Source organism: Meleagris gallopavo, chromosome 9, assembly GCF_905368555.1.
Source record: "Meleagris gallopavo chromosome 9, MGAL_WU_HG_1.1, whole genome shotgun sequence".
Lineage (NCBI taxonomy): Eukaryota > Metazoa > Chordata > Aves > Galliformes > Phasianidae > Meleagris > Meleagris gallopavo.
This window is the reverse complement of record NC_139412.1, coordinates 10,874,356-10,944,116: the sequence shown is the minus strand read 5'-3', so window position 1 is coordinate 10,944,116 and position 69,761 is coordinate 10,874,356. Positions and strand designations below refer to the sequence as shown.

The 69,761-nt window shown below is 49.0% G+C and overlaps 3 protein-coding genes across 5 annotated transcripts; 2 read left to right on the top strand and 1 right to left on the bottom strand.

The window, feature by feature from the left end:
* Positions 1-24,222: 24,222 nt before the first annotated feature.
* SPRY3 (sprouty RTK signaling antagonist 3) lies at positions 24,223-35,001 on the bottom strand. 3 transcript variants are annotated; one of them, XM_085230758.1, is made up of 2 exons: positions 34,888-35,001; positions 24,223-30,349 (listed from the first exon to the last, which is right to left on the bottom strand). In XM_085230758.1, the coding sequence occupies exon 2, from the start codon at positions 30,300-30,302 to the stop codon at positions 29,382-29,384; it is 921 nt and encodes a 306-aa protein (XP_085086884.1). In that variant the 5' UTR covers positions 30,303-30,349; positions 34,888-35,001; the 3' UTR covers positions 24,223-29,381. The 3 variants fall into 3 exon arrangements, with proteins under 3 accessions (XP_085086884.1, XP_010713606.1, XP_085086883.1); XM_010715304.4 differs by lacking the exon at positions 34,888-35,001 and adding an exon at positions 33,431-33,585; XM_085230757.1 differs by lacking the exon at positions 34,888-35,001 and adding an exon at positions 33,151-33,396.
* An 8,904-nt stretch (positions 35,002-43,905) lies between these two features.
* On the top strand, positions 43,906-59,082 carry TMLHE (trimethyllysine hydroxylase, epsilon). Its single transcript, XM_010715303.4, has 8 exons — positions 43,906-44,138; positions 47,419-47,591; positions 48,980-49,156; positions 49,896-50,175; positions 51,204-51,323; positions 54,130-54,366; positions 55,031-55,169; positions 56,239-59,082. The coding sequence occupies exons 2-8, from the start codon at positions 47,420-47,422 to the stop codon at positions 56,368-56,370; spliced, it is 1,257 nt and encodes a 418-aa protein (XP_010713605.1). The 5' UTR covers positions 43,906-44,138; position 47,419; the 3' UTR covers positions 56,371-59,082.
* Positions 59,083-63,815: 4,733 nt separating this feature from the next.
* Positions 63,816-68,922, top strand: LOC104912190 (uncharacterized). Its single transcript, XM_085230759.1, has 6 exons — positions 63,816-64,169; positions 64,348-64,755; positions 66,066-66,473; positions 66,990-67,094; positions 67,751-67,788; positions 68,362-68,922. The coding sequence occupies exons 1-6, from the start codon at positions 64,109-64,111 to the stop codon at positions 68,563-68,565; spliced, it is 1,224 nt and encodes a 407-aa protein (XP_085086885.1). The 5' UTR covers positions 63,816-64,108; the 3' UTR covers positions 68,566-68,922.
* The last annotated feature ends 839 nt before the right edge of the window (positions 68,923-69,761 follow it).

Genomic DNA, 69,761 nt, shown 5'->3' with positions numbered 1-69,761 from the left:
AGACATTGTCTTTGGAGGTGTTCAAGAAAAGGGTCAATGTGGCACTGAGAGACACTGTCCAGAGTGGTCACAGGTGTGCACTGAAGATTAGACTAGATGTTCTTTGTGGTCTTTCCAACCTTAATGATTTTGTGATTCAGTGTCCTTGTGTTAGTTTGGGAGCGGTGAAAAAGAAAGGGGAAATGCTCTGCTTGGGTGCCACCAGGATCACACCCTAGTGAGATAAAACTTCTCACCCTGCGATGTGTTGAGGTATGGGTCATACACCATGCACACAGAAATCACAGTGGATGAGGCAGGCCGCACAGAGAACCATAGAATGGAAGCATAGAATGGCCTTGGTTGAAAATGACCACAATGATCATCTAGTTTCAACACCCCTGCTATGTGCAAGGTCACACACTGCCAACTACCAGACCAGGAATGCCTATGCATGGTAGCCCCAGTTCAGGTTATGTCATCAGCCACAATATCCGTGGTCTTGACCCCGTGTTTGGGAATTGCTAAGTCATGGCCTGAACCAATGATTGAGCACCTGGTGGAGCGACACAGCCAGCCCTGGGAGCATAGGTGAAAGCAATTCATCTGTGCAATTAGAAGGGGGGAACCTGGTTTTACTCCTCCATAAGCCTCATTTACGGGCTGGCTGGCCCCAGGGAAGGATCTCTACCTGGAGATCCCTCTTTTGGAGTGTTTGGCAGGCCCCGATCCTTGGGATGGGTAAGCAAATCTTTCTTTCTTTAACTGAATTGTGACCACCACTTTTTTTTCTTTTTTTTCTTTTTTTATAAACTAGTACTAGTTATCTGTTACTGCCTTTCCCTACACCCCAATACAGCAAGAAGCTCTTGCACCACTTCTGAGCCTCATCTCCTCAAGGAAAGGGCTGGGAGGTCAGGGAAGGGAACTGTAAGCTCAACCAAGGGCTGAGGGTTATGAATGAGCTTCTTAGCTCTTGGAGGTCTTTGTGGTTGGATGCATGGCAGGTCCATGTATCAATATCTCTTGACTTCTGTATGCAGCTTCCATTAGCCATTCAAGCTTGGGCCCTGAAACCAGGAAGGTTGCTGTAACTTCAGGAACATAAAGAGACCTTGTTCAGATTATGGTAACTTAGGCTAGTCGCAGCCTCCTGTCAATCTGCAGCATACCAAGAAGGAGCAGGATTTCTGCACTTAGCAGTTGATTGCCTCATGATACCTCTTGCACTAAGAGCAGAGGGATTCATACAGCAGTCTTCCAAATGGGGTGGCCACATCCCCCTCATTGTGCTAAGGAAAGTGTCCCAAGAGCCTGTGGAGAACTTGTGCAAGGCAGATAAAACCCACCAGTTTAGCTACAAACTGCAGCTGAAAAACACGATTCTGGTTAGATGGCTGGAGATGGGGAGCTAGAGAAACAGTTTTCAACCACATCTATATGGAAGCATTTACAGAAGGGAGCCAGCTCAAATCCCTATCTTGGTTTCCTGCTGCTCTACCTATCGGTGGCTGGGAGGGCTATGGAGGAGAGGATTTGGCCCCTGAGAGCACTTTGTCAGCTCAGCTAGCTCCCTCCAGTCAATTAAGAAGCACTATAGGTTGGCTTGGAGGACAAGCCAGCAACTGAACCAAGAGCAAATTAATGCAAGGAGGAAGGGGAGTTCTCTGCCACTCAGCAGCCTGTGCTGCCCTGACATGAAGCATACTCAGAGGGGAATGGGGCTGAGACCTGCTCTGCTTTTCTCTAATTGAATTATATTACATAAGATGGAGACTAGGGGAGTCTGCTACAAGCTGGCTAGTTTAGCATGAGACTACAGGCAGGTCAGATGGCAGCCTTCCTCAGCAATTTGGTGTCTGTATTCGCAGAAAGGAAAAATTTGAGTGATGTGGGGGTACTGAATCAGAGGTAGAAGCATGGGAACCTGCACTAGCAAGTTTCAGCTCTCAGCTGCTTTTTTTCCTCAAAGGAATGAAAGATGTAATATTTCTCTCTGGAAGGAGAGAGAGTTTTGTGTTTTTGCTATAAAGAAAGACATTCTAAATTTTTTTGGGAAAAAAAAAGAACAAAAACCAAGTTTACTTCTGAAATCAATTTTCACACCCAACTAGTGATGTCCCAGATCGCGTGGGGCAGAAGATGCCTTCAGACCCTCCAGAAGAGCCTACCAGCTATCATTACAAGCAGGTATCCATCTAGGGTCACCCAGGACATTGGTGCTGTCATCTGCGTTTCTGCATTAAAAACTGAGGTACAATGAGTCTCCTCCACCCTGTGCAGGATCTGACCCTTCACCTGATTCCCACGTCCTTTGTCCTCAGATCTGGTAGAAAGGAATACAAATCCCAGGGCTGATAGACCAAGAGCAAGATAAATACTCAGATGTTTCAAAATAACTAAATCCCAAAGGCTGGAGAGCCTGCCTTCTCCCTCCTGCTGCATGCAGGTGAGTCTAGACATCATGAGGTACCCACCTAAATTAATCAGGAATGATCAGTGCTTCCCAGCTACTTTGGTCTGAAGGGAATCTTCACCTGAAATCTTTAAATTCTTGCTTTTCCTCAAAGTTTCAGAATCAAGATTAAGGAAGACTCCCTGGGACATCTTGCTGAGGTTAGAATCTTGTCTGTTTTTCAGGGAAAGCAGATTCCAGTGAGGTTTGAGGATGATGCCCTCCCTGCAGTGACATGCTCATTCCCTTGGTTTTATGTCACAGTGGAACTCAGAGCATCAAGACGTAACTCAAATCCTCCTTGGGGTATTGCACCACAGTGATGGACAGGTCATGGTTCTCCCTCTCAGAGGGAGCTCAGCAAAAAAAAAAAAAGAAGGATGTGGTCAAGGACGTGAGCCGACACGCTCACACACACGCAGTGCTAAGTGCATGAGTGCGGCTCTAGCAAAGTAGGTCATGTCAACAAGAGGCTGGCTGAGTAAAACGGGATGCTCTGGTGTTCCATTAACATTAGCATTAACATTAACATGATGAGTCGCTCGCTCCTCCCATGGGGTACCCATGGATGTGGCTGCTCCCTCCCCTTGCTGGTGAAGCTCTGAAGAAGGAGGATGGCCTTGGGAAGAGATGCTGAGAGCCCAGCCCTTGTGGTGTGCGTGGAGGGAGGGGGTTCTGGAGATCGCCTTTTGCCCACAGAAGGTGGTTGCTGGAGAGAGGGAGGAAGGAAGAGAGGAGGATTTCTAGCCCAGGGAGGGGGAGAGGAGGCTGGTAGGCCAACACCAGTACTCAGCATTGCTAGTCCTTCCTTGCAGGCATCATACATAAATTTAAAACATCTCCTCATGGCTTGGGTTCACTTGTCAGCTTTCTACCATGCTCATCCCAATCTATTCCCTTCTTCTACTTGCTTCAGCCTGGGCAGCAGTGTAAGAAGACCCCAAGGCTGTGGCCACCTATGCTGGTGTTTGTTTTTTTTTTTCCTCCAGGCTGGAGCAAATAAATAAGTCATCCCCAAAGCTCCTCAAAGGTGCCATTAAGGAGCAGAGAGTTAGTGATTAGTGGCAACAGGAAAGGGGAAAAAATGATAAACAAAGAAGTCATTGTCTTGTCCGTGGGGAGAGCACTTCTAAAAATCCTTTAACAGGGCTCGTTAAATATTCATAGGCTCTGTGGCTGGCTATACATCCTGATTAGCCCATGGCTTCAGCTCATTGTGTCCGAGATGTTTCTGCTCCTCACGGAGGAAATAAAAGCTGATGGCCCATCCTGCACGGCCACTGGATTTGTACATTGGCATAGATTGCTCACCAGCTCAGGAGCCCTCTTGGCCTTCCTGCTGATAAGTATGGTACAATGGGTGTGAAACAGGGCCACCTGAGTGAGGAAAAGGGAGGTGAGGTGCTGAGGGATGCTGTGTGTATCTTCAATTGCAAGGATTGGGTGACCAAAATTTGGGTGTGCTCTCTGTCCTCAGTCCTCCCTTGCTCTTCTGCTGAAGAACATGTGGCTCAGTCGCTCAGTCAATCAGAGGAGCAGTCCAAGGCCTCTTTCTATCCCCCATTCCTTTAACTATATTAATATTTTATTACTTTTCATTGGAAGAAACATGCAAATGAATGTGTGTGGGAAGGCCCTGGAGTCTTCCAGTGTTAACAACACAAGTAAACAAGGATTGTCCTCCTTATAAATGATGTTAACACAATATACAAGTGTTGTTCTACAATCAATAACCTCATAGGAAACTCTAGTGACTGGAGGCTCTGTTACTACATTAACTCAGATTGTCATGAGAAGGTTTCTGCTTTACTGATTAGTTTTTTTTCCCCAAAAACAAAATAAGAATTTATTTTAAACATTATAGGAGGATCAGAGAAACACTAGACTTCACAGGACAGCACAGACCTCTTCCTAGAGTCTCAAGAGCTGTCATAAAACTCTCAAATACTAAGGAGTGAGGTCATCCTCCACCCTAAGACTATAACTTAGCACCAAGGCTATGGAATCAATAGGCAAGGCAGATTACATGACTTTGTGGGGCAGTGAAGCTGTTGTAGCAACTAAAAAAGCAGCAGAAAGCTGCTTGAAACTCTCATAAACAATGTTTTGATATCTGCAGTGGAATTGCCAGGTCACCACCAGGTGAGATGATGTGGCTAACGCAGGGAGCTTAGGTGCAATCCCTCATTTAAGGGTTAGCAGCCAAGGGAGCAGCATTTGTCTGAATAGAGACCACAGCCTTCTTGATCTGTCACTGGTTCTTAGAAGGGGTGAGTTAATTTTCCTTCTTTGTACCTGTTATTGCCCTGTAGTGCCTAAATCCTATTTGAAGGGATTACCATTACCTTCTTTTGCCATACAACTTATCTGCTTGGAAAGAGAGTTGAGACCAGGGTTCTCATTTGGTCTTCCAATGCTTGAGCTAAAGGAGTGCACTGCTCTATAAAGGTCTTACTCAGATTGGCTGCTTGTGGGAGACATGCTGAAATAAGAGATTTGGGAAGATGCAAGACCTTAGATCAGGACTTCATAAGAAACAACCACCTCAGGGTACTTGGGTAAGAAGGAGTGTGTCAATTTCTAGCCACAGATCTCAAGATGTATCCTATCGAAAAGCCAAAGTATTGCACAATGGGAACTTTCCTGACTCGAATCAATGTCCTACAAACACCTAATTTCCCCACAGTCATGGTAACTGCTATGTAGTATCATGTATAGGATCCATGAGATTTTTTTTCCAGAAAAGTATAAACAGATAGGTGTATGGCATCAGAAAATAGAAGAAAACAAAGGCAGGATTAATGTGCAGCAAAATCAAAATTACTGAAAGCGGGAGAGAGGTGCCAACAGGCCTGTGAGATTTGGCCCTGAAGAAAGATTTTTTTGGGGGGGTTAGATTTTACAAGAATTTGTAAGATTCATAAGAAAAGGGGTGGGGTCTTGTTGCTCTAACCCAAGTATCACAATGCTATCAACTTTCAGTTTCATCATTTTGAATTTCTTCTGGTTTCCGTCATCTCTTCACGAATCTTGTACATGAAAGGGGGAAATACTTCATGTGAAATCTGGCTCATGTGGCTCCAAGGAAACAACTGCACTGAGCAGATGGGATGCTCAGGATAAGCACGGCAGTTCTGGCTCTGCATGGCCAAGGCGGTCTCTTCCCAGACCCAAATCCCATGACTCCTTCAAACACTTCCATAAACATCTCCCTGTGAAACAGCAGCCTGTTTTTTCACTGTTCAGCCTGGCTTGGGCTGGTGGGTAGAGTAATTATGTTAATTTTACCATCAAAATGATTAACCATTCCATTTCAGCCAAGAAAATGCTGGAAATTGGCTCATGATTTATTCTGTGCTCTTATTTCATCTCATCCTTTTAACACAGCACTTTGGTCTCCCTGCAGCTTGCTGGCCAATTAGTCGAATCAAAGGAGACACGTAGAAATGCAGGCCTTAAATGCAGCTCTGGTCTAGGCTTTGGTGGGATCTGGACAGATCCATGCCCCAGAGGGTTGGGGAATAACATCTCCTCCACCAGGCTAGACTTCATCTCCTTCACATTCAAGAAATCACCTCCCTGGGGGACAGGCAGCTCCCAAGTTCAGGACCTTCTCTGTGAAGCGGAGAGTCTCTGAACCTGGTGTAAAGATGGTCTTTTGCCACCTAAAATAGTGATAAAACTATGTGAATGGAAGGGAAGCCCACCCCAGCTGGAAGCAGCAGTGACTGAGCTGGAGGGAGCCACGTTCCTTCACCCCTGCACTGAGTTGGATGGCTTGCCACAACCAGAGCGCCTTCTCTAATCTGTTTTGAGTGCCCTCCCCCCCCATGGGATCTCCTGCACTTCCCTGGGAAACCTTGCATGGCCTGACACATCCTTTTGTCAAGACATTTCCCTGAGCACTTCGTTTTCAATTAAAAGTCCCATCCCTCTTCATTGTGTTTTCTTTATAGCTTGACACTGCTTTTCCCTCTCTGCACGTGCGTTTCGCTTGATAGCAAGTCACAGAACCAATCCCACGTATCATCCATCCATGCACTTTGTTCTTTCACCCATCCTCTTTCCCTGCTCTGCCTCGATTTTCACCTTGACGTGAATATTTTAGACACTGCCCATACATTGAAGGTCCATGAAGTATTCGGAGGGTACACCAAGTGAATGTCCCTATCTGCCATACCCTTAGCAAACCACTTATACCCTGCTGTTCTGCATGTCACGTGTGTGGTGTGCTATCCAGGATATATTTTCACCCGGTGACACATGGCACTGTCCACCAGCCAGATTTGTCTCCTGCTCACCTGTGTCAGGCCAGTTCCTGCAGGCTGCTAAGTGGAAGTGACTCCAAGGTTCTCCTGGGGCTGCCTCCCCATTTATCTCAATGAGAGCTGTGACATCCCAGACTGTGATGCATGAGGCATGCCACATTCCCCCACACTGTGACACCTCTGGTTTTTCTGCTTTGCTGCCTCTCTGCGGCACTCCCTCATGGACACCCATCGCTGCTGAGGGTGACAGCTCCTGTACTCAGTTCAGCAGGAAGCAACACATCCTGGGAGACAACATATTGTTTTTCTTTTTTCCTTTGCTTTACTTTCCAAGGAGAACACATTGTTTTCTGGAAGGAAAGGAAAAGGAAAGAAAGGATAGGAAAGGGAAGAAAAAGAAAATCTGATGTTCAAATACCTGCTTTTGAACTTTCTGGTTTCCTCCTGCTAAAAGACATAGTAATCTCCAAACAGGCCAACGTTTCTGGATATTAACTCCACATACATATATATATATATACCACTGCTCCCAAACCCCAAAATGGGCTATGGGAGAAGAAAGAGGAATTGAGACCCTAGGTGCCCAGAAGAATACAGCAGCCCCATCAAAAGGAATGTGACTGTTCATATGTCACAGCTATGGCACTCAGGGCTTGGGGAAAGGTGACTTCACACGGGGACTTTGACACAGGCACATGGCTGAAGCCAAATGTCCCAGGCCTCAGACTGGTAAGACTAAGGGATACGTTATGCTTCAACAAGCTGCAAACCACACAGACTCAAATGACTTTTAAATTAACTTTGCAAACTATTCTGGGAGGCGTGTTCCCTCTGAATAGCATAAATAGTAGAAATTTGGGCACTGTTCTAAATAGTAACGCCTTTCCCAAATTAAAATACTGCAGGAAGGTAGAGAGAGCAACATCCCCCCCCGTGCCACAGCCCTGAACTCCTCTACTCCAGAGCCAAGGGCTATAAATTACCAACAAGTGACTTTTCTCGTAAATGATTTTAATTTGTGTGCTTATGTTTGAAGAGGGAACTGCAGATCTATAACACAACAGATTGCCGCTGGTTCTTCCCACAGTGCTCCTGGGCACCTTAGCCTTTTATATTCTGCTTTCCCATTAATGGATAGCCCTAAAGCAAAGCCAAGGAGGCTCACTGTCGGTCAAGTCCATTCCCAAGACCAACCTGGAGACGGACGGATGCAGCCAGTGTCAAATAACGGCCTCTTTCATGCCATAGCAGGAGGTAGTGAAGTCCTAAAGAGAGGTGCAGTTGCATCTGCCGGGGCACCCTGAACATCTGATACTTCCTCCAGGCTCAGTTTGTCTTGCTGAGCTGTTTTCTGCTGATGCACAGAAGGAGGGCATCCTGCAGAGGTAGGCAGGTGGATCTGGAGCAGAGGTGGCTGTGTTGCATATTTTTGAGACAAAGAGAGGCCAGACATCCTCTGGGGAGAGGATGAGCAGAAAGCCCGCCTAGAGATGGGAAGGGTTTTTCAGGGTCTGGCTGGAAGATTGGCACTGACTGTATTTCCAGCTGCAGTGCTGTAGTTTCTATATCCTTATGGGACATAGAAAAACATCTCAAATCACCATTTCAGAAAAGATTTATCCAAAGAAGACAACAGTCCTCACATTTGCATCCAAGAGCTGTAGCTTGTTCAAATGGAAATCAGCACTCCAGGAATACTTTTGCAAAGCTTTTGCTCTTGACCCTTTTAACACTCCTCCATGAATGAGCAGAGCAGCTCCTTCTCTAGCAATGCCACAGAGCTGGCATGCATAGAAAAGCAGACAGGCCACAGGCAGCTTCACAGTGCCTGAGCTGCTTCTTCCTGGGCAAGACGGGCCCTTTGGGAGGGATCCCCATGGACAGAGATTTTGGGGATGGGGAAGAAGTCTTTAATTGCATCTGTAATAGTGATGTGTTGTGTGTCAGGCCTTTGGAGCTGGAACAAGGAGGTTGGTACCTCCTGCTCCTCTGTGCCAGCTTATTACCACTATTTTCATTACCAGTGGCAGAGCGTTTCCTTCTAACTGTTCTTCTGCAATGATCCAGATGCTATTGCTCTAATTTTTCACCTTTCACATGTCCCTGATTGCTGGCTTGCATCAGGACACCCCAGACTCCCACTTGCACACAGGGATACTCTTGGCTATTCATTGAATCGCAGAGTCATAGAATGGTTGGGTTGGAAGAGGCCTCAAAGTCCATCCAGTCCCAATTCCTGCCATGGGCTTGCTACCCCCCACCAGCTCAGCTGCCCAGGGCCCCATCCCATCTGGCCTTGGTACCTCCAGGAATGGGGCAGCCGTGCCAGAGCCTCACCACCCTCTATATAAATAATTTTTTCCTAACATCTAACCTACTGCCCTCATGGACTCTGGCCACATGTCATTTTGTCTCCACACAAGCCCAGATAATTCCTCAGTTGCTAGTTATTCCAGTTGTTCACCTATCCCCCTCTCCTCCAGAAGCTACCAGGACTTAGAGAGACAACAAGATGATCAGGTGGATGAAGCAGATGGCAATGCTGGGCAATCATCATTTCTCGCTCTGGAGAAAAGAAATCTAAAGGAGGAAATCCAATCGCTGCCTTCAGCTATGTAACGAGGCATCATGGACAAGGAGGACCCAGACTCCTCAACCATCAGTGCAAAAGGGCAATGGGAAAAGCTGAAATTGAGGGAAACTCCTGTTGAAAGTGCAGAGCAGGAGGATGGCCCGCAAGCTCGGAGAGCTCTTGTCCTACACAACTTTAGCAATTTTTTTACTGGACCCAGCTATAACTGACCCAACAAAAATAAAGTTTGCTGCCAGAGCTCTGGAGGACTTGGTGGAAACTGCGTGACACCAATTCTATCCTTCCCAACAACTCTGCTGCATTTGTACGCTGGGTCACAAGAGGGAGCAATTGCCTTATTTGTCGTTTCCTGGCTGGAAAGCATCTTGCTGGCCTCGGCCTCTGGCTCCGGGGATTTGGGGCAGGCTGGATCTCTGAACAACACCCAACAATATCCCTGACCCCAGATTTCAGGTCTCAGCGAGGCTGCCAGGGATGAGCGTGACTGCACAGAATAGGCACAGGTCATCTACCCACTCAAGCTTTAGAAGGTAATTGAGATCCCTTGTGGGATGCAGAGCCCACAGCCTGCAGTTTTACGATGTCACTGCATCTCCTAAATCTCCAGGAGCAGTGGGGACAGGGAAAGAGCTGCCCCAGCGCTCAGGGATTTCAGAACTGTTAGAGTCTCTCACTTCCCATAAGTGCTCATTCAGCTGGGAAAACTGCAAGAAAAACCCTTTCTCAGCAACTTAGTCCACCAGAGGCCAGGCCAGCAACTTCCCTTGCTCCCCACCCAGGCCATCAGGCAAGGCATGGCTGCACATAGCCTTTGACCCCATGCCAAATACTTTGTGGAAGTTCAGGGCCACCCAGCACAAAGCCACAGCTGTATAAACATCTGGACTGTGGGCCAGAAGCCTTCCTCTGGAATCACTGGGACTTCTCAGCGTGTGTGAGGAAGAAATGCTTGAGCCTCTGTGCTATTCCCAGTGGGAACCAGAAAGGGAAAGGTTCCATCTTCTCTCCCATGGAGTTGCAGCTGGGTCTGTAGTGAAGGTTTTGATTTTTCAAACAACCCCTCTGCTCAACCCTCCAGTACCTCTGAGCCATTGACCTCCTGCACTCAGCTGCAGCGCTGCACAAGGTCCATCCACCATAAGGTAGATGGACGGGGATGTCACCACTCACTTGGACCATATTTGGCTGAAATCTGTACTGATGGCTGGTGAGGCTGCAATCAGTCCTAAGGGGACAAACGTTCTCAGGATCCCATAACACTTGCATGGGATAGCTTGGGTCCAGAACTCCAGTGGGTTTCCCCAGCAGAGCCCAAAGATTTGCTAACATCATCCATGGAGCAACAAACATTCCATGGGGCAGCACGCTGCCTCTCACCCCTTTCTCCATGAGACCCCCAGCTTGAGATGGGGTGAGATGTGGACTTTCCCAAGCTGCCCTCACCTGCTGGGTAGCCAGTGAGGCTGAATGTCCCCTATGTGAACGGCAGTGCCACCAGACCCCATTAATCGTGCACACAGAAAGCCCCAGAGTCTCATTTCCCTGACTGGTCCTTCCCATCCCCACCAGCTGCCCCAGCTGCTCATTCCAGGCATGTTTCTCATGGCCGTGGAGGAATGCAAAGCCCTGGGGTGTTTGGGAGACTAGCGCAGAGCTCTTCTGAAAAGGGACAGTGAGTGATGTCAGCGGAAGCATATTTTTAACTCCCGTTTGAATGAAAAGGAAACGACCCAGAGGAAACGCATCAAAAAGAAAAAAAAATTCCTCCTGACAATGAAAAGCTCAGCTTTACTTTCAAGTTTTGCTTTTCCCAGGACACTGACCTGCCTCCTGCCCTCAGCCAGGAGGGGAAAGGCAGAGCAAGGGAGCACAAGCCTGCCTGCACACCATCCTGCAAACAGGATGCCTTGGCTACAGGGAGAGCAGGAGGCAGAGCAGCAGGATATGGGACGTGCAAGAGTTTGTGACAGCCTCTCTGGCCACTGCCCTTCGTGAAAGTGGGCACACTGGCTGTCTCAGGCTGTGCGGAAAGGGGCAGAACTGATGCTGTGCAAGCCATCAAGACCTCCATTTTTGAGACTGGCGGACAGGTGACTACACAGTGAGATAAAGCCAAGGGAAAATGAAGGCGATGGTTCTGCAAGGAAGAACCCTCAAATGTTTTCTATGCTAAGCCATAGCTCAACTGGCAAAAATCCCTGCAGCAAAACCTGAGAAGCAGGGGCTTGATTGCCTTTGGAATCTCAGATCAAAGAATCATAGAATCACAGAATCATAGAGTGGTTCGGTTTGGAAAGGACTTCAAAGACAGACTAGTTCCAACCCCCCTACCCCAGGCAGGGTTGCTAACCTCCAGATCAGGTTGCTCAAGGTCCCATCCAGCTGGCCTCTCATCATCCCATCAGGCCATCATTCAACAGGACCCAAATTTCAGTCCTAGGGAAAACTGTTAGCATCAGGTCCACCACTACCGCAGCCAAGGATGTTCTTTTGAGGGGAGGAAGCAATGGAAGAAATTCTACTTGCTCCATAGCATGGAGCATGAAGCATCTGTTGAAATCTCTGCCAGAAAGGCTCATTAACACCACCAGATGCCCCATTTTTTGAGCAATATGTAGTTCCTGAAGAAGGAGGGAGAGGTACAGGAAAGTAGAGCTGGTACGCTAATGTGGGGCTTGCCCATGGTCCCATGCAATACCATGACCTGCATGTCAATGGGGCCAGCATCTTTGGGCACTAAGGCTCTGCCTGCCTCCCCTCATTTTCACAGGGCTGAACTCTATCCAGACCTGCAGGGGAGTTATTTTTAGGCACTGCAAAGCAGGGGACAAGAAGGGCTTGGACTCTGCCACAGGAAAGTGGAGCTCAGTGAGGCAGGAAGAAGCTACAGGGTGGATGCGAGCAGCACTCCCTGCCTGCAGCCACGGTGGCTCCTTCCTCTATCACCAGCTTCCCAGAAACCACTCCCAGGAGAAGGCAGAGGAGAGGACAGAGGAGGGAGAGGTGGAAGGAGAGGAGCCCTCAGAGCACCCCATGAGACCCCAGCCTGGATAATGCTGCCAACCCTGAGCAACAGCAAACACTCCCATAGCAAATGCTCAACCTCTTTCCTTGCAAAAATGTAGGCAGCACAGGGGTGTCCATGTCCCTCTTCTGCATGCACATAAAGTAAATGTAATTAGGAGACAGACTGGTTGATATTTTTTTCCTGCACCATATAAATCTCTGATCCATTTGGTGTGCATTTCTTCTTGCGTGCCCCATATTTTGGGAAATGCTGCTGCCTCAGTGGTCTGTCTGCCTACAAAATGAGGTGCTTGTCCTTGCTGCATGTCTGAAGTTTCTGCAGGGAGATTTAATGTAGCATGGGACTTCGTGGCAGATTTGCTTTTGTTTAGGCAAGGAGATGCTCTGCAAGAAGATGCTGGGGTTTCTTCCAAGTCCTTCTGAGCTACCTCCATGACTTAGCAGAGTGATGGTCTCCAGCACTCAGAAGCACATCCCCGACCATGCTTGCTGACATACCACTCATCTGCTAGATCAAACTTCGGCTGCAGATCAAGTTTTTCCCTAAAAAAGCTTTCTAGCCTCCAACATTTATCCTGCTGCAACTTGGATACTGGTAAAACCAGCTTCTCAGGAAGAATGGTCAAACAGTGGCACAGGCTGCCCAGGGAGGTGGTGGGGTCCCGGTCCCTGGAGGTGTTCACAAAACATGGAGACATGGTGCTGAGGGACATGGTTAGTGGGCATGGTGGGGATGGATTGGGGGTTGGACTTGGTGATCATAGAGGTCTTTTCCAGCCTCAGTGATTTTATAATTCTCTGATTCTATGAAATGGTCTCCAGGCTTGCATCAGCACGTTCCCTGTGGCTGGTGGTCCCGGCTGGGAGAAAAGCAGTGGGGTCAGAAGTTTGCTTTGCTGATGCAGTCCCTACCTCCTGCCCTGCAGGTATTCCCACAGCCTCCCCAGCTTTGATGGACAACTTCCTTCAGGCTGAGTGACACTTGGAGACCCACCAGGGTGTGCGAGGGGTTTTGAGGACGGCTGACCTGCCTCCACCCTGCAACAGAGACAAGAATGAGCCCCTGCCCTCTTCTTCACCCACCTCCGCCCCATGGCCTGGAGGAGCCGCTGAACCCTGTCCCTTGACCTGTGAAAGAGGAGGAGGATGGCAGAACCCGCGGAGGCTGGCTGCCACCAAGTGTCCCCCAGCGTAGTTGGGCCACCCCCAGCATTGTGTGGGGAGGAAGGGGCTACGGGGACGGCCCCATCCCGCCCGCACCGTGAAAGCTGCCTTTGTCACGGGGCTGTCACCCGGGGCGAGGCGTCATGGCCTCTGGTTTCCAGGGCGACGGGAGGAGGAGGAGGATGGGGAGGAAGGTGGGAGATGGCAACGGGGAAAAATATATTTTTAGCCCAATGTTTATGGTCTTTGTGGCTCTCTAGTTCCATCTGTTTTTCAGAGAGTTCAAAGGCGTTTTCCTGCTTCCTACGAGCACAGGGCTATCGATGGCTGTGTCAGACACTGGCAGCCCAGCTTCCGTGGACAACAGCCATGGAAATGGCTCATTGCTTGGAAGTAACTTCAGAGCAGTTAAAGTGACGAGATGCTGCCTATAGCCCTGTATGTGAGGCAGCATCTCAAAGGGAGGGCGGTGAAGAACAGAACAACATGCTGGATATTAGAAAAAAAATCCACAAAAACAACAGAGTTTACCAGGGAGATCTTTCTACATTTGGGATTCTCCTCAGGAGGAGGATGCTAACCCTGCCCCATGGGCTATTTCTAGCAAAGGTGGCCTAGTTGCTGTAGCTCTTCTTGCTGGTTCTAGCTCTGGGGATGCTCTTGTACTTCCTTTGGTATTCAGGAGAGGATGAATATTGTATTTGCACAACATTTCTGTATATCTCAAAGCTCTGCTTGTTCTGTCCTGGATGCTTCTTAAATGAGAAATGGCTTTCCTTGGCTGGGGACCTCTTACCATGGGATTCCATGCTGCAAGATCCAAAAGGGTAATTTCTTACACAGGGAGGAACAAAAGGGGACCTCAGACTAGAATTCTGTCTTTCCATGGTGACCATGGTATCCATGGAAGGACTGAGCATTTGGGTCTTAGGATTAGGAGAATTGCACTGGGAGTTCTCTGGCATTGTAGGTGTGTTGCTTTTTTTCTCTATAAAAGACACGTGTCCCACATCGCTGGGAGGACTGAGCAGGGTAACAGTGGGCATTTCAAAGCTTGAGACACCAGGGCTCCTGCATCCTTATAAAACAGCTTGCACACACCTTTCCCCTCTGCATTAGCTGTCAGCATATGGAGCATGGCAGACTATTTAAGGAAAACGCCCAATAGCATTACTATTACTTACCATAAAAGCTTCGTGTTTCCAATAACAGCCTAATGTTCCAGGCACCTGTCCAACAAATTCAGAGTTTTTCTTACCTGCCCACTGCAGGATTCACATTCCTCATACCTCTCAGCAAACATCTAGACTGGCACTGTACAACTGCAAGGCTCAGGAGGAGCTCAAACCCACTGCCACATTTGTAGTGGGGACAGTGGTCAGGAGGATCTCTCATCCCTACTGCAGTCATCCGCATGGACTTCTAGTGGGTTGCAAGCAACAAGCAGCATGCAAGAAGCAAAGTAAAATCCCCAAATCTTCTTGCAACCAGTTCAGCCTCTTGCTGGCTGGTGACACCTGCCAGCTTTACTTCTGTTGCAGCTCCAGCATGGCCCCTATATGATCACAACTTCTCATGGCAGATGACAACAGAGGGCCCGATGAGACCCAATGCCACTCTCGCCTAGTGACACAGTCACCCTCTTGCTGGAATGAGGCGGAAATGAACAAATGGATCAAAAACAAAAGGGCTCAGAAATGTTTTTCTTGATCAGATCCCATGAGCCCCATCAGCAGCATCCGCAATGGCTTTTACAGAGCAGGCTGGGCGGTGTGATTTTGTTCATGTTCCCAGGGAACAAAACAACATCACGAACATGCGTCTTGCTGAAAACACTCCCTCCGATCTGAAACCATGATTGTTCACCAGCAAAGTTACTCGTGGGCTTGGGAAATAATTCACAAGCAGAGGAGATGGTGTAACAGGATGTGGGCATCTAATCTCTCTGTACCAGGAGACAGTCATAAGCACTGGCACTTACCCAGCAGTCAGCTACAATTTGTTTGCACACAGGGTTTGCTGGAAAATTGCATCCAGCCGTCCAGTTAATAAAAATCATCTTCACACAGCTCACCGGCAGTGTTTGCTGAATGAGAGATGGCTGCTAAATTATTCACTCTGCACTACTGGAGTCTCAGCGGTGGAAGAGAGGGGAGGAAGATTTTGCTGCTGCTAGTCATGTTATGCTGTCAATTCATTCTCAGGGCTGAGAGTCTGCCATCTGGTACTGAACTCACCAAGAAAGATGGGAGGAGGGGGGAAAAGGCAGCATTTTTAAGCACTGATTGCTCATCATATGGCAGCTCTAGAGCACATTTTCTAACATTCATGAGAAGTATGAATCCAGAGGGAAGCGCAGAGCGGAAGGGATAATATGCCATTTAGAGTATTCCACCCACACAGATGGAAAGGAAATATGTGAGGGCACAAAATCCCATTCTGCCTGTCCAGCCTGCCACACCTGGCAGGTCAACAGAGATGGTCAATGTAGCATAACCTCCTAGATGTGTTTCTGGGCTTCACATCAGGCACTTTCCCACTCCTCCAAGCACTTAGTGGTCTCCTTGGCTGCCGAGCTACCTTTCAGCCCACCTGAATTTTGATGGATTTTAACCCTGACATCAGGAAAGTAAAAATTTTTGGATGGTGATCGGTGTTATGGAAGATCCTTATTGCTCGGTACACAACTGATAATGCCAGAGGAAACGTGGAGAAATTGCTCCTCCTCTGGTGTCAGTGTTGGTGGAACTGCACAATGACCAGACTCCGGATGCATCACCTGTGTCTGGAAACACATCCAGCCCTGCTGCATACAGCACCAAGCAGTTTGCTTTATCAGGAACCAACCAGAAGAATGCATTAATAAACTGAGCAGAGTGTGTCCCTGCAGGCAGAGCTGCAGAAGGAGATAGAGCCCCTTGGCAGGGTATGAAAGGAGAGCAAAAGAAGAGGAGGAGGCAACAAAAATCAGAAGGGAAAACAAGCTCACTGACTTGTTCAGCCACAGACTGACATCATGGAGCACTAGAAATCCGAGGGGCTTTGGTCAAGGATGAAGTGGTGGAGATAAAGGCACCACATGATTCATTAATGTCTTATGTGGCCTAGACAGGAAGGAGGAACAAAGATACAGAACTACCATGTGCTTTCCTATGCTGCATCACAACACTTAAACAAGATATTCTGGGTAAGTCCATCAGCTGAGAGGCTTGTTCCTTTTCATGTCTTTTCCTCCAGTTGATCAACTTCTGTATGGCCAGCACTGCACTGGGACTTGAAGAAGGAGCTTGAAGAACAGGTTAAGATCCTCAACATGCTGTAGTTTGAACTTAAAGCATCCACAAGACCCTTAGCATGTGTATGCAAATTGCTAAGTCGTGGCCTGAAGCAATGATTGAGCACCTGGTGGAGGGACAGCCAGCCCTGGGAGCACAGGTGAAAGCAATTCACCTGCGTGACTGGAAGGGGCTAACCTAACCTAGCCTCATTTAAGGGCTGGCTACCACAAAGGGCGTATCTCTATACGGAGCTCCCGTCTTCTGGAGTATTTGGTGAGTGCTGATCCTTGGGATGGGTAAGCAAGTAGTTTGTTCTTTCTTTAACTGGATTGTGACTATTGCCTTTTTGGGGGGATAATTTAGGACTGGTGATCTGCAATTGCCTTTCCCTATAATATAGTGCAAAAACCTTCCTTAGGATGTAACCCAGACAAATATCCCATGAGCTTGGTTAGCTTTTTCTTTTTTTTTTTTTTTTTTCTTTAAAATTATTTACCTATCACATAGGCTGCTTTTTCACCAACATTCATGCTTGCTGTCCCCTAATACAAGAAGAATCACTGATGAATGGGGCAGAACCTGTTTTTGCCTGGTTCTATCCTCAGCACCTCCTTATCTGTCCTTTGCCGTATGTTCTGCCCACTGCCTTCTCTATCTGGCCATAGTGTCTCACAGCAGAGGAAGAAAGCTCTGAGACAAGCTTGAAATTCCAATCCTCTCTGGCTTCTTGCACCCATCCCATCTTCTGTTCTGGAGCACAGACTGAAGCTGCTGCTCTCTTCTCATGCTCTCATCTTGCTGGTATAGAATCACAGAATCATAGGATGGCTTAGGCTGGAAGTAACCTTAAAGATTATTGAGCTGCATTGTCCCCAGTGTGGGTCACCAACCAGAAGAGATGCCTGTTGTGCAAGCAGAGGTGCTGGATGCTTATTTTCTTCTGCTCTCTCCATTTCTTTTTTTTTTTTTTTTTTTAAGTTTGTCTTTCTGTGCTGAAGGACATTCAAAATAAAGACAACCTTCCCTCAAAAGTAACAGGCTGTATAATCCCAGAGGCACACCTTTCAGGTGAGGCATGAACATGCTCATCCCTTGATCAAGGAAAAGGCATTTTTCCCCCTTATTTGCTCTCTACCACCTTAGACTTGTACAACCTGTTTCTTTTCCTCTGAAATATGGTGGGATTTTGGTCTGTGTGCTGGGAAGGGGGGGTATTTGATTTTTAATGCTCAATTATTTATTTATTTTCGACATTGCACAGGCCATTCCAGCACCCGCTTTATCTCCAGTGATCTCTGACCCCTGCATGTCAGGAGTTCAATCTGGTACGTTCCACTCTTTGCCCCCAGTTAATTCTTTTTTAGCTGCTCGGCCTTTGAAACCTGGTGCCATATGCCAGCCCCAAAGAGCCCTGATCAATACCGGGGGACCGCGTCCCTGTGACCTTGCAACCTGCCCCATAAAGGGCAGAGGGCAGAGCAGAGTGTTGGCCATGTTCTCATTACGAGATTTCGGCTGCATTTGTTGGAGGGGGAGGGAGAGCCTTTCTTGCTTTCTTCCTTGCTTTCTTTTCATGAAACTTAGAACACTGGAGCTCCTGGCTGCCTATCGACTCCCCAACTTCATTTAAGGAAAGTGCACAAGGGAACAGCTGAAAATCAAGATGCCTGAGGATTTAAGATAGGAAGATCAGCAGCTTGTCCTGGTGGAGAAAATGGACTGTTTGCATCAATCCTTCTCAGGATGCTTTGGGGTGCAATGTCTTGGTCACCCTTTAAAAAGGGGGATCCATTTAAAAATTGCTTGCTCTGCACAGAAGAGCCCTGTAGGTATTGTAAAAGAGGCACCCAATGTCTCTCCTCTTCCATGGTCTCTGTCCAAAGGAAGAGTCTATAGGAACATGCTGAGGTGCCCTATTCCCAGACCCTACACTTCAGTCATGGGGCAGTGCTGGGGGGGGGTCCTCAACCCATTCCAATGAGTGTGACCCATTTCTTCTTGGGCCACCACATCTTGAAGCCACCCCTTTTTTTAAGGCATAGATCAGCCTCTTGGTCATCTCTTTTTGGCTCTGCACAAAAAAGTACATGTGCCTCCTTTCTGCCCTTGCTCCTTTCCTTTTTAGAACAAGGACAGAAATAAAAAGGGAAAAGCTTGCAGTGTCTCCATGAGACAGCAGAGCTTTGATAGGACAGCTTCCTAAGGAACATTTAACCCAGCTTCATTTTCTCAGAGAGGAAAACCCAAAGCTAACCCAGGAGCAGCCATCTACCAAGTGATACAGGGTGGGGAGACAGAAATGCTCCTTTGGCACAGGACATCCTGTGTCTGCCTCTGTGGATCCAATTCCCATAGTGATGGGGACCACAGGGTGGTTTGGTTGGAATGCAATTGGCTGTGAGTTTAATTCCTGGGGTCAGCACAACTGTGTAAACCCACCCATACTGCTCTTCCCTCCTCTCCTTTGCTTCCACCTCTGCAAAGGGATGGACACACCAAGCTCTGTGGGACAAACACTGTCCCATGCACTGATTCTCCAGCTGATCCTCTCAGACCACCAGTTTAAGGTCAGGGGCTTCTATAAGCCTCTAAGCAGACTTCAGGGGGCATTTCTGAGCTGAATTGAGAACTCCCTCTCTCACCCTAATTATCCAAAAGATGAAAACATCCTAGCTCTCCCCGGGATATATTCAGGGATATTCCCAAAGGCTGGAGAGCAGAGAATTCCCCATTTCGCATTGCACTGCAATCCAAAAGTTCAGCCAAGGACAAGAGGAATGGGGCACTTCATCCTTTTGATTGAGTGCACCATACCCATGGGTGGCAAGGGGAGCCATACCCCAGACAGAGGGCACTGCTGCACACCATCCAATTAACCCTTCTGATAGCTTCGATTAAAAATAAAGGGGCCTTCAGGTCCCTGCTGGAGTGGCCTATTTTATGTGTGCATCTCCTTGGTTTTGCCTCAGTGTATGATGTTCAGGAAGCGGTTATTTCAGGAAAGGTACGCTATAGATAACTGATCTGCCAGCCAGGTGTCATGTTCCTTCATTTATTTTCAATTACTTTGTCTCATTAGCTCCGGTGAGAATTGCCTGGTGTCAATTCATTTGGTCACCTCCGTGCGTGCTGCACCTCTCCAGAGGCACGTCTCTGGTGTGGTGTGATCTCTCCCTGGGGGACGTTGTTACAAAACAGCTCTGCTTCTCTTTCAGCTTCATCTTGTTCTCATCTTCTGGGCTACCCCCTGCTTTCAGCCCCTTCTCAGGGTCTCACAGAGTTCCTGGAGGAAAGCAGGGGAGAAGTGCAGTCTTTGGGGCACGTTGCAGCAATAGGTGCTAGCGTCCAAAAGCTGCAAAGCCTCCAGCAAACCTCATTCCCAAATCCAACTCCCTGATACGAGACTGTGGTGGGTGGGGGTTGGACCCTTCTCCCCAGTAACAGTGACAGGATGATAGGTACTGGCTTTAAGTTGCACCAGGGGAGGTTCAGGTTCAGGAAATTAGGAAAAATTTTCTTCTCCAAAATTAGGCATTAGCATAGGTTGCCCCGGGAGGTGGTGGATTCACCATCCCTGGAAATCTTCAAGAAAAGGGTTGATGTGGCACTGAGGACATGGTTTTGTGGGCAGTATTGGTGATGGACAGTTTGATCTTACAGGTCTTTCCCAACCTTAACAATGCTATGATTCTCAGTACTGTCGGGATGGAGGTGAGATCCCAGGACCTCCTGGACTGTCATTTCAGTCCCTGCGCTGTGTACACAACTCATATATAGTTGCCTCTAAGAATGCACTTCTGGTCAATGCCCACGTTCACCCCTTTATTTGGGGGAGCACCCACCAACACCCCAAAGTCTCCATGGCTCTAGAGAGAAGTGATTTGTGCTGGTAGTCCCAGGACTCATCATGCTTCCTTAGCCCTTTTGTTCTGGTTCCATGTCCATCTATTTATGCCCAACCTCATGTAACAGAGGCAGGGACAGACGCTGGAACAGATGGTAGCATAAAGAGACAGAAGAAGACATCAATGCCATCAGATGCATATGGAAGAGAGAAACTAGCCCTCCACCTCTGCAGATTTCTCCTGTTTTCAGCACAGCATAAAGCCCTTCAAAACCAAATTCCCTACTTCTCAAGGGATGTCCCGACCTGCTGTTTGCCTCTAGGATCTCTGGCTGAACCTCTCACGGTGGACCCCCATGAAGTAGATTTGAGCTTGCTCACTGCACAAGGCTTTTGTGCTTTCTCTGTCCAAGCGTGAACTGAGCCATACCTGGCATGTCCCCAGGGTGACATGAGCAGCTTATTTGCCTGCTCACTGTCAGCCATGTGGCCAGCTCAGCTCTGGTGGTGACAACAGCAGGGACCAAAGAGGACATGATGTAATTTTCAGATCCGTTGGGGAGTTTTCAGCAGTGATGGCTGGAAAAAAACAGCAATTTCTCTGTGAAAAAGGGCACATTCACTCTGGTTCCAATGAGAAAGAAATAAATAGAAAGCCTGGTAGTGACTGTCCTTAATTGATTAGTCATTTCTGCAGATGATAATTGCACATCAAAAGACAGGGATCCTACTGTTTCATGCAAATGTCCTCAGGAATAACAGCAAGACACAGGGGAAGTGGGTAGAGGAAATAAATCCTTTAAGGCGCTGCCCGGGAGAATTCAGAGCTTGAGTTCCATTTTGGAAAAACAATGTTGCTCTGAACATGTCTGGAAGAAATATCCTCAACCTTCTGAGTGCCAGAAACATGGAGAAAAAGGAGGACAGGAGTGTGCCCCAGCCCTGCCAAAGTATCACCTTTTTCAGGCTCCAGTGGAGAGCTTGAAGAGCTGGCTGATGAGCCAGAGTTATAGTTATTCACTGTGGGTTCTGCAGCAAACCCCAATTTTGGGTCCTTCCCACACACTGCAGTCTCCTGGGCTCTCTGACTTGTGCCTGGAGTGTCCAGTCCCATTCCGCTCCCCATGCTGCCACATCTGGGCCACAAGCTAAGCGCCAACCCTGGGGCTTATTTGAGAACCTCTGTTCCATTTAATTATTTCAGTGAAGCTGCTAGCCCTGGTGTCTGGCAAAAGAGGCTTGTGAGCATGACTCAGTCAGCCTCCAAAAGCAGCAGTGAAAAAACAAGAATCTGCTGTGAGCTGCATCTTGATTTTTTTAAGCCAACCTCGTGATGCTTTGCAGGGCCAAAGCACGAGTCTGTAATATCAGAACAGTGCTATAAACTGCAGGCGTTTTGGGGTGCTTATAAGAAAAACAGTCATTTTTCACAAGCATGCAGCCACCACTGGAGTCACGGAGACCCTTTTGTAGGGAGTGAGCCCCTCTGCATCACAGCTGCACTGTGGGAGAAGCTTTTGCAGGTGTCATTTCTTGTGTGGGCAGTTTCCAAGGTTCCCAGCTGCCCTCCTCACTGCCCCCAATAAATCCCAAAACTGTGATTCCTCCAGGCCCCATGTCCCAAACATCAATGAGCAGTGGTACGCAAAGCAGAGCTGGCGACACCACCACACTGTGATCTTGCATCTGCATAGACCCACCAGCACTGGATTCTTCAGAGCAGTGGCCAAGGATTTTCAGGGCAATAAGTTGCCCTCAGCCCTACCTAAAGGATGACTGTGGAAGACGTAGGAGGCATTGGTGGTCGTGGAAAAGCAGGTTAGCAAATTCCTCCAGCCTAAATTCCCACTCTGTGGTCCTTGCGGCCTCTGGCGCAAATGAGATCTGACCTTCCACCTCCTCCTATGCAGGTCTGCAGGCCTGGATTCCCACATGCTCACCACCTTCAGTGCGGGTCAACGAACAGCTAGCATTTAAATATTCCTTCATCACTCCATCCACGTCATCAGTGAAGTCACAGACAGCGTGTTGGATCTGCAGGTTTGCCTTCAGATCCTTTACCTTCAGCTGTCTTCAGCACAGAGTTGCTGTGAGCTCCTTCCCCTTTGTAGTCAGCAAAGAGAAATAGGCGCTTTCAGGGCATGAGTCATCTGACCTATTTAGCCATCTTAGGAAGAGATGAATGAGTCCTTAAGAGGGCCCATTTCTTACTGCTGTCTAGACAGCCAAGCTCTCAGCTGCAGACGCCTACCCTTGCTCTTCGGGCTGGGAAGGACTGCTGGCTAATGGTGGGCTTCCAGTTCCAGCAAAGCATTGGCTCACTCCTGAGTATCGAGGAGAGATTTGAGCTCAGCCTGGCTTTGTTCCCTCCAAAGGGAGGATTTCAACATCAAAAAAGTGGAAACCCACTTCTGCTGTACCTCCAAGGGAGTGTTTCATGAAACTGGGCTTCCTCTGCTGCGACAACATGGCACAGGGCATTTCAGGTCTGAATGTCAATGGGCGGTGTTAGCCAAGAGGAGGTGTTTTTTTATTCTCAGCTAAACCTGCAAAAGTGGCTCAGTCATCCTGGTAGCAGCACTACGTGACTGTGACCCAGTGCCAACACCAGCTGGTCTGGGATAAACTTGAGCCTGTGGAGCGCTTGGTCTTCACGAGGATGCAAATAGCAAAGATCATGCAGTTCAAAGAGTCAACCTGTTCTAAGAAGAAAGCCCAACCACCAGGACTGTTTGTGATTCCTGGGGCTATTATGAATTTCTCTGTACAAGAGAATGAAAGTGTCCAAGTGAGTGGTGACCATCTCTTTCAGACTGCCTGTGGGCCACTTGCCTGTCGCTCTCTGTTAATCTGCATTACCATTCTTTGCCTTTCCTTGCCTTTCCTTGCCTTGCCTTGTTCATAAAGATCTGTAGATACCCACAAGATCGGTGGCATGGACTGAGAGGGACAGAGTAGGCGTGGAAAGGTGGTATTACACAAACTAAAAAGGCTGTAACATAGTTAAAACAAGCTGTGCATCTAGGAACCAAACTGGTTGGCTGTGCCTAAGAGGGACTCTGGCAATGACAAATGGCCCAAAGTCATCTTTTGTTTTAGAAGCAGGGGAAGAATGAGTCACAGCAGGGACTGGACTCACATCTGTCCTCCAAAACCCTGAAGCAGATCCTGAATGCTGTGGTGAGGGCTTGGCACATGTGTTGGAAAGCATGTTCTGGTACCAGAGACAGGCTCCAAAGCCAATGAAACAGCGCGAGAAAAGGCTCTATGCTGAGAGGCATTAGAGAATGCACTCCAGAAAAGGCTTCAGAAATGTGTTTTTGGGGCCAAACCCCAACCGATCTCAGGGGTGTCTTACCTCAGTCCCTTCTTTTGCTGCCCACGAACCCACCATGCTTCAAGGACCTGGAACAGCCACAGCAGGGAGTCAAACACTGAGATTTTTGAGGTTTTTGTTAAGCGGCAGAAGAGGGGAGGTGTCACAGAGCCAAAAAGGATCCCCACCAACACCCATCCCATGCCAGCAGTGCATATACAGAGCCAGCACCTGTTCAGAGCTTTGCCAAAGCAGGAGCCTGAGTCATGCCCTGGCTGTCACGAAGACAAGCAGACACTTTCAAAATTAATATATATTTTTATTGAATAGTTGCTCTAAGTGGGCTTGTGAAGCCACCCATAGAATTACTTCTTTCATCTCAGCAGTGGTTCAGTTATCAGTTATTAGCTTTGCAAGAGAAGAAAACCAAACAGAAGGAGGTGCATTAAAATAAATAGGTTATTTTTTTCTTATCTTTAAAATAAACTTTTGAAATAAATACTTTGTTGTTTTTTTAGAGTTTTTTTTTGTTGTTGTTATTGTTTGTTTGTTTTTTCCTTTTAAATTTACAAGAGTATTGTCAAAAAAAAAAACAGCCGTCAGGTTATAAACATGTATTATACCTTATAGAAAGGAACCCAAATAAAGGCAGCCAGGGAGGGATCTCTTTATATACTGTACAGAATGCCTTTGTACCAGTTAAATGGAGAATTAGAGGCTTCGGTTCTTGGTATGATGCTCTCCTTTGAAGCCAAGGGGACCTCCCTTCTTGGGAGAGTTTTGTGCTGAGGACGCTGGGGAGGCAGGCGGCTGCCTATCCACTGAGCATCACGAAGGCCTGAGGGAACTGCCAGGAGGTGGGAAGATGAGGAAGAGAAGGTGGATAGGGACTTCAGCAGGGAAGGAGGGGACCAGCCGCACCAGCAATTCATCGGGGAGGATTTGATTCTGCTCCTTTTGGAGCCCTTTGTATGTTTGCAAGAGGTCCTGGTGCTCACCAAGAAATACCCTGAAGCATGTGAGCCCATAGGAGGTCATAGCTTTGCTTCAGATCTGAACCAGCCACCTCCAGCTGCTGTACATATCCTAGAGAAGTGGACTCCATGGGCTCCTCACTCACTTCATTTCCACCGAAGAACAAGAATGGGTTTCAGGTGGGATAGGGGAAGATCTCTTCTCTGCATTTCTTGTACACTGGTCACAGCAAGATAGACCTTCCGATATCCAAAGACTTCTCAGTGTTCTCCAGCCTCAAAATACCCGTGGACCAGAATGAGAGAGAGAGCAAATGAACGGAGCGGGTGCTGGAAACAGCATGCTTGGGGCATGGCATGCTCTTTCCTGGTGCATTCCACTCCTGTAAACCCAGTTCATCCCTCTTTATTGCACTACAGCAGCTGTCGATAAACTGTAATTTTGTGCTTTGGCATTTTTGGCCAATGATACTTCCCCACCATTCTCTTGAATCATATGTGAGGATAGGGGAGAGTTGACTCAACAGAATTTTATGGGAATCTGAGAATGAAATCTCAAAGACCTTCCCCCCCAAAATCCAATCCTGCCAACTGTTTTTTGATGTCCTTGGCTGGCAGCAGCTGCTTTTGTGGGAGACAAAGAGCTTTCCCAGGGATGGGTGCCAACCTGGGCTACACCCCAAGCATCACCTACTTCCACTGGGAAGACTGGGGAAACTGGGATAGGATGTGTGCTTCAGGTTGGTCCACAGTGACTCCTCCTCAACAGTGCTGGGACCGATCACGCTGTATTAAAGGAATGGAACAGGGCTGAGAGAAGCCATAGCACAAAGCAAGCACCATCAGGAGTCTTTGGAGAAGATGGGAGGAGCAGAGCAGGGGGAGCTCAGGTCCTGCTCAGCAGCTCCTGCCCAGCCTCCTGCTCCTTGGCACCTGAGCATCTCTCCTTAAATTTGCCCTAAAGCCCTGCATGTTTCCTGGGAAAGGGGCCCATGACCAGCACAGATGCACAATGTGGAGAAACGCTCTCTTGCGAAGCAGTTCCATCCCTGTCAGGTCCCAAGAGTGCATGGAAAACAGAGGACTTGTCATGCGACTCTCCAAAACCAAGAAAGACACGTCGGGACAGAGAGACACCCAAACTGTCAGGGCAAGCAGCCGCACACAAACATCTGGAGCAGATGTTATCTGACTCATTACAGGGTGGGGCAGGAAAGGGGCTCACAACTCCAACCAAAATTGGAGCCCTCTCTGAAGGGAAACTGAACCATCCAGCAGCCAGAAACGGGAAGGGAGCAGGATGGAACTGGTCTGAAGACATTAGAAAAGCTCAGGAAAAATAAACATGATCAGAGGCTACCCACAGCCTCCCTGACACCAGATGGGCTCAGCGAACTGGAACTGGCATCTTCGGAGAGCTTTTGGCAAATGCCAGCTCTGAACATCTCCAGTCCATGCAACTGTAAGACCTCAACATGGCTCTGATTGACCTTCAACACAGTCCAGCTGAGGCTCTGCATGGTCTGACAGCCCTCTGTGCCCAACTGGGCCCTCTCCAATTCCTTTCTACATGCCCCATATTCCATAAAATATATCTCATGAGTTTGGCTTTTATAGGAGGTGAGACATTCAAGAGACCTGGCTGGACTCCTCAGCCCTGTACTCTGGTATGGCATGATTCCCTATTGGAAATGGAACTTCCGTGCTGACCCAGAAGAAGCCCATTAGGTAGACGGCATCCTGGACTCCTACCAATTGCTGAAGGTAAATATGCTGCAATAGTAGTGCTGGGTTCCACCTCACTGCACTATGCCAAGGCAAACTGGCTCCGAGGAGATGGTATCTGGACAGCCATCTTCTCATCCTATGGCTCCAGCACCTGGAGATCACCCCATGCTTGCATGACTTGAGAGGCCGTGAAAATTATGAAGCTTCACATGTTGAGTCATTCCACCATCAGGAGAGGAAGCAATGATTTGCAGAGATACAGAGGTGGTAACTAAATTTATAAGACGGCTCCACTTAAAAAGGAGGAGGAAAAAAAATCAAAGTAGAGCAAGTTGGAAAATTCTGTTCATTAGTTTTCTTCTGAAAGTTTCAATGAACTATTTCCCGTTCTTGTTGAAGTGAGCCAGTTCCTCAAATCCTCAATGAAAAAAAAAAGGGACTTTTTCCCCTAAAAGAGTTTTACACTTTTTAGGTGGAATAAATTAATCAGCACCAATAGATAAGTGAAGAGAAAAGGAAGGATGCCTCTTGGTGGAAGCCTCTCCCCCAGACATCACTTGGAAATACCCATATGCCAAGCAACTGCTGACATATGGATAAAAACATTTGTGATGTATTTTATAATTGATTGCCACAGAGACGGACTGATCTTGTGTTGGTACAGACACGTACAGGCTACTGTCTGAGAAGGTCATTGCCTTAAAACCCAAATGGCAAAACTGCACAGGCATCATCTTCTCCCTCCTTATCAGAACAAGATCCTTGCTGTAAGCCACAGCATCATCCTGAATTCTCTACCACTCACAGAGGTGGGCTCTGCATCTTTAGAAGCATCTTCCATCAATGCCCCTTGGGCTCTGAGTGAAACTAGGATCAGGATTTTGGTCATGCCCATACCACACCCCAGGCACAAACTCTCCACCAGGGATGGGATTCACCTCCCCTTCACACCATCAACATGTAGCTCCCTTAGAATCAAAGGAGTCAAGCACCAGCAGCACACATTTTAATTAATGTTTCTGAGGAGGATGAATCACTCCCTGGAACTGCTTCTTTTTTCTTTTTTTTTTTTTTTTCCCCGCAACAGAGGGAGCTTGGATCAGCTGTGATTTTTAGATAGCAAATGTATGGGAAGATGAATCCCATCAAGAAATGCTACCTCCTGGCTCATCCCACAGCCAGCACTAAATCCTACTCCCTCTCTGCAACCTCTATACCTCCCTTTCCCCCTCACCCGACTACCTAGGAACTCAAGGTCTAGGATTAGTGATAAACAGATCAGGAAATCATCTTCCAGAATGTGGAAGTGTACCAGGAAGCCAAACCTTGCATCTGGCACCATTCACAGCAGTATCATGGATATTATTAGTAATAGTCCTAGCCATCCTAACGTTATATTTATATGTACAAAAATAGATCCACAGAACTCTACGGAAAGAAGTGGCTGAGTGAATGCAATGGACAAGCCCTGGACAGCAGAGTCTTGGAGGAAGCCAAGGGAGACTTTGCATATATTTCTCCAGGGGAACCATTTACTTCCCTCTGCACACACTTGTGTCTCAGAGGAGTGACAGCCTTGGGACATAATTCCAGCTCCAAGCTCCCCTGACCCACCAGTGGCAAGCGGAGATGGGGCCAAGCCCAGGTCTGGAAGAATCTGCCCACAGCTGCAGCAATGGGTTTGGCCTTTTAGCATCACAGCACGTAAACCATGAAGCACTGACCCCATATCATGGTCTGCACATGGCCCAGCCCAACGGCTCCATTCAGCCCCATCCCCACTGTTACAGAATACCCTCAGCAGTGACAGTGCTGTGGCATACTGGTGGCCAAGGAAAGCAAGATGAGGGCTCAAAGGCAATTTCTGCAGGGAAGGAAGGTTGGGGTCCCATCTGCGGAAACCCCCTTCAACTCTCCATTTTCCCCAAGCCAAAACAGGACCCCCACCTCAGATCAGTGCTAAGCAGCGGGGAGAGAAGAGCTGGCTGTCGATAATTGGGTTTGGGGACTTTTTTAAAGTGATTTCAGTGCTGGTGGAAGGTACCAGACAGGCAGAAGGCAGATTTAGGGAACAGGGTGTTGGGACAAAGCTCTGTCCCCATGGCTATTTCACCCTACTCGAGGACAAGCCTGGAAGTATAGAATGGGAGCTGCATCTGCTCAGTGGTGGGATGGAGATGGGTGACAATATCATCTTCTCTCCCATCCCATCATGGTTTGCACTTTGGAGGAAGACCCTTCACCTCCAGGTATGAAGAAATTAATAGTTGTTCCAAACCAGCATCCTGCTCTCCATCACATCCCAGGGGAACCTTCCCCTCACTGCAGCTGGGCAGCAGCTGAAAGGTTTGAAATCTTCCCACAATTTCCCTTCCTCTCGGAGGCAGGAGAAATGAGGTGCCATCTGACTGGCATCTCTTGATGGCTTCCAAGCAGGCAGGGAGGCTGCTGCTGCTTGGTGGGACCCTGCAGCACCTGGAAGATGAGGGACGTAGGCAGTGGGAGTAAATGGAGACCACCTCTGAAAAGTGCTGGAAGGAGAGAACAGGTCCAGGCTCCTGGAGGATTCTAGCTTGGGATGCATGGTCCCAGCTCCTCCTACCACGGGAAGAGCCATGGCCCAGGGACCCTGAGTCTCATTCCTAGGAGGAAGGCAGGGGGCAGGGAAGCACTGCAGAGCAGGGGCAGCCAGAGGAGAATGGGGGTGAATGGGAGAGGATTAGGAGGAATTGTCTGCTTGTCCTCCCCAGGAGGGTCATACCGGCTTATCCAGTGCCTTGGGGAAAGGCGTGCCACTGGAGGAGGAGATCTTTCTGCACACCGTGTTGGTGTGGGTCTGACAGCGGCAGCCGGGGCGTTTCAGGCCGTCGTAACCCCGCTGGCAAAGTTTGAGGCACCCCAAGGTGGGAAAGTAGCAGCAGAGGCAGGGCATGAGGAGGGAGAGGAAGCTCATGGCAGCCCAGCGGGCACAGCAGGAGCCTGGCCCGCAGGAGCATGGGTCATCAGCACAGGTGTCCTCGTCATCGCTGGAGCAGTGGTAGAAGAGGCCCTTGACGCAGCAGAGACAAGTCCCGTAGTCGAGGAGGCTCTCTGGGGAGCACAGGCAGCGCTGGTTGCACAGCCAGCAGGAGGGCAGGCCACGGGCGGCCGTGCAGCGGGCACACTTGCAGCGCCCGCACTCCTCACAGACAAAGAGGTGCCCGCCGTGCAGGCTGCCCTTCTCCACCACCCCTTTCAAGGGAGATTCCTCCGCTTTCAGCTCGCCGGCCCTGGGCTGCGTCCGGATGAGCGAGTGGCCCGAGTGGGACGGCGTCAGGGCGCTGAGCAGGCGCTGCTCGGAGGCGGTGGTGCTCTGGGACACGGAGCTGGCTGTGCTGGAGTGGCTCATGGCTTGCTGCAAGGGCGGCATGTGGGGCTGCTGGCTGTGGCTGCGGTGCAGGTCCTGCAGCGTGGAGGATGCCAGGCGGTCCTGAGTCCACTCCTGCTTGTGCGGTGGTTGCGAGAGGGACGGGTTGGAGCGGGCTTGCTGGAAGCAGGTGGCTGGCCTCTCCACGTAGTTGTTGCTGGCACGGATGGAGCGGATTTGGTCGATGGACAGGACCTGCTGGAAGTCCTCAGCCGGGGGTTCCATCGTCTCGTCACAGCTGAGTTCAGCCACGCTGGAAGAGAGCTGCATCGCCAGGAGCTGGGGGAGCCTGCGGCATCAGGGCACATCTAAAAGTCCTAAAGGATGAGGTGGGAAGAGAGAGGAACATTTGTGTTATGCTTCGTAACGGTCCATATCTGCAACCTACTGAACTCCTAATGAATTTCATAATCACAGAACAGTTGGGTCAGGAGGGACATCAAAGCCCATCTGGCTCCAACCACTGACATCAGCTGGCTGCCCCCACCAGCTCAGGCTGCCTTGGGCCCCATCCCACCTGGCCTTGAGCACCTCCAGGGATGGGGCAGCCACAGCTTTCTGGGCAGCAGTGCCAGGGTTTCACTGCCCTGAGTAAAAAATTTCTTCCTAACATCTTGTTCCTAACAAACAACTTGAGGCACTTCTGAGCCCAGGAGGATGTTGGCTGGACATTTCCAAACACTGGGACAGTGAGACTTGTCCCTTGGCTCAAGTGGATGCAGCATCTTCCCATGCTCTGTGTCCTTCCACAGAAGTTCCTCAACTCTTGCCAGCACCAATGGGCACTGCCTGTCCTCCCTTGAGGAAGGGAAGCTCAGTGCTGAGACTTGTCCAGTGATAGAGCTGGGAACAGCATCTCCAGCTCAGGAAACTGTCATGAGCCAGGGACACAAGGAAGGAGGGGAACAAAACACATTTAATTGCAAGTAACAGCAACAAATCACCGCTAATACAACATGTGCTTGGCCAGGGTCTGGGACTCCCCAAGACCTTGCATTTTGTAGTGTCGTGCCCAGATTTCCCATTCACATCCCCATCATAAAAGGGCAGACTTCTATTTAACCCCAAAGCTGATATAAGCATCTTGCCTTGCTCCTAACCAAAGCTGCCATGCAAAAATGGAGCGCCATGCGGATGTGCTTCATTGCATGCCAGTACCCCCAAGAACTTCCAGTCCAGATTTCAGTTGGATATGTGCTTTGTGTGCACAGCCAACTTCCCTGGAACAAAGCCGTTCCCTGGCAGATCAAACATCTGATCTGCGGGTGACACCGGCATTGTCACAGTGCCCACAGGAAGGCTGTTCTATAGGAGCTCCTGTGGCCAGCAAAGACCAGCAAGTAGGTGAGGGGCCACAGGTAAATCTGCTCATGCAGCAGAGAGAGGCAGAGGGAAGATTGATTTTCATTAGCTAAGGCTGACCTTGAAGTGCAGGAAAAGCAAAGGCAACTTACTTTGACAGTTAAAGCAAGAAGTGCCCTCTCCCATCCCCCTTTCCGGAAAGAAAATGCAAGCATCTGCTTAGATTTGTGGGCTTTTTTGTTTTGTTTTTTTTTTTTTCCTTTGCAAGGAGCCCACTTTCAAGCCACCCTGAGTGAGATGCTTGCCCCTTGCAGAGCAATGTGAGTGGTGGATAGCTCACTGTTGGATACCCACAGCCGACTGGGAATGGATTTCTTTAGTGGGAATACAAGGTGAGCCAGGAGGGCATGGCTAACCCAGCATAGTCTGTGAGAGCATGTTTCCAGAATGGGCCCTGCAAGCCAAGCTCTCACTGAAGCACACACAGTTTGAGGAGCTGCAGTCCCCAGACCCCTGAAGAGATGTGATGCGTCTCAGTCTGCAGATGGAACCATGCAACAGGGAGCATAGCAGCTTCAGTGGGTTCCTGCATCTCTCAGGACCAAGATCCCATATCAAGGACATCCAGTGCAGCTGGAGCTCCTCACATCTCAGTGTCCATCCCTTTCATTTGGGTGCTGGGTTTTGATGTGGTTGGGCATTAGGACTCGAACCAGGCAGACGGGGGGCCCTGGGCAGATTCACATGGGGGGCTGAAAGTGAGATGTGACCCAAAGGGAGAGACCTGGGACAGCAGAGAGTCTGTGGGGATGGGGATGGTAGAACTGGGAGACTGAGAGCAGCCAAAGGGCAGCTACTCCCACCCAATCCCACACGCAATAAGTAAAGACATGCTTAGGCAGGAGGAGCAGTGTGGAGGATGCTGCAACACGGGGGGACAGGAGGCAGAGAGGAGCTGGCAATAGGAATACAGCGCGCTGCAACCTGAACACTTAAGATCTGGGTCCTGGACTTGGATGCAGCACCTGAGGCACGCCATTTCCTTGGAGAACCCATGGCACCAAACCTGGGTCCAGGTGCTCCTGGACCTACAATCCCCAGATGTAGGAGTTAGACAAAATGTCTCTTTCTGGGACCCGAGCTGGGGTGTCCCCAGAGAGATAGAGGAACTAGGGATCCCCTGGTCCAGTAGAATGGGAGAGAGGAGGACTGAACACCCAGGGGGAGGACCCTGCTGTTGCCCCACAGAATCCCACTTGCTCCAATCGCTCCTTGCCCGAGGCACGGGGGAGCTGCAGCAGGTCCCTGCCCTCTTCCCACAGCACTGCCACCCCCTCCCTGCCTACCTGCCTGTTGTGGGGAGCAGGGCAGCGTGTCCCCAGCATCCTCCTCCTCACACCCTGCCTGCCAAGCGGGCATGCCAGCTCCGGAAACCGGGTGAGCTTTATGACCGGCAGCAGCCCCAAACATATAAAGTTCGTGTGATAATGGGCCAGAGGAAGGATAGTAAAAGCAAATGATTTACAGGCACTGGAGGTGGCTGTGAGCTGGGGATGAGCTCTGCAGAGCACTCCGGTGGGAACAGAGGGGGCTTCCTCCAAGCAGGACCCCCTCATTCCCCACACATGGGCACATGCATGGCCAGGTCCCTACCTGCAGCCCCTCCACACATACCCCACTCTTGTCCAGCATTTCACGCGTGGATCCCCGTGAATGTTCCCCAAGACCCAGCACCGCCACCGGCAGCCACGCGTATCCCACGCTCCACGCGTGACCAAAACCCCACGCACCCACCCGTGTCCCGCACCCCACTCACCCCGCCGGCCGCTCCATCCGCCGTGCCCAGCCCTAGGAGCCGCCGGGCGGCACGGGCATGGGGCACCGGCCGCCCCCCCCGGCCCCAGAGCCGGGGGCAGCGAGGCAGAGCCCTGCAGGGCTGCCCGGCTCGGGTTTGTGAATGCAGGCAGGTCCTTGTGAATGGGGGCAGCGTGGAGGATGGGAGGGAGGGAGGGATTTAATGCTGCCCGTTAGCATCTCTCCCTCTCCTCTCTCTCTCTGCCGCTCGCTTTCCCGGAGCTGGAGCTCTTAATGCTTACCTAAGTGGCGTCATCCAGCTGAAATTGAATCGGCCCATTAGCGGTCCCCATAGAGCCCTGTGCATCCGCTCCCTAGATAATGACTGCAACAGAGCCGAGCGCTGCGGGATGCAGCAGGCGCTATTTAAACATTTCCGTCTCTTCTCCGGCTCTGCTTCCCCCCTCCGCGCCCACCGGGACAGCCCCGCCGTCCCCGTTCCTCGGCCCCGGGGGACACAGGGTCAGCCCCATATAGCCCCATCCCATCGGCACTCGTGGGTTCGGTTTATTTTGTCATCACCGCGGACATGGTGTGTCGGAAGCGCCTTAGGTTTGGCAGCACAAAGCAGGGGATGGCATCGACCTGTGCTGTCACCTTGATGCGTAAATCACTGTGCTTCGGGCACTGTCACCTGCTCCCCAATCCCAGTCACCTCTTCTGGGTATTTGGGAGGCATCGGTGGGAGCCTGGATGCCATCCAGAAAGTTCACAATCATTCCAAATTAGTGTTCAAAACTCAGATAGGATAGAAAGGGGCTTTTCTTCACCACACTCTCAAAATCAGCCCCACAGCTGCTGTTCTCCCAGGAACAAAATCCCTCAGACTCTGGGTCCAAGCAGGACATGGACCTTCTGTCACTCATATACCCTGTGCTCCCTTTTCGTGCTGCCTTCTGTGAGGCTTAGGTGACACCCCTGGGGCTCACCTAGAAATTAGCAGGACCTGGGTTAGCAGTCCCGAGGACACGAGGCTTCTCCTTGGTGACACTGCACACAGCTATGGAGCCAGCTTGAGCTCCTAGCCTCTCTATTTACCCCTCAGCCTTTCACAAATCCTTTCAAGCAGTGCTTTCTGGCTGAGTGAAGCAGCATTAGCAGCTTGAGGGGGCTGAGGACCCATCTTCAAGGAACTAGGGTGAAGGCATCAAGAACCAGCACCCTTTGCAAGCTCAAGCAGCATGGGAGCCTGCACCCAGGGCATGTCACCGCTCAGAGCTGGCCCAGCAAGGTTGGATGTGTGGCTGGAGAAGAAAGATAAGGGTTACAAACAGCCCTGCCACTCGTTGCCTGACAGATGGGCTTCAACCAGGATGACCCTACTGAGCTCAGTGGCTCTCTCCCAGTGCATGCCAGCAAAAGCCCAGCACAGTGACAAGGCACCCTGCACTCTGGTGGTACGTAGATGCGCCTTACCACGCTCGTTTTTAGGCATTTCAATGCTGAGCATCCCTCCCGTGGGGATGGGGGTCCACACGGGATGCTTCCAGAGGTGCTGCACCAAGAGTGGGGAACAGCAGCATCATCCCACAGCCAAAATGCCACATCCCGCTCCAACCAGCCCCTCCTCTTCATCACATCCCAGCTCAGGTTTTAAAGGCGCAGAAAGGACCGAGGTGCCCAAACCCCAGCGCCCGCCCCCAAAAAAAGCACGTGTGTGCATCCTCCCCTTCTCCCAGCCCTGATCTCTCGTTCCCACCTCAAGGCATGCAGCAATTCGGGCTTTCCTTCCACCGTCTCGCAGCATCCCTGCAGCCCATGTCGTGCTCGGCGCCCCTTTATTCTTCGCCTGCTGCTGAGGGAGGGCCAAAAGGCATGAATGCCGAGATGCCGAGACAAGTAGGAGGGTGGGAAGCAAAGGGAGAATAGCAGCCTCCTGGGGAGTTATTGACCACAGCATCTCCGAAGAGACAGGGCTGGGAACTGGGATGGATTTGCAGAGGAGAAAAGTTGAGGGATGCTTCTGAAATGGTCTGGGGCAGATCCTCCATCAGGTTCTGTTGGGGGAAGGGGGGGTTACAACTGGGATAGACATGTGGTCCCCTGACTGTGCACAGTCATAGCACAGAGGATGCTGCTATGACTGCCCTGCTCTATGATAGCCTCTCCCCATGAGAGCAGAGGATTTAGCATCCTGCTGTGGTCCGTGTCCCCTGCTACCTGTGCCTGCCAATCCCATCTCCTCCTATGGCCCTTTGGGTCACTGCTCCCAGCTGGAATCTGTCACCTCTTAACCCCTCCAGCACCCCTGGGGTCCCATCCTAAGTAGCTCCCCAGTCTCTGTTTTCTGGTCTTATTTTGGAGCATCTCCTCCTGGAACAGCTGACCGTATGGAGTTATCCATCTTCCCATGCTCAGTAACAGCTCAAAAAGGTTTTTAGATCTATGCACAAAATCATACTGATTTTAACAAAGCCAAAAGGGCTAAATCTGGAGCCTGAAGTGTTCAGCTGGGATTTAAAGCAGACAGGAGAGCCTCCAAGCACCTTGGTCTTCCCTCCTGTGCAGAACAGCTCTTTGCTGTGATCAGCCCAGGGAGAAAATCCCAAGGCAAGGCTGAAAGTGTCTGATCCCTTCTAGTGCTCTTAGCCAGACTTGGGCACCAGCAGAGGGAAGATTAATCTTTGGTTAAAGACGATGCAGGGGGAGAAGGAATAAGGGGGATGAAGAGAACGTATGATTCCCCTGATTAAATCAGACAGAAACAAAGAGGTGCTGGTGCCCTCTAATTTCTAGATTCACAGATTTTAGGGCCAGAAGGGACTGTGATGTTCATCTAGCCTGACAGTCTGTATTATGTGAAAGCCACTTGAAGGCAGACAGCGCCAGCAGCTCTTTAGAAGCAGCAGCAAGTGCTGGGGAGGAATTAAAAGGCTGTGATTCTCCCAGGGTGAGAAATGTGGAGATCCCAAAACAAGCCTCAGTGAGGAAGAACCAGGTACATCCGCCCCACTGTGCACAGAATGAACAGACGGCTGCACAGAGAGGGGAGAATCATCATTTCCCTTCTGCATCGTGCAGTTCCTTTGCTCAGCAAGCAGGAGGGAAAAAAGCAAACTGTTTCTTGTGCTTTTATTTTGTTGAATGTAGACACTTCTCCCTATGCCCTGGTGCATCTGGTGAGCAACAAGTGCTGCTCCATGGGGTTCCATACCTCAGATTCCCTCACCTGGGTACCGCGTTTCCCAACCCAATGGACACAGCTCATCCCTAGAAACGAAGCAGGAAGGCAGCTCCACCCTATTTCTTTGCCTTCATCCCTTGGAGCTCCCATTTCAATGTCACTTTAACTTGAACGCGTGTGTACAGGGGAGAAAGGCTTGGTATTAAATTGCCAATCTGGTCACATGTTGCCTGGGATTTGGCCGTAGCTAAGCAGCACCACCCCCGCATTCACTTTTTTGGCTGGTGACTCCTCTGCTCGGCGTAAGGCAGAGCCGGTGAAGAATAGGGGGGGGAAGGAAAAAAAAAAAAAAATAGAAAAAAAAAAAAAAAGGCAAGTCATTGTGAATGTCAGGAGCTCCTCAGCTGCGGGTGTGACAGCGATCCTCCCCCTCCAAACTCACTCCGGGTGAGAGCCAAAGGGAGAGGGATTTCATTAGGATCTGGTGGCGGGCTATTTTCAGAGCTGACATCCTACCCACAGCTAAAAATAGCTGGTCCCCTCCACGCAAACCAGGGTTTCTGTTCGGTTAAACTTTAATAAACCTCAGCAAGGCTCAGACCTTGCTTTCTCCCCACACTTTGCTCCCTTGCATGCTCCACTCCCATTGCTTTGCCCCGTCTCCACCCTTCATTCCCCTCTTTCTGGGTGTCCTCTCTCATCTCCCACCCATTGAGAGCCTATCCAAGGTTCTTGCTGGATCGTCCCAAAAGCACCAGGGCCACCAAACCAATTGCAAAGCAGCAGGGCCTTGCTTTGTTCACCCACAGAGAGCCCAGGTCATGTCTAGGAGGAGCCTAGCCTAAAAACCGTGTCCAACCACCACTGCTGGTCCTCATTTCTCCATGGGCTGCTGCTAATTCCCTTCCTTCATTAGCACTGTCACCCCACAGGTATTTATAGCCATTTATAGCCATTTATAGCCCGCACTGACCCTGCTTTTAACAAAAACATGAATTTAACTCCTCCTGATGCTCCTCTTGCCTCCAGCTCATCCTAGTGATCCAAAACAACCCAGTTTGGAATAACCAAGCTCTTTCCTTCTTAATGTACATCCCAGTCCCAAATATCCCTTCTTTCTCTGTTCCCAGCATAGTCAAGATGCTCTGGGCTCTGCTGCTTTTAAGACAAGAGCAAAGGTTTGTTAAAAGATGTTCCAAGCATTTCCATTTCTTCCAAAAAGGGGAATAGATCCATCTCTGCATCCTTTGCACCACATCCAGTGCAAAGGCACAGGGATAGGACACGGGCAGTGTTGGAGGAGGGACAAGCTGGCATGCCATAAGAACAGCAGGGACAGTGTCATCAGGACAGGGATGGTGTGCTTGCCTTCTGCCTCACGCTGGGTGCACGCCGGCCCTTTGGAGCCACTGGCCGCCAGCCAGCCAGCCATTTCCTGGTAATCTAATAGCCGCAGCAGATGAACTGAAAATGCATTTCCTGCCACCGTGCTGTAAAATTTTTTATTAATGTAAGGAGAGAAACGCAGCCCTGGTGCAAGGCTGCCAGGGTGAGGGACATCTGCCTTGGTGGAGAAACTGGGGATAAGGGACATGGGGATGGTGACAAGGGGATGCTGTGGGAAAGTGGTGGGCATCCCCTGAGGACACACACAGAGAGAAGCACCAGGCTGGGGTTGTGTTGAAATCCAGGCTTTGGTACAGCTTCAGCTTCCCAGCCTTGGAGGAGCACCACGGTCCCTTCTCTGCCACCCCCAGCATTGCTGCTTGAGAAAGGATGGGGCCTGAGGATGGGGTGGCCTTGGGCTGTCTCCTGCCACCTTGTCTCATTCATGGAAAGCACATGTCTTGGTTCACACTGGTGGACAGGGACACATCCCTGGAGCTCTGCAGTCAGAATATGTGCCAAGCCAGGCATCACTCACAGGGATACTGAGGCACAGGTGAGAAAAGTGCCTTTCCTAGAGGCTGAAGTGCCCCAGCAGCAAGTCCAAGGCAAAGGAACACCACAAGTGGGTTTGATGGCATCTCCTGGAGCATCCCCACCTCAAACACCCACCTCAAACACCCCAGCCCAAGTCCCCTTGTCCCAGTTGAAGCCATTCCAGTACCACCTCGGTGGACACAGCCTCAGGACTGTGGGGCTGGAGACGTTGACGCAGCCCTTTTCCCACCCGGAGCCTGCTTCCTGCGCCAAGGCAGAGCTAAATTGGAAAAACACACACAATGACCTCTTGTGGAATGTAGTATGAATATTTGATAGGTCTAATGTAATCATATCCAATCGATATAGGCAGGAATATCTTTCCTCCCTCCTGTGCTCTCACTCTGCCCTGTCCCTTCCTCTCTTTTCCTCTCTCTCCCTCGCTCTCTCTTTCATTAATGCATTCTCCACTTTACATTATTTATTAACTTCCTTCCTTTTTTTTTTTTTTTTTAATTTAGAAAAAATAAATTAAATAACAGTGGTTATCTGGAGGCTCAGCCTCTCCTGCCTAAGCGCTTTTGGGCCAAGCAGTGAGGTCCTGCTCTTATGAGGTTCCCCAAAAGCCCCTGGGCATGTCCACCCATTGCACACAGTGGAACAGAGGAATGCACAGACCCATCTCTCCCATCTCCCCATGGTGAAGCGTGGCAAATTCTTGGAAATCAGGAAATTAGGTTAGTTCATGGTTCCTGACTCAGTTTCCCTTTCCAGTAGGTATGGCTTATTCTTGGTCTGCAGTCACCTGAGAAGGACCCTTCCTGCTGCCATGCTTTGGGATGTGCAGAAGATGTCCAGGGTATGGCCAGAGCTGGCTGCCATCCCCCAAAATCTCATGATCCTAAGTATCTTCAGCACAGACTATCTCAGAGCAGACTGCAAGTAGTACAATGATCCAGGCTGCATTGATAGAATGAGTAGCAACAGCTTTAAAGTGAAACAGAGGAGACTTAGATTGGAATAAGGAAGAATTTTTTTTACACAGGGAATGGTAAAACCTTAAAACATGTCTCCGCCAACTTCTCCAACCCCACCGCGCTGCGGCTGTGTCCACCAGAGAAGTTGTGGGTACCCCATCAGTGGAGGTGCTCGAAGTTGGATTGAATGGGGCTGGTGACAGATGCCCATGTCATGGGGTTGGGCCAGAGAATCTTTAAGGGTCCCTTCCCCTTAGAGCATAGCTTGCAGGCTCACCCTTGCATGCGTCACGCAGCCCTGGCTTTTGCTGACCGAGGAAAATCACTAGCAGCTGTCTGCTGAGGACCACAGCCTGGGAGAGAGAACTGGGGAGGAGAAACGGAGGAGCACAAAGGGAGAGGAAGCAAGAGAAGCTTTGGGCCGGGGAGAGCCATAGGGATTTATCTCCCATCCCTGGGGGTCTGAAGGATTCACTCCATCTCTTTGCAGTTCCCTTGGCTGTTGCAAACACATGGGAACTGGAAAAGACTCCTGCTTTAATGTGAATTAACTTATTGACTCTGCAGAACTAAGGGTAGAAGATTGAGAGGAGGAAGTGTTGGGAAAGAGCTCCAATTAGGAGTGTTGAAGCTATATGTTATCCTCTGAGCCAGCAGGTGGTGACTGGGAGTGACCTGCAACCCTGAGTACCCCTCTTAGGACTCCAGTGCCCATATCTGCAAAAGGGTGTGGGATGTGGGATGGCTGCTTGAGACACGGAGGGATTTGGGTTCAACTCCTGGGAGTTGAAGATGGGGAGCTGAAGATGGGGAGGAGGGGACACTCATATTTCCCACCATCCTCTCCTAAGGAGAAGATCTCCAAAATATTCAGTTTTCTTCAGGTCTCCTCTTCTGTTCTAAAGCAAAGAGTACTGGTAGCTATTTCTCCATTTCAGATACAGAATACCTCCCCAGCTGCCTTCTGTCCCAGCATTTCCCACCTCGCCTCTCCCTGCAGCACTTTCCATTCAGCCTGCAAGAGCCTCCTGAATTCTTTCAAACTTATCTCCCACCCCAATGTTCCTGGGTGGGTGTTCTTCCCAGAAGAACTTCAGAGGCCTGTAATGGCCTCAGACATCACTGCAGTTGAGTAGGACCACCAGTGGTATAGCCTGAACCATGGTTGGGACTGAAGGAGAACAAGGTGAAAGCCTGTTAGAAAAGTACAGCCCAGCCATCTTGTTTTAATTTGCTAGGAAGATTTGTTTCAGGTGGAAATCTTGGTTGGAAAGGGGGTGGGAAGTGGTCTTTAGCCCACACATAGTGCTAACAAGGCTCCCAATCCTTGATCCCTTGGGGATCAAACCAGGACCCAGAAGAAAAGACTCGGTCTTCATGGAGATGCTATCCTTGCAGATACCTGCACTGCTCCCCTAATAAGGGTCCCATAAATCAGGCAGAGCTTGTCACTTGTGGTGTTCCAGCACTTTCTTCTTGATCTCCACCCCTATTCTCACCAGGCGTCTCGCCATCATCCTGCTGGTCCAGCCTTGTGCTGCCTTCCCGTGCTTCCCACCCACATCTCAGGTATGGGGACATGATGACAAGCACAGGCGGCATGGAGGAGACAAGGGAGTGAAGGCAGCTAGCAGCCCCCAGGCCAAGCTAATCAGAGAGAAACAGTGACGTAAAGGCAGGGGAAGCGGGGTCCCGGCCTTTCCCAGGCTCTGCCGTGCTCCACGCTCTGCTTCCCTGCCAGTTTATCGGCCACTGGAGCACGACCAAGGGAACATCGGCCAGGACAGAACAAATAAACATCCGAGTTTGGGCTTCCTTCCTTCCTCTGAATAACCGAAAAAAAAAAAAAAAAAAAAAAAAAAAAAGGGAGGCAGGGGATTAGATTAACTTTTAAAAGATCGAAACGACAAATAAATAATTATTTATTTATGTTTCCATGGGAACATGATGCATTCCTGGGGACTGGGCAGATCAGCTCTCTGCCCTGACTGCAGTTCCCAAGAGGATTTGGGCTCTGCTCCTTTGGCTGGTCCTTCAGTCACCTTGAAACCCACAGTCCAGTATCACTGCGAGAGACAGACATTTGGAGGTGACTTTATCCATGGAAATGGAGAATTACAAGGAGATGGAAGCTTAAATTAGCTTAAATTATTAGAAAATCCACCTGGATTCTCGTGTCTTCAACACACAGCCACCTTTCAGCCATTCACAACCAGTGTAGAGGTGCAGACCTGGCTGATACAAGTTGTTTTGCTCTTATTGCTGTTGCAACAGCCTTGCACAAGGGGAGCTACAGTCCATGGACCCTTCTCATCTTGACCTTTCTAAAAGGTCCTCCTGGATCATGCTGTGCTGTATATGGTTTTGTTAAGCTGAGTTGAGCAAAGCTGGGCTGTATCATTCAGGCTGGTTCAGGTTGTATCACTGAGGCATATTTGATTGGGTTGTATTTGGTTGCACCATTCATTGTGTTGGGTTAGATTGTGTCACTTGTGTTGGGTTGACATGCCATTTTGGTTGGGTTGAGTTGTGCTCCTGAGTGGTGTAGCAGAAATGCTAAGTCAGCTTAAAACATGATTGAGAACCTGGTGGGAAGGCAGGGCCAACCCAGGGGAGCTCAGGTGCATGCAATGTACCTGAGTGACCAGAAGGGGTGGAGCCAAGATCCACTCCTTCCCAGACCTCATTTAAGGGTTGGCAGTGGAAGTAAAGGAATTTTGTTGGAGATCACTCTACATCTGTGGCCTTCCAAGGGTAAGCAGATTTTTTCCTTGTTTTCTGTGTCCATAGCTGCTGTTTGCCTAGGACTTTAATACTCCTCTGTCATTGCTATGCTTCCCATTGCACAATGGCATTACAGGTGGTAATGAGTTTAGCTGGGCTGGACATTCAGGTTGGGTGGTTGCACATCAGAATGACACATACACTGGCACTTTTCAGTATTTTTGTTCCAATAACCACTTCCAGGAATATCCCCAATTTACTCAGACTTTCTTTGTTCTTGCAGCTTGTGTGCAAACTGCTGTGTTTCCTGTAAAACGTTAATTCCTTATCCTGACCTGCGGAAATATCCCTCAATTTTTGTCAGTGCAAAGCTATGCCTAAAGATTAAACCTGCATGTACTCTGCACGTCAAGGAAAACACCATTTGACATCAGCACCAGCAATGTGACCTACAAGAAATCCCACAAGCAGAGAAGGAATAGCAACATATCGCACGAGCCTTTGGAAGGGACTGGAGGATACATCTGTAGGATGCATAGCAGTGACGTGCTGCTGACCTCACAGTCCTAGGGTGTTGAAGCTGGTGGCCAGGATTGGCAGGGCCTTTCCCATGTGGAGGGCTAATTCTGTACCTTCAGGACCGGATGCGGTATCTCGTCAGCAGCACCCAGCTGGAGAAGGGAAGAGCATTGTGTGGGCTGTTGCTTTTTTAAAAAACCACTTATGACCCTGGGAGGAGCATGTGAGCAAGAGGCATTGCTGCAAGGAGGGGTGGAAACTGGGGAAAACTCCCAGCTCCCAAATCTCACAGGGAAATCCCTAGAAAGCTCCCTCGTGCCCCCTTTCTCAGCACAAACTCCTATACAGTGGGAATCAGGTGGGACTGTAAGTACTGGTGAGCTCCATGCCACCCTCGCTCCTTGAGGCGAAGAACAACCCCATGACCTTGCAGCGGTGCTGCCCCCCCCTCAGCCAGCACAGGAAGGGTATCCCCCAAATCCCTGGTCTCTCCCTTCTTCTGAGTACCCAGCAGCCAGGAAGGGCCACTGACAAATTCTCATGGAGGCTGAGATGCCTCTGCTGTGAGCTCAGTGACTGACTAACTCGTTTATCTCCTCTGGGAGCTGAACTGAGCATTGGGAAGCAGCAGAGCCCCGCCAGCAACTCTGCCTGTTCCAGACGCCTTCCCTATTGCTTTCCTGAAGGGGGGGGGTGGGGGGGAACTTACAAAAAAAAAGCTTGGAAAACTGAGCTGTGGTGATATGCAATCACTCAGGGACGGCACAGGAAGAAAGAAGGCTCGGAATGCCTTAATTTTGGAAAGCCATGGGTGAAAAGCCATGCGAGTGCGGATACGGTGCAAGGGGTCAGCGCTGCTCAGGCTGCGTCCCATGTTGGGACAGGGCTGTGCGGTGCTGCGGGCTGTGTCACCGCTGCTGAAACCGTGTGCTATCCCACGAAGTGACATCTCGGAGAGAAACAAGCTCGGCAGCTCCGGTACCACCACTCTGCCGCACTCTGCCGCCTGCGGGCCCGCACTGTCGAGCGGCTCCGCGAGCAGAGCAGCCGAAGCGTTCAGCATCGCAGCCCGCCCTCAGGAGCTGCTCTGCGGCAGGACGGAAGGACCCGACGGCTGCTATAGGCGGGACGAGGCGGCCCTCCAGCGGCCGGACCGGCACCTCCGCCTGCCTCGCACCTCCCTAAGCGCCCCACACGCGATCTGTTGCTTCTCAGTGTGAAAATCTGCAGGTGTTACCCCCAAAACCTGGGCCTCCACCCCGCCCACTCCTCCGACCGCGAGCCCAACCCGCAGCCTCGGAACCCGGCGCCGTCGGACCGACTCAGAACACTGCGCACGCGCGATCAGCGCCCTGCGGTGACTCTCTATCCCGCAACGCTCCTCTCTATGGTCTCTCGGCGGAGCGCTCTGTTGTTCTATCCGCCCCCGCCAGCGGCGCTCTCCGCACTTCAGGCTCGCTCTACGGCGGGAGCCTTTCTATCACAGCCCTCTCCTCTCTGTGCCCGGAGGCTTTTTGCTCTCAGGTCTTCCTAGCTCTCTATGGTGTGCGGCGCTCTGCACCCCGGCCTCCCACCTATTTATCGCCTCGCTTTCTCCGGCTGTTGGCGTTGAACGCGGCACTGCGGGGAGCAGCGCGGAGCCCCGCAGGCACGGCGCGCAGCTCCGCCCGGCCGCGTCCCCAGGTACCGCTGAGGCACGCGGAGCGATTCGGTAACGGGGTTCCGCTCTCTGCGGCCGTCCGCGAGTCTTCTGCGAGAGGCTTTGCTGCGGGGCTGGGCTGGGGTTGGTGCTCTGCTCCTGCCTCGATGGTCGCGTGGGGTTTGGGTTCGTCTTCCAAAGGAGGTAGAAATGAGAGATGTGGCAGCTGCAGGCCGCTGTCCTCCTCCTGGAAGCGTTTTGCTGAGAGCGGGCTGCAGCTGTGGGTTGGTGTGGTTCTTTTTTTTTGCTTTTTTTTTTTCCCGTAGATATGTATTTATAGATGAGAATATTTGGTTTCTGCTTGTTTTCCAGCTCGGTGTATCTGTTTGCTCAAGGTAAAGTTGCAGCTCTTTATCTAAGAGCTTTGAAAAGCACAGCTCGTTACTGCAGATGCTGATTGCATTGGCAGTGATGAAACCACGGAAGGTCGGGCAGTCCCTGTGATCACAGACCCTGAGGGAAGCCTGCTGGACACACGAGGCCCGCGCTTCTTTCCTCCCGCTCTCACTGTGTTTCTCTCGTCTTTACTCTCCCCAGAGCCCTGTGCTGTGCTTCTGATCACAATATATTTGAGTTTTCTGCCTTTCCTTCAGCTCTGCCGTGGGTTCTGTGCGTGCTCCTGTCTCTCATTCACCAGCTGGTGGATTCTTGGATAAGTTGAGCCAAACATTATTGCGTATAATGCCTGCACGGGGTCTCGTCTTCCTTTGGCAGAGGGGCAGGGTTGGAAATTGAAGATCTCTCATATCTCAAAGTCCGCTTGCCTTCACGTGAAGGGTAGTTTAGTGTCCTTTCCTTCCTCCTGCCTGTCCTTTGTGAATTTAAAGGGAAATGTGGTCTTGGGACCTTGCAGCTGCTGCATTTCACAGGTACTCAGGTAAGGTGTGTATGATGTAGGCAACATAAAGATCAGAAGTGCAGAGGGAGGTAAACAGGAGGACTGGAGGAGAGAGTTATCTGTTCGTATAATTAATTCCAGCCAGGAGAGTGTTGTTAGCTTTTGTTAAACAAGCTCAAAGGCAAAATATAAATTCTCCCTAATTTTACAGATTTTTTTCATGTGTTCGACTCCTCTCAGTTTTAATGTCGTTTGGAAGGTTTAATTTATGGCTTCTCTCAGCTGTTTGTGGTGTCTGCTTCCAGGAAGAACAGCAGAGAAGCAAGAGGTCTCAGTGATTAGATTAAATATCTGGGTCACTTACCATTACCTGTGTTTATTCTCTGGTAAGTTTTGATACTGGAAAAAGACAGAGATAAAAAAGAACATGTGCAGAAAGAGATAACTACAGCTGGAGCTGCCTCAGGCAGGGGCCACTTTCTAAATGGATTTATGGATGAGCTTTTCCTATCAGTTGTGTCCAGTGCGAGGAGATATCAGCCGTGTGCAAACAACGTCCTTTTTTTTATCCTCTCTGTTGGTGGATATTCTTGAGATCCAAAAGCCTAAATGGAGTGAGTCATTTTTCTTTCACAAAGCATAGTCTTCAAGTAACGTGAGTGTTAACACTTGGTTTAGTGAGTTAACTCATTTCTTTAAAGTTTGTAAACCCAATAATTGTTATTGGTGACTCCTGGTTCTCTGTAGATCTTCTTTCAGGTTTCCTTCACTTAGTCATTATGTATCGAATTTGGCTAATTCCTTTTCCTATATTCAGTTTGTAAAGCATTCTTGCAAAACTTAGCATTGGCATAACTAGATGCCAGATTATTTCTGCAAAACTGACTTTCTGGTGCACAGTTTGTCTGCAGGAAGCTGGAGATTCTCAGGATGCTGCAGCTCAGTCAGCATCTAGAAGGAGATCCAGGAGCTTTGCAGGGCACAAGATCAGTTAGCAGAGATCTTGCTGTCTGCAGGTGTCAGGCAGAAAGCAAGGAGCAGCCAGCGCTCATCTACCTGGCACGCAGAGCAAAATAGAGCTGCTAACCTGAATCCAGCTGATTTGCAAGACAGCCAGATTCAATGCAGCCTGCTGAGGATGGCATATTGCATTTTAGCAGCCACAGAAATCAGAACCATCTTTCTGCAGCTCTGAAACTGTCAGTGAGTGGTACACGGGCTGAAGCCAAGCACCTTACACAAGTCAGTGAGTTGCATCTTAATCTCAAACTGCATTATCTTTATAAAACAGTTTCTACTTTTTTCACATTCAGCAAATTTTCTGGGAATATCTTCCTCTGTGCTGATTTTACTGTTCTTATTAACTTTCACCATTTCTGCACTAAGTCACCTATGAGGTGGAGGAGCAGGTTAGACAGCCGAGGCACCAATGTCTGTACACTTCAGATAAGAAAATGAAGGCAAATCAGAAAAGCAGGATAAGAAATTCTTTCTGTGCCTGTGTCTGTTCAGTGATACTGCATTTTGATGTGCTTCAGATCAAAGCATTGTTAAAATTCTGTTGGATTTAGGCCTGACATCCAGAACTTGATGAGCACAAGACAGAGTGCTTAGTGTGGCTTTGGCTTCACGTCTTAAAACTTGCAGGATTTTGCTTTTGTTCATCGTCCTGAATTGTCGTTATGAACCAACCTCTGGAATTCACCTTCTCATCTCTGGTCAAAAGTTAACCATGGCTGGTTACTCTTCCATGCTTGCTGTGTCCTTTGGCAGTAGAAGTTCTTCCTCCTTATTGTTCTGCATACTTTTTCTAGAACTGACCTAATTACTTGATTCCTCTATTACTTGCTTTCCTAAGCATGGTCACTTTTCTCCACTTCCCTGATGATTACAGTTCTGTCCAGCAAGGGGGAATTCAGCTTGGGGAAGACCAGAGAAAAGACAAGTCTTGCTGCAGATAAGATTTTGCCAGTGTTTTGTAAATGGTTTTGAACACCCAGCTGTCTCTTCTGGAAGTGCTTTACCTGATAAATCTCAGGATCTTATCTATTTCTCCTCAGGACAATTTTCTGCTGGAGTTTATGTTGATCACAAAACAGACAAAATGTCCTTGTTTCTCCTCCTATTTCCAACTGATGTTCTGTGATTGGATTAGCTTATTTGTTTTAAAAATTCATTACCTGCTCTAATGCTGAATTCCCTGCTGTTTCCATTACACTCAGTTTTAGGGTTTTTTTTAGGAGTTTTCACTTGCTGTCTTCATTGTCTTCGATAGCGGTGGTGTCTACGAAAGTGTTCACTGTAGCTGACCTAAGCAAGGGTACAGCACCCAATTTCATGGAGTAGGCTGCATGCTCTACATGTTTATACCCAGAACAACAGTACAGCTGACTCACTTTGTTCTCCTCCTTCTCCTGGCTGTTCAGGATGTGGTGCCGGAGGCTGGCGTGCCTGCTCAGTGTGCCTTGCCAACACACCAGACATCACTTGCTGGGGCTGTCCTGCGGCAGGAGGACCTTCACAGCTGCTGTGGCTCGCTGGCATCACACAGCCCCAGAGTCCCTCAGCTGTGCCTGGCAGTTACACGGTGATCATTTAGGTAGGTGTGTGCTTTTAAGCCTGTTTTTGGGTCTCTGGGGGAAGAGGAGCAAGATTTTCCTGAGTTTGTTTTCCCGGTAGTGATTCCCTTCTGAAACAACCCTTGTTTTTTAGAGAGATGTGTGCTGGAATTGGCGTTTTGTGTTCCTTTGGGAATTCCCAAAGGCAGGATGGAGCAGGTTTGTTTGCTGGCAGTAAGTCTTTTATAATAAATGAGGCAGTACTAACTTGAAAAGTAAGTGATTCCTGAGCTGTTGTTGCAGCTGAACCTTGCCCTGTCTGCCAGTTGTTCGTTATGTCTTGCAGATGGGATGGCTGGTTCAGTGTATGTCCCAGCTCTCTGCCTTGTCCTTACTTGCAGGTTTTCCTTAAAACAGCAATCTTTGAAACAGAGTAGGTTAGAGCAGGCTTGTAGGCAACCTGTTCGTGTGTCTGGATAGCATGAGCAAGCCTTTTTGGTGTAAGTTGTTCCTCCCTGTGAGAATGCTGAAGGGAAAAGCAAGGAATGAGTGCCTTTGTGTGAAGTAAAACAGTTATAAATGCAGTCTAAGGTCAATTTGTCCTTTGTTTTTTGGGGGGTGGGTTTTTTGTTTGTTTTTTTTTTTTTTTTTGGACTCAGCTTAGTAACTGAGACACATTTCTCCATGGTCTTTGTCACCTGCAGCTGTCCAGCCTCTGCCTTGTGATGTCTGCTGAGGCTGGTTAGAAGGTGTTGCTATTCTAGAGTCTCTTGTAAGCCTGTCTCAAAAAGGAACTGCTTAATATTTTATCCAACACAGTGGCCCTCTGAGAGAGAATATTGTTTTACCACATAGATACTTGGATTTCAAAGCTGGGCAGGAAGGGCTCTCCTACTGCCTCTGCCAGCTCTGATTTCCCTCTAAAGGACTTTGAGTATTCCTAAGCTTTCTCTGGAGGGAGCAAGAAGGTCAGGACTTGAATAAGTGGGATTTAGAGGTCGTAATGTTGTTTGTAATGTGTGTTTAGTTTAGAATATTTGGCTGGTTCTTACCTGTGCTTGTGCAATGAGATCTGCAGCTACACGGGCACGGGGAACCTTGTTATGTACAGCAGCCTCTGGGTAGCTCTGAATTTACTACCCATAGAAGAGAGAAGATAGACATGTTTGTCAACTGTACTGCTTCCTGTTGCAGGGTGAGACTGACTGTGGACGTAGTAAGACAGGAGACCATGGCAAAATCACTGCCAGTGACGCTCTTCACTTGAGATCTTTTGCCTGGTCATCATGCGATAAGCTAATTTGCACAAACAGCTGCTAAGTCTAACAGGCTCTGTATCTTCTATAAGTAGGTCATAACCTGTAGGCTCTGTGTTTTTTTTCCTCACTGTTCACACCAATGCACCTTCTGTGCCCGTGACTTCTGGCAGAGCTCAGGTATGCAAACACCTTGATGCGCTTCGATTTCGTCTGGCTGCGGGACCACTGCCGCTCAGCTTCCTGCTACAACGCCAAGACAAACCAGCGCAGCTTGGACACAGCTAGTGTGGACCTCAGCATCAGGCCCAAGGCTGTCCGAGTGGATGAGACCACGCTTTTCCTCACGTGTGAGTACCAAAGCACCTGCACCCTGTCTGTCAACGAGCAGCCCTGGTTGGAGAGTGAGGCTGGCTGATAGATCCCACTCCTAAGGCTGTCCCTTCCCAGGAAACCTTATCTCTAAATCAGGAGCTGCTCTGAGAGGAGGCTTAGCTGTAAGCAGATTTTAAACACTGCTGTTCTGAGTAGGGCTGTTTCTGTAAACATAACTCAGTCTTATTTATGTCTGTTTTTTCCCCTCCTTGCATTCTCTCTCGGTTAGAGGTGTGTGCATCTCCAGCATCTGTGTAGTTTACTGCAGGAATGTGGCAGCAGTGCAAATAGTGAACATATCAAGAACTGGTTTGCTTTTTCTTTACTCTGCTTTATTTGAACTGATGTCCCTTATCAGAATTCATATCTTGTGTCCTTTCTCCCTGCTGCTTTCTTCCTTTTGCTGCAGTTTGCTTTCGTCTATGGTTCCTTCATTTATGGTCTAGTCATCAGTGCTTTGCTTTTCCATGGAGTCCTGTCACTTGAGAGCAAAACTACTGAAATAGAAACACTGGGCTCTGAATTTGGAGTTGCTGGCAATACTTTTAGTACTTTAGTGGTCTAAATCGAATACATTCTTTTCTCTTGATACCAGCCAAAATACGATGTTGTTAGGCAAAATAAGAAGAGTAAGGACTGTCCTAAGTTGATGGTTGCACTGGCTGTGATTTCAGGATGTTCATTGCAATGACTGGCTCTCCTCCTGTGTCACAGGGCCGGATGGACATGTTACACGGTATGGGCTGCAGTGGCTGGTGAAGAACAGCTACGAGGGGCAGAAGCAGCAGGTCATGCACCCACGGATCCTCTGGAATGCAGAAATCTACCGGCAAGCCCAGGTCCCCTCTGTTGACTGCCGAAGTTTCCTGGAGACGGACGAGGGGCTGAAGGAGTTCCTGCAAAACTTCCTTCTGTATGGGATTGCTTTTGTTGAGAATGTCACTCCCACCAAAGAGGACACACAAATCTTAGCGGAAAGGATCAGTTTAATCAGGTAACTAGTAGTTCCCCAGGAAGACCACAGACAGCTTTGTAGAACTGTGAATGATAGACTGTTATTTCCTTTTTGTATAGAAAGGTGCTGCCCTTGTATTGTGCACTGTTGCATGTTCTGCACACAAAGGATCTGGGTCTTCTGCAGTCTCTGGCCGGGCCACAATGGACAGAGATGGATATTGCACAGTGGGATCTGGCTCCTTTTTGGGGGGCAGCTAGGGTTATTAGGTTAGAGCTGCCTCTGGAGCATACAGTGACTTTTGTGATAGTGGGACTCTGCACAGAGAGGAGTAACTGAAGGAAGTAGCCTGTCTGGGAAGACTTGAGCTTTGCAAGGAGAGAGATTTCCTGTTGTGACTTGAAAGGTTAAGAGGGCAGCCCTGGCCCTGGGAGCCAAGGGAGATCAAAAACAATTTGTAGCTCTTGCTAAAGAAAAATACTGGGAAACGTTTCTTCTGTGTTTGTTTAAAACCACCAATAACATGGCAAGCCTGGGTTTGAGGTTTCAAGTTTTATCCAAGTTGCAGAAACAACTTAACTTGCCTTCAACCATTAGAAGAGATGGGATTCCTATTTCTGTTGATGAATAGCCACTCCAAATAGAAATTAAGGGCTCTGAGGAATATCCATCCCACATTTTCCTCCAGATCTTTAGCCTCATCCTGTAGCCCTTGAGTATTGCTTGTGTCTTCTCGGTCCTTCCTTTCTCTAGACTCTGCCACGCACGTTACAGGGAGGGGTCAGTGAAAACTCCAGATCTTCTTAAGAAAGAAGGGAATTGTACCCACAGTGGGTACATACAAAGGCTAGCTGCGCTCCGGTAATTTCTGATGTTGCTCAGTCTTTCCATGATTTGGCTGGGATTCATCTTTGGAGTAAAAGGAAGATCTGTATTTGTGGAGGAGAAGTAAGACTTGCTCTGTATGTGAGATGGGCGAGAGTGACCTCAAAGTGCAAGAGAGGATCTGTTGTACAACAATACTGATCCCTGCAGCACTCAGTGATAACTGCCTACCTCTTTTGCAGGGAGACCATCTATGGCAGAATGTGGTACTTCACCTCTGATTTCTCCCGGGGCGACACTGCCTACACAAAACTGGCTCTGGATCGGCACACTGACACGACCTACTTCCAGGAGCCCTGCGGGTATGTGCTGCTGCTGGTTCACAGACACTCAGCACAGAAGGCAGGAGTGATTCACAGTGATGCAGTTTAGACTTGATTGTTTCCAGTACTGTTGATGTGATGTAATGTTGCTAGTCACACAGTAATTCTGGATCCTGCTTGATTCCTTTGAAGTGAGGTAGTCTGTAGATGCCCTGTGTTTGAAACTCACAGGTCTTCCAGAATGCAGGCAATGAAAGAGGTTTTTAAGCTTCAGCTTAATTGTGCTGACATGGGCGAGCCCTCCTTGTCCACATCAGCACTGTGTTTCACTGTCAGAGTGCTCCTAGTGGTAGCCTCTGGGGAAGGAGGGAGCAGTCTGTCTTGGCACAACCTGCACTATCTGCTTCTGCCCTCCCCAGCTGCATGAGTGGCACCAGAGGTATGTGCTGCCCTTCTGTCTGCCCTCTGCAGATGCTCTGCTTCAGACTGGTTGGGATTTGTATTTTGGCAGTAATGCAACCCTGTAGGAAGGGCTAATCTAGCCCTTCAAAGTTTACACTTGTCTGTGCTTTAAACATTAAAAAAAAAAAGTTTGTAGCTGTAACATTTCCCAAATGCAAGTCTGCAGACTGCTTTTCCAGTATAGCCTATGGGCCACAAGTTCTGTACCCAGTTGGAGAAAGAAAGGCAGCAGCCCTGATCATGGTTCACACTGAAGCACAGAAGGCTTAATTTCATGTGTAATTTTTTTTTGTTTGTTTGTTTGCTTTCATCTCAGTCAAGATGGAAGTCATGAAAAGGCCCTGGGGTTGAACTGATGGAAGCATGGTGATTTTGTAGGACTACAGAGGCCAGAAGTCATCTTGTCCAAGCCTCCTGCCTTATAGTATGATTAGCTTTTCCTAATGAGGCTGTTCCTAATGAGTTCCTGAGCATTGTAATGGGAAGGTTTTGTTAGGCAGACCTGGTAAGACAGGTGTGGACCAAGTCATGTGAGGTGTTCTGGCTGAAAGTGGATTTCAGAGCAGCTCACTTAAAGCAGGAAAAGTAGTGCTACCAAGGAGGCACCTGCTTGCCTGTCCCCAGCCTAGCACAGAGTTTTTGGGTGGCAACATTTGTTCTGAAGCAGCTAGGTGTCAGAAGCAAGGTAAGCAGTTTCGAGTGTGCTCTGTGTAGCTAGAAGTATATTTGTATAAAACTGAAATCCTGCCATGTGCAGGTCGGCTTGTTTCCAGTGAACAGTGGACTGTAGAAACCACGTGCTTTCGTGGCTTGTGCAGTTACCTGCTTGCTTGACTTGCTCTAAGAGCTCACAGAATCTCCTCAGCAACTAAATAAAAATTAATTAGTAATCAGAGCTTCAGCCTACAGTTGTCCTTTAATTGAACTGCTTATTGTGAGAACTGCAGAGCTCATCAGCTATTTCTGTACCTTTCATTTGGATAGGTATATTCTAGTCTGCAGCAAAATGAAACGTATCAAGCCATGGCAGTGTGGACTAGGCTAGTGGGCTAACTAATGCTTGCAAACTGTAGCTATGCAGGTAAAACATGAATTTCTGGCTTTCCTGAGCACATATCTCTGCCAGAAATCCTTTCTCAGACTGTTGGAGGCTTATTCTGAAATGTTTTAAGCACTTTAAACTGTCTTTGACCTGCTTCTAAAGGAAGTGAGGTGTTTTTCAGGAAAGACATGTTTATTTGAATGTCTGCTTTCCCCACTGCATTGGGTAAAATCAACCAGATCTAACAAGTCTCAAGTTAAATTACTACAAAGGATAGAGGAGAGAAAATCCCCAAGACACAGGAGAGTGTACAGTATTATCTCACTTACCAGGCAGCGAAGAACTTAGTGCCCTGAGCTGCAGGAGGAGACTATTGCCTTGAAAGCACAGAGCCATGAGGAGTTGGGCAACCTGTGCTCCTGAACTTGCGGACTGACTTGCTGTAATTATTCTGATCCTTCTGTGGATATAAAGGACAATTGGAGTCCATGTGAGAAGGTACTGGTGAGGCTGTAGTTAGGAGCATCTGCCAAATTACTTGCTGTGGGGTGGGGTTAAGAGGCCTCAAAGGAAGATCAGGAGATAAAGGCTGCCCTGAAAGGTTACATTTTGATTTTCTGATAAGTGAAGTTGATACACTGTGAAAACTGACTGTATGTGACTCAAGGCAGCTCCTAGCCATGTAATACAAGGTCTGACATGCTTGGATGAAGGGAAGAAAGAAACTTCAGAAATTTCAAAAAAGAATAAAAGCTGTTCAGCTGAATTGGGCAGCTTCCTGCTAGGGAGGGATATCCTAATATGGAAGCTTCTCATTCTAGGACTCTGCTCCAGGCTTCCCAGGGGATTTTTGACATACTGTCACATGGCTTGTCTTGACTAGCTGTGGGAGACCAAGATGCATATGCATTCATATAAGAGCGTAGTACCACCAGCATGTCTTTAACTGCACTCTTGTTCTGAGTTATTCTAGTGGTCAGTTTTATGTTTCACACCTCTTTGTCCTATTGCCTGAATGGACCTTGGGTGTCACATACCACACACCACTTGAAGTTTCCTAGCCTCGTGTCTTTTGGTTTAGGAGACTCTGTAGACAGCAGCCCTCTTCTAGGAAAGCAAAATATATGAGAGCTAAAGATACAGCAAGTAGAACTGCTTCTTGCTGGGCTGTCTTCATTCCCTGTCAGGTTTTAGTGAAATAAATTGTTGTGAGACACTTGTCAGTAATAGCAGTAGAGAGAGGTGTTGCACCTATCTGCATTTGTCTGGGTCCCCAAGGAGTGCATTTTCTTGACGGGACAGGCAGCTGAAGTCTTTCCCCTTGTGCTCTCACCCATGCAGCATCCAAGTGTTTCACTGCCTCAAGCATGAGGGGACAGGAGGACGTACACTGCTGGTGGATGGCTTCTATGCAGCGGAGCAGGTTCTCCGGCAAGCACCTGATCAGTTTGAGCTGCTAAGTAAGGTGCCACTGAAGCACGAGTACATTGAGAACGTGGGAGATTGTCACAACCACATGATCGGAGTTGGGCCAGTCCTCAACGTCTATCCCTGGAACAATGAGCTTTACCTGATCAGGTAACATCAGAATGAAGATGGGGAGGAGATGGGGTTGGACAGACTGTAGTGATTAACTGTCCAGAAGACAGCTTCAACAGAAAACCATTGCATGTTTTGGGGAGGGTGGGGTGGAGACCACAAAACACCATGCATTTCCTTTTGGGCTTTGCAGTGTTGTTTTCAAGAAAGTGTAAGAACCACTGCTGCTCTTTTGAAGTTCCAGCTTGGCTTAGCACTAACTGGTCTGCAATTTTATTCTGAAAAACCCTTAGTCCTGTCTGTAGCTGGTGCACCTGTTGCAGCCTGCCTCTGTTTAGAGCCTGGCCCTTCCTTAATAGTGTGAAGCTACTGGCTGACCAGACAGCTAACTTCTAGATTGTTTCTTAGAAGGAAAGAAGTTTTTAATATCTCAGTGTTGATGGGCTTCTCTTTCCTTCCCACCATTTTCTCCACTGCTCAGAAAGTGCAGGGCATCCTTCTGTGAAAAGCAGCAAAAACTGTGTTAGATTTAACAGTGAACTCCTCCTTGCTCCGAGTGTTTGCTGCATAACCTCTCTACTCGTCACTATTGCCTCCTTTAATACTGACTAGTCTTATGGCTCCTGAGCTTCCCTCTAGAAACATGTGGCTGCACTGTGCTCATGGGACCACATAAGCGATCTTTTCTCTTCTTTATTTCTAGATACAATAACTATGACCGCGCAGTCATCAACACTGTGCCTTATGATGTTGTGAATCGTTGGTACACTGCTCACCGCACACTCACCACTGAGCTCAGGAGACCAGAAAATGAATTGTGGGTCAAACTGAAGCCAGGCAAGGTAAAACTTTGGAGTTGGAGGCTTGTGTGTTTGGTACAGGCAGGGGAGCAGGATGCTCCTATGGATGTGCAGGCCTGTTGCCACTGAATCTAATGCTTCACTCCTTGTACTGCAGCTCTTTTCAGCTGTTTTTGTGTGCTTTGTAGTCTAGTACTGGCCTCTACTGTATGTGTACTTACTGTTGTGAAAGAATATTAGCTTCCAGACAAGGTGGAAGTAATTAATTCAAAAGATCTTTCCAGTTACTCTGAATGAGGACCTTCAGAGGCAGGAAGGCTGGGAGCAATTAGTGCTCAGCCTGTGACTTCTTCCAGAAGCAGAATATCTTTTAATGGAAGCATGAAGAGCACATGTGGGAGGCCAAATTTACTTCTGTTTTGAGGTTATATTTGAATCCTAGCATTGTTAGTGAATTACAGGAGGTCTGGGAATCTCCTCAGTGTCCCAGAAATGCCTTAGCACATCTTGGTGTGAAGAGAATAAAAGCTCTGCCCTAAGTTGGAAAGGCTGGGTGCAGTTTTAGAAAAGCTAGAGCTGCAGTTGTAGACTTAGAGGTGTTACAGAGTATGTTTTCATCTACCAGCTGTGCCTGCTTGAAAAAGTTTTTATTCCTGCAGGGCCTATATTCAGTTTGGGCCCCAAAAATGAAAGTGAAGCAGAAGTATTCATATCAGAAAGCTCCAGCACCTCTCTGTTCTCAAGGATGTCTGGGGAAATGACCTTAGAGGCTGATGATGGCCGTTTTCTGTTGTTTGTGAACTATGACCCAACATTTTTTGCAAAAAAAAAAATAATAAAAAAAATCAGAAGTACATTGCTAGGTGTTTTACACTATGGTTAGTAGCAGAGCTGCTGGCATCAGGTGCAACATACGTACTACATCACATCAAAAATCCACTTGTAGTCTCATGTGCTGTGTCTGACAGTGTTGAACTGGGAGGGTCAGACAGACGGTGGTGCATTCCTACCTACTCTTCCAGAAAGGGATCTCCAGGACCTGTCACGTCACAGGGTCCCGGCTCGGTGTGGTGCTCACCCTGTTCTGTTGGCCTTTCTTCTTCCCATGCAGGCGCTGTTCATAGATAACTGGCGTGTCCTGCATGGGCGGGAAGCATTCACGGGGTACCGCCAGCTGTGTGGCTGCTACCTGACAAGAGATGATGTGCTCAACACCGCACGCCTGCTGGGACTGCAAGCTTAGCCTGGGTCATCTGCTGTGCAGAGGCAGACAGAGCTCCACGCCGTGCTGGTGGGTCACCACAACCATGTTGCACATACCTCAGACACCTCCGCCCTCTCTGAGCAGTTCTCTCTCTGCCTGTGTGGGAGAGGGAGCAGGTGGAAGCCAAAGGTTATGGGAGCTTTATGGGACTGTATTCTGCCTTTTTCTGAGCTTGGTCAGCTCTCGCTGTCTGTGCACTCAGCCTGGTCTTTTCAGCCAGCCGCTTTGTCTCAGCTCCAGTGAACTGGTGCTAATCACACTCTGCGAAGTGCTCCTCCAATCAAGTGCCTTCAGAATCCGAAATCTGTTTCTCCCTGTTGTTTGGCCTTTTTTGTTACCATATTTGTTTTTTTGGCGTAACAGAGCAGAATGGATATATCTGGGATCTTGTTTCAGCTCAGGCCAGATGCCTTCTAGAGAAAAAGGAACACTATTCATTGAACGTGCCACTACTTAAATTGAGGGTTTTGGCATGTATTTGTGACTTCCTTCCCCTTAAACAAGCTGTCTACCCCTGTCTGATGGGCTCTGGTACAAGCAGTGCTGTTTGAGAGTTGGCCTGGAAAGCCAAGCTCATATACTTAAGGTACCTCTAAAGGTTTACGTAGACAGAAAGGGGAAAGTAGTGAGATCTGCACATTGGAAAGGAGAGGTGGCTTTGGATGAGGAGTGTGCTTCTCACATTTTCTTCAGTAATGTAATGTTGAACTAGTGGTCTGTCTGCCTGTTATGCTGTACTTCAGCCGAGAGTGAAGGATCATCAGCTACAGTGTCTGACACGTTTCCCACTCTGCTCTTCTGGCTTTCTTGAAGAAGGAATTTTTGTTAGAGCATCTTTACACGCTGCTGGATGAGGCTGACTATTTTTTCCACCAGATTTTCCTGCATATGAAGGTAATGAACACAGAGGTATCTTTCAACTCCTGGTAGCAGGAAGGTAAATTTATAGAGCGGCACACTGAACAACCACAGTGGAAATCTCTTTTCAGGTTTTATTTTTAATTCTTCCATATTTTTGGGAGGTATTTGCTCTGCTCTGACTGGACCCTAAAACATGGTCCTGTTCACTTCTGGCTTTCATGTATGAGAAAGATGCTGTTATGCCTAAGGTATAAATGGGGTGCAGATGCCAAACCTGCTGCCTTCGTTTAATCTAAATATTGAATGTATACATCTTAGTGTTGGGAAGCACTCTTTAAAAGCTCCTGTTCCTGTGGACTGAGCTAACTTATGCTGTCATTTGCAGTGAGCCACTACTCCATCAGGAGTTGAAAGGGTTTCAGTGTGAAGGCTGATGGGAAGCTGTGTATCAGAGGATACATAAAGAAGTGAAACGTGAGCAATGGCAGCGGGCTTGAAGGTGAGCTGGCTTCTGTCAAGTGTGTCTCCCAAGGCTTGTGAACAGCCTCAGACATAGGCAGGCACTTGACACCTATAGGCTAAGTCAGTGGGTTCCTCAAGCAGCCTGCCTCATGCATTGCTTCTATTATTTCTTTTCCAAATATTTGGTTTAAAGGTTCTCCATAGATGCCAGTTACACCAGCATAACTTAAGTGTGAAGCTTTGCAGATCTTCATTAACCACACAGAAGTAGCAAACCCCTGTGGTTACATGTTCTTCTCACACAACCCATCTCACATGCTCCAGGGTTGCTCCACTTTGTATGTCTGGGAGAAGCTGTGACCTGGAACATGTTAGGGAGAGGTCATGACAAAATCATTTCTGTGTGTTAATTGACCCTGGGAGGGAGACAGAGGAACCTGATCAGTATTTCAGGACATGTCAGAGATTTCTGAGCTCCTCTTGTCTCCTTGTGCCCCCAGAATCAGAGTGAAAGCACTTGGGTTAATGTGGGACTCATCCCTTAGTTGCTGAAATGAGCTTTACTTCCCATTTTTATCAGCTGCAAGCCAAAAATCTGCCACTACTCTCAGCTGGAGAGTACAGGGCTATGGCTAGCACGAGGGAGAACTGACTCAAAATATATTGACAATTGTAGTGATACAGGTGCCTTTCTGATGAAGAATGTGGTGATTGTAGCTCTGTCTCCCACTGAGCAGTGTGGAGCTGCCAAGAGCTGTGGTCTTCAGCCACCAGATTCCTCTTTGAGCCATTTCCAAGCCAGCACACTCCTTGAGGTGATCATGTAATGTGTTTTGGGGGGAAATTTTTTGCCATAAATGTAGCAGAAACACATTTCCTTATAGGTGTTGTTCAATTCAGTTTAGCCATTTCATAAGAAAATGGGGAGGGAGCTTTGTTTAATCTTGTGCTCCACCTCTTCCTCACTTCCCAAATGGACTGAGTTGTTCCTCGGCATCTTGTGATCATCAAGGCTTTATTTGTAGAAACAGGGCTTCTTGGCAACTGCAGTCTGTCTGATATGGACATCTGTTGTGTCGTGTTATGGAACAGGTGGTTTGCTGTAATGGTATCAGATCAATTTTTGTAATTAAGCTTTACCAGTTCTTTCAGCTAATAAATGATGAACTGCTTTTTTCTCCCTCCCGCTACACAAGGGCTCCACTGTATGTGTTTTTAAAACATTTCCCAAAAGTAAAAAATGAAGTGATGATGTAATAAATGAATTATAAAGTGGTCAGGTTAACAAGATGTCTGTGCCTAGCAATCATGAATTTGATAAGTGCATTACCCATCAAAGTTGGAATAAATCTGAGAAGGGTAAATCAATTCATTGCCTTTGGCTTTTTGTCATTCATTCTTTGCACTGGCCACACGGTGGCAGAAGATGCACGGAATAGCATGAAAAATCTATTAAAAACTCAGCATCAAGTCATATCCACCTGTGGCTGTAGGGCTGGTGCTGATTCTGTCTCTTCTGCAGTGCTACATCCGTTTCTCTTGAAAAGCTCAGGGACTGCTGGTCAAACATCTGTAAGACAATGGATATCTTTAAAGAGCAGCAGGACATGATGTACATTGTACTAAAGGTGATGGTGAAGGGAGCAGAGATGTTGTGAGGACACACAGAGGGGATTTGAGGGAGCGTGGAGAAAGATGGGTTGGATTTGAAGGTGTGGGGAGGAGGAAGGGATCTGATCTAAGCATAGGCTAGGGGGAAATAGAGCTCATCAGGTGACTGTTGGAAGGCAACATCTATCCTGAGGCCCTCAGTTCCCACCCATGTGTGTCCCAGACTCACAGTTTGGTTCCCAGGGGCCAGCTCTCCCTAACCTTGTGTACCTGAAGATTCCCAAATTGCACGTGCACCTTCATTTATCTCTGCTTGCCCTCTGGTCTCTTCTAATGCTTCCTTTTGCCCTGCAGTGCTCCCCTGTGTCCTCTTTTGGAGTCTTGTCCCCTTGGAATCATTCAGGTCTGACGAGACTTCAGTCCTTCAGTGAAACCAAGGTCTGCTCCTGGAAAATCTCTTTTGTTTCTGCACTTGCCATGCTCAAATTCTCAACCAGGCTGAAAAATGTTTATGTTGTTATCTGCTCCTTTCTTTCCTTTTTGGATATATGAAACACAAGCTATTTTAGTAGGCTCCTTCAGCTAACTAAACTGAAAAGATATTACAGTTAGCAATTATCTTAATTCAACACTAGTTCAAACCAGAACTATCAGGATCATGCAGACAGGAATGGATTTTCTGTGGAAGTGGGAAAATATGAAGTCACAGGGGGGAAAAAAACACATTGACAAATGGTAGAGGGGAAATTTTTTGTCATTGACCTCTGAGACATGCAGGAAGGGTGGAATGTGTTTGTAGCATGCAAAAAATAATGTGCAGACTACACAGTAAGCATTACGATAACCAACTATCCGTGAAATGTTTCCCTTCACCTCCTGCTGTACATATGTTCTGTTGGTTTTTAAGTAATCTGTAGCAACATGGATGTCTCTGATTTCGTAACTCAGAGCAGCAGCATGTGAGTAGTCTCTCTTCAGTGGGCCCTTTGTACCTGTTAATTTTGCTGCGTGTCTCTTTTCACCCTTTTCTGTTAGAATTTTGAAGACCTCTTTAGACAGAGAAATTATTTTTAATTTATGGATGCGCTGCTAATGGGAAACATCCATTTCCAGTTCACTATTGAAAGCATAGATCTAATGTTAAGCAAAACAAATTCATTTCGACCTAAAGAGCATGACAGCCCTCCTTTAACATCCCAAGTTAATTGTATGGCATGGTGTAGTGTAATTGCTTACAATAGAAAAGCTCAGAGGAATGATTTGGGAAGGAAGGGATAATTCTGCGTGAAGAGTGACACCAACCTATCCCCACACTTCAACTGCATGAGACAGTTGTATCTATTCCTCTGTCAAAATTGTTTTTCCCTTCAGCTTCTAAATACAGTGATAAATTCTAAGTGACGAAGTCCCAGACATAACTCAGGTAGTAGGACTGACCTGCCCTTTTATACACTGTTCTGCTTCCCCAGTGTATGTTCTTCATGGGTTCCTTCTGTTCTTATTATCCCATGTGGCATTGGAAAGGGTCCTTGTCCACACACCTCTAAAGAAGCAGATGCTCTCCTTCCACACTCCACATCTCTGGAGTGAATTGCCTTTTTTTTTTTTTTTCCCATTTCTTAATATATAGTTAAAAATATGTATAGATCAGTAGTACAGGTTGCAACATGTGAAGAAACAAATGAGAAGAATGAATTCACAGAATCATTAGAGTTGGAAAAGACCTCTAAGATCACCAGGTCCAACTCTCACTCCATCCCCACCATGTTCACTAACCTATGGCACTCAGTGCCACATCTCCATGTTTCTTGAGCACTTCCAAGGACGGTGACTCTGTGACCTCCTTTGGCAGTCTGTTCCAGTGCCTTGCTACTCTTTCTGACAAGAAATTCTTCCAAATATCCAACCTGAACCTCCCCTGGTGCAATTTGAGGCCATCACCTCTCATCCTATCGCTGTTACCTGGGAAGAGGCCAACCCCCATCTCACTACAGCATCCTTTCAGGCAGTTGTAGAGAGTGGTAAAGTCTTCCCTGAGCTCTTAGGGAACTCTGAAAGCCCGTGAGAGGTGGCTCTAATGATCAGGGTTTGGTCTGAATTTCATACTGTGATGGCTTGCAGCAGTATGTAGATTTACTGAGGAGATGGAAAAAGATGGGGAGAGAGGACAGCAGGTTTTCTGCTCTGTCCCCAGTGCTTACATGTCATAGTGTGTGCAGTCAGCCCTTCAATTCTTGACTTCAAGCCCAAGGCAGGAAGCTGAAGCAGGAGTGTGCTGTGGTTAGCATGGGCTCTCAGAGGGCTGTGGTCAACATCACCCTGATGAAAGATGCGATGCTGCTCACAAAGGGCTTTGCATCTTATCCCACCACATCTCATCACAGGAAGTAGCTGCTGCCTGCTGCCTGTGATGGTGAAGTGTTTGAGCAGATGGGCTGCTGCATCGGCAAAGTCTTCTGCTCCCCTCCAGCTGTTGGGGCAGATGAAGCCTTTGCACGGACAGATGAAACATTATTTGATTAAGAGGGAAATGTAAGCTTTGCTTGATCCTAAAATTGGCCAAGCTCAGCTCCCAGAGCTTGCACTGTCACCTCAATCACCAAGCGAGAAACACCCCTTGGGTGCAGCACAGTGAACAGGAACAGGATTTGACCCATCTGTTCATTCATTTCCCGACACTGTTTTCTTTATGTCATGTTCTTAAATACCTGCAGAAAGCTGGCAAAAATGATTTCATCTGCATGTTAATATGAAGTACACATTGAGCCAATACTGATGCTTTTTTTCAGAGATACACAAGAACGGGCTAAGTTATCTTCCTGCAAAGGTTTAGGGAGGGAATAAATTAGTGTATTTTGAATTAACAGATTATGTGTGCTCAAGCCCTTGAGGTCTTCCAGTTTAGCTCGTATGGAAAAGCTCACATGCTCCACTGGCTGAGCTGCCCAAACACTGCCTGAAGGCCCAAGCAAGGCTTTGCATCTCCAAATCTGCAGCAAATCAGCTGGACAGAGAATACACATGGGTTTTTCCTACTCTACTTTTCAGATTTAATTTTGATACAAGTAGATTGCACATGTATCTGCAACTATGGTATGAAAGTTGCAAGCATACTTGTACGCTGCAAATGTCGCTGTCACCATCATTTTCATCTGACTTCTTTGGCACCAGCCCTCCATCCTCCCCAGTGAAGACCTCTGACTCATCCTTACCCATCCAGCACCCCCTGTTCTGACTGCACCCAGCACTGAGCTTCAGCCCTAGCTGTGCCCAGAGCACATTTTCCTCCTGAGCTTCTCATCAATGACATAACAAGTCTTACAGCAAGGGTCATGCTACAGTCTGCATCTGCAATGTGATTTTAGCTATGCAAAAGCTGTGGTTGAAAAGTACCAACAAGCAGTGCAATGGTGAAGATGGGGCAGGACCTGTTACCCCGAGCATACCCCAAACCCACGGAGATCACATGCGACCTGAAGTGCAGGAGGAAGTCCCAAAACTTGTGATGAATCTTGAAAATCTATGAACAAAGAGCTGGGTTCTGTGAAGGTGTGAAGGGGTGTGAATTTTCTGATTGTCACTGAAGAGTTGTTCTTTGAGCTGTGGCTTTGAAGTCCCCCATCACAACTTCCCATATTTCCTTCCCAGATGAGTGACCCAACCAAGTGAGAATCATAGCCTAGTGCTGCATATCCAACTCTTGGACACAGCAAATCACTACCATTGCCCAAGAGACATTGAGAATGGAAGAAAAAGAGGTGTGAAGTGGGTACTGCATGCTGAGGGCGGGATCACCACGGAGATCTAGTCAGGTCTTCCAGCCAGGAGTAGGAGGTGCCCTTGAACTTTGTGGAGATGACCGTCCCTCCTGGGCCAAGCCTTTCACACCATGTTGGATCTCCACGGAGAAGACCAAGCCCTGGTCTGACGAGGAGACTGCTCTGATTTCTGCTACCTGGGCGCCAGCAACCAAGGCAGTCTCATTAAAAAATGTGAATATTCTCATCACGTGAGATATAATAGAACTGTAGAATCATGGAATAGTTTTAGTTGGAAGGAACCTTAAAGAGCATGTGTTTCCAACCCCCTTGCTTGGCAGGCACACCTTCCATATCCATGCATCTTCCTCACCTGTCACAAAGGCTGAATTGTGGAAGAAATCCATGCAGTGAAATAAATGGAGAAGGATGGAGGCCATCTCCTGTGGTCCTGATCATCAAAGCCATATGGTCAGGACTCCAAACCAATCTATTTCACCTACATACCACAGGCTTTGAAACAGAGCTGGTGGTTCTGGACTTGCATCTTAGACCAACCATTCTGGAGAAGACTCTTGGGTCTTTTCCTTGTGCTTACTGACAGCCTGACTCTTCCTCTCTGCCTAAAAGGGGGAAGTTTTTCTCTTGCTCCTGAGAGGTTCTTTCATCTGCCCGTGGAAACCGATGTTATTTATAGTTCCTAAAAATAAAAATCCTCATTAATTCCCATTTTCTGTTTATCAGTGCGTTACGCTTTCTTCAACTCCTTTAAAGCACGGAGCCTTGTTCTTGGTGCTCACAGTTTGAAGGAAGTGTGGTTTAGACCCTGCTCACTTCCATTGGGGTCCTCCTGTCACCTGGGATTCCCCCACACAACACGCAGTGCCCGTGGCCTCCCCTCTGCACTTACACGCACAGGAAGGAGCCCGGTCTCACCCACCCGCAGCGAACCCGAACGGCGCAGAAGGGCTGAGCCAGAGCCGCTGACTTCCTCCTGGGCCGGGAGAGCACGGCAGCCGCAGGAGATGTGCCGCGGGCGGCGCTGCTGGGGCCTCGGCTCCCTCCTGCTGCTGCTGCTGCTGCTGGGTGAGTCGCGGCTGGGTTCGCTGCAGGCTGCAGCCGGTGCCGGGCTGGCTGTGAAGCCAAGGGCCGGCATCGGGCGCGTGGCTGCTGGGCGAGGGGCGGTGGGAGATGGGGTGCTGCGAGCACCGGGTGCTGAGATTGGGGCTGAATGGCTGCTGAGCTGCCTCCTCCTGCTCTGCAGGCCAAAACCTGGCTCTTCTCATCGACATCCCGCAGGATGCCGTCAGTGGCACCGTGGGGCAGTCCGTGCTCCTGCCCGTCTCCTACAGACTCAACAACTCCTCTGGCTTCCCACTGTCAATTCGGTGGAAGTTTGGGAACACCTCACAAGTGATCACCACCTGCACGGTGCACAACTGCTTCCTGGATGTTTGGGGAGCTCCCAAGAAATGCTCTGCAGTAATTTTCCCTCACCCCTCATACAAGCACCGCATTGAGGTCTTCCCTGAGAACGCATCCCTGCTGCTGCAGGACCTGCAGCTCAGTGACAGCGGGGTGTACAGCATTGACTTCCCACAGCAAACACAAAGCAGGCGGATCACCCTGGCCGTGCACAAGCAGCACGTTTCCACTGAGCATCCTGACAGAGGTAAGTGCCCGTGTGCCTGGACAGACTCCTCCTGTGTTCCCCCTGCAGAATGCCTGCTCTCCTTGCACAGCCTGGGGACAGCAGAGATGTCTCTGGGGCAGAAGGCTGTCTCCAGCAGCCACTTCTCCTCTGTCCTTCCACAGGCACAGAGCGAGGAGCAGGAGGTACAGCTGCACACATCCCTTGCTACAGCCTCGGAGCCTGCTACTGCTTCATCCTGCTGCTCCTGCAGCTGCTTTTCCACCTGCTGTGCCTGCGGGGCGGCCACCAGCAGCAGAGCTGACCTGGAGAAACGTGAGGCTGCTGCTGGGGAGAAGAGAGCTGGCGAGCGGGAGCAGACAGAGCTGGCACCTCAGGACACAGCAGTGCCCAGGCACAATGAGTGTGCTCAGCAGTGCCTCAGGCTGTTTTTCCTGACACCAGTCCCTGTGCTGGAGAAACCCAGGCGTCCACAAGCACCTGTCCCTGCCTGCAGAGTGCAACCACTTCCCCACTCATATTCCCCCACCATTAAGTGACTCCTCCTGTGGACAAATAAACGTCCCTTCCTCCACCAAATCTGTCTCTCAAGTGCCTGATGTGAGGCTGCAGCATCATCTGAAAAAGTCCCAAAGCTAGAGGTGGGAGCCAGTTTCCCAAAGCTTCTGGCCTGCCGTGGGTGGTGGTGGCACGTCGGGCTGGGGCTCAGGGCCCAGAGGCTGATGTGCAGGGCAGGAGATGGGTGGCTTCTGAGGCTGAAGGAGGGCAGAGGGTCAGCATGGGCAGCACCAACAAGTTCCGGCCTCAGCCACGAGCCGCAGCCTCGGCTCCTGCTCCAGCTCCAGCACAGGAGCGCCCAGAGGTTCCCGCGGGCTCCTGCTCTCTTCCACTGGGATCTGCCCGGCCTCGGGGTCCTCCTGTCACCTGGGATTCCCCCACACAACACGCAGTGCCCGTGGCCTCCCCTCTGCACTTACACGCACAGGAAGGAGCCCGGTCTCACCCACCCGCAGCGAACCCGAACGGTGCAGAAGGGCTGAGCCAGAGCCGTTGACTTCCTCCTGGGCCAGGAGAGCACGGCAGCCGCAGGAGATGTGCCGCGGGCGGCGCTGCTGGGGCCTCGGCTCCCTCCTGCTGCTGCTGCTGCTGCTGGGTGAGTCGCGGCTGGGTTCGCTGCAGGCTGCAGCCGGTGCCGGGCTGGCTGTGAAGCCAAGGGCCGGCATCGGGCGCGTGGCTGCTGGGCGAGGGGCGGTGGGAGATGGGGTGCTGCGAGCACCGGGTGCTGAGATTGGGGCTGAATGGCTGCTGAGCTGCCTCCTCCTGCTCTGCAGGCCAAAACCTGGCTCTTCTCATCGACATCCCGCAGGATGCCGTCAGTGGCACCGTGGGGCAGTCCGTGCTCCTGCCCGTCTCCTACAGACTCAACAACTCCTCTTGCTTCCCACTGTCAATTCGGTGGAAGTTTGGGAACAGCTCACAAGTGATCATCACCTGCTCGGTGCACAACTGCTCCCTGGATGTTTGGGGAGCTCCCAAGAAATGCTCTGCAGTAATTTTCCCTCACCCCTCATACAAGCACCGCATTGAGGTCTTCCCTGAGAACGCATCCCTGCTGCTGCGGGACCTGCAGCTCAGTGACAGCGGGGTGTACAGCATTGCCTTCCCACAGCAAACACAAAGCAGGCAGATCACCCTGGCCGTGCACAAGCAGCACGTTTCCACTGAGCATCCTGACAGAGGTAAGTGCACGTGTGCCTGGTCAGATTCCTCCAGCAATGTCCAGTACATGGGAGCATCAGGCACGGGCTGCAATTTGGGTCATGTTTCTATTGGGATGAACTACTGCAGCCAAGGGAGAATTTCCAGGCGTATCACAACTATTGCTGGTTGTGCTGCTCTTTTGTAGGAGGAAAACCACCTTGTTCTACTCTGCCTGCTAAATTAGAAGTATAAGAGCTTCTTGTACATGCAGCTGGTTGTCTTGTCTTTGTGTGAAATGAATGGCTGCAGAAGGGAGAGATGGGCTCAGAAAATGAAACACTGGGTCTGAGTCCTGTGCCTGAGGCAATCCACTATTTGCTGGGTTTAATAGGGTGCTTGCAGATAAATCAGTAGCCACAGAGGCTGTGAAACATACGCCAAATATTCTTCTTTCACTTTGGTGCCAGCAAAGAAAATTATCTCTGCTGTGGTATCTGCCACCCCCGCATTCCTTTGGGAAGCACTCACAGCAGCTGTTATCTTCCAAACACCAGGCACCAAGGCCACCAAGGCCCAAGACTACTATTACTACATAATTGGAGTTTGCTCCCTTATCGGCCTCTTTCTGCTGCTCCTGGTCCTCTGCATACGGCGGCGAGGTAGGTAGATTTGTTCCTACATTTCTCCCTTTGGGGCTGCACTTCTGGGGATGTTCCTGGGGGATAAAGGCAGTGGAGGGCTCTTCTCACCAAACTATTCCTTCCCTAAGAGCTCCTTAGATGTGCCCCTCCTCCGTTCGTAAAAGGTTCCAAGTTTGTGATGCAGCTTAACGAAGCAGAAGTACAGCACGGGCAGTTGTGGTGGTTTTCTGCACAACTTTGCATGTTTTAGTGCTGATAACAGAACTGAGATACAGCATTACATCTAATCCATAAAAGAGGTACAATTGATGGACTCAGAAATGCAGCCTCTGAGCGTGGCTGTGATTATTTTGTTGTAGACACCTTAAAACTCCAGCTGGGGAGAATATCCTGGGGTGTGTCCACTTGAAAATAAACCTGCAAGATGCAGGTCTCCGCAGCTTCCATCAACACCATCACCCCTGAGGATGGAAGGAAATGCATTAGTTTCCAAGTGGGAGATTTCACTTGTACTTGGGTAAAATAGCCACAGAAATCTCCATCTTGACGACAAAATCCATGTCAGCCCCTGGTGAAAGTGCCAACAGTGTACCTCTGGGTCCTCAGGGCTTGGGGAGAGGGAGGGCACAGCACATCTGTGTGTCTGTCAGGTACTAAAACTCTCTTTTTCTCAGGTGCATTGTGGAAGATGAGAACCATTACACAGCAGCAGGTACAGGAAAATCTTCTGAAAGCTCCTTGGGTAAATGCTAACTGCTGGCTTCAGTATGATGCACTGAGCTGCAGGAATAGGTTGCTGAATATAAAATTAGGAAGTTAATTCAGTGCTGTCAGAGTAAGTTGTGAAGTGCCTGCCCTTCCCCCAGCTGCACAGTTCCCCTTTGCCTCCTTCCCAGAGCCCAAAGGAGCTGTTTTTAGGGATCTGAGAAGCTTGAAGACAGCTTTGACCAACAGCAGCATCGAGGAAGGATGGTTACATGCAGAGAAATATGGAGGCAGTATTTCTTCCCTGATTGCCAGCCTTGTGAATTTATGTTCAGAATGTCTTTGGGGTCCATGTGGGCCATCTAGGGACTCAGCTCATGCAGGGTTCCACCTGTGAGAAATAAAACCCACAGGAAGATTCAAAGGAAACAAATAGGAAACATGAGAGCAGGACTGCCTCAGCTGTGCAGGCCGTGTTTCATGTAGGACCTGGCTTTGTCTGAAAGGTCCTTGGGTAAAATGCATGTGGTCAGCAGCTCTGGATCCCTTCTAATCCCAGCACCTTTGGTGTTTTCTCCAGGCCTCAAACACAGAGGATATCCACATGGAAAACACCGTGGTAGGGGACATGGCAACAATTTATGCCACAGTTGGAGAAGACTTTGAAGGGACAAAGCCAAGAGCATTACCAGAGACTCTCTACACATCCGTAAACTTCCCTCAACTGCCTTCTGCTTCGGCTTCGAACTTTGCAGGAAATAGATGTGCAGCAGAGCCAAGGTGATGCTGTTGCCACTCCGTCCCTTGTGATCAGACCTTTGGTGAGCCCCCTCGTGCCCATGGAGTGTTTAAGTGCTTGGAGCAACTTATGGAAATGCATTAGCTTGCCCCAAACCGCAGTTTCTCTTGAATTTGAGGAATGATCTGCTTTTAGTTTTATCTTGAGATTTCCGGAGAGCACAGAGACGCTGAATGCAAGAGAAAGATGCCTAAAGCAAAGGCAAAACAGTTCACCCATGAGAAGCTCGCTGCCAGAGACATGCCTTAATTTGAGGGGTGATGGAGAACATTGAATGTATTTCAGTCGTGCATCCCAGGGTCCCTTACCAATTGCTTGTCATATTAAAAGAATGTACAAAGATCTTTGGACCTGGTGTCCTTGTTTTTATGAGTATGCTAAGTAATACTTGAACAGACCCTTTCTGAAATAAACTTTGCTCAACCTTGGGGTCCCACAGCAGTAGCATTTTAGGGTCTCTACAAAATGCAGTGAGAACATGGATAATTTTGTTCCTCTCTGGGTTTCATGGAAAACTAGATAATGTACTGAAACTTGGGGCCCCATCAGTAATAAATGGACATTAGGACTGGGTAAGAGTGCTAGGCATCTCCCAACCACAACCAGGCTTGGAGACAGCACAGAAGCTGTCTGCTGCTGCCTCCCTCCCATTTGAGTGCTCCTCTGTTGTCTGGGATAATGTTCAAGAGGGATGACAATGGTAATGGTGGTCAAAGCCCCTCTACTGGCACCAGCTGAAGTACAGGGCTGTTCTACCCTTGTGAAACCCTGCTGATGTTCATTGTGGCAGTTTTTCTTCTGAAAACAGAAGTGCTTTGTGATGATAAAACCACAAAAGCTGAAAAGCTGCCTTAGGTATGAACAGTGCCTTTGCAGTGGTTATCATAAGACCTCAAGCATCAGGGAAGAAGAAAGAACCAAAAAAGTGAAGCAGCAGCAAATAAGTGCATAGGAACTGTGGGTGTCAGTTTTGAGGCTGACGCACCTGTGGTCACTGCCTCACTGCTTGTCCTTAAGCACAGCTTGCAGTGTCCCTGCCTGGCTTCTAAAAGATTTGGAAACACCATCCATGGAGAGCAGGGGAAGGCGAGGGAGGACTGCCGAGTGCACAGACCTACTCTTCTGCAGCTGTGAGCCCTATCAGAAAAGTCTCCCAGGTGTCTGCTAAGCAACAAAGTAAC

Coding starts and splice junctions, on each gene's coding strand:
- SPRY3 (XM_085230758.1), bottom strand. CDS start 30,302: ATGCAGCTCTCTTCCAGCGTGGCTGAACTCAGCTGTGACGAGACGATG.
- TMLHE (XM_010715303.4), top strand. CDS start 47,420: ATGTGGTGCCGGAGGCTGGCGTGCCTGCTCAGTGTGCCTTGCCAACAC. Junction 47,592..48,979: donor GTTACACGGTGATCATTTAG/GTAGGTGTGTGC, acceptor GACTTCTGGCAG/AGCTCAGGTATGCAAACACC. Junction 50,176..51,203: donor GAAAGGATCAGTTTAATCAG/GTAACTAGTAGT, acceptor CCTCTTTTGCAG/GGAGACCATCTATGGCAGAA.
- LOC104912190 (XM_085230759.1), top strand. CDS start 64,109: ATGTGCCGCGGGCGGCGCTGCTGGGGCCTCGGCTCCCTCCTGCTGCTG. Junction 64,170..64,347: donor GCTGCTGCTGCTGCTGCTGG/GTGAGTCGCGGC, acceptor CCTGCTCTGCAG/GCCAAAACCTGGCTCTTCTC. Junction 67,095..67,750: donor CCTCTGCATACGGCGGCGAG/GTAGGTAGATTT, acceptor TCTTTTTCTCAG/GTGCATTGTGGAAGATGAGA.